Source organism: Artemia sp. Qi Xiang Cuo, chromosome 14 (genome assembly GCF_049724085.1).
Source record: "Artemia sp. Qi Xiang Cuo chromosome 14, ASM4972408v1, whole genome shotgun sequence".
Lineage (NCBI taxonomy): Eukaryota > Metazoa > Arthropoda > Branchiopoda > Anostraca > Artemiidae > Artemia > Artemia sp. Qi Xiang Cuo.
In genome coordinates this window covers 16,206,283-16,278,371 of record NC_142807.1, presented here as the reverse complement: position 1 = coordinate 16,278,371, position 72,089 = coordinate 16,206,283, and the positions used below count along the sequence as shown (strand labels likewise).

Sequence of the window (72,089 nt, the reverse complement as noted above, 5' to 3'; positions counted from 1 at the left end):
GATAACCATTTAGAGAAAAAATGAAGCAGTTGATTGTCAAAGATAGAGACATGCAGAGACACAAGCTGAACCTTGTTGTGTTTACAGTGCCGGCAAAACCAGATGATGGTCAGTTTATCCATCAGTATTTGTCCCAAGATTAAGACCTCCCAAACATTTCCATCATAAATCCCATTGCATAGCTAACCCAACTAACTCAAACTCACCCATCATTTTCTCTGTTGTGAACCTTGCAACAAAGAAACAAATTCTTCAGAAGTCATATGAAACAAGAAGAACGGGCAGAATTCAGTTCAGAAATGATGTATCCAAAGCAGACAGGGCAAAAAGAGCAAAACTGTATGAAGAGATCAAAGCTCAACGAGCAAATGGTAAGACAAGTATTGTGATTTGGGGTGGCAAAATAGTATAAAAAACATTCTACCTCCTGCCCCTCCAACTTAGATGGAACTTTAAGTGAGCAGTCAAAACTTGTACATAGTTTCTCTTCTAGTGCATTATTAAATGTAAATGATACTTTTGCAAGCAGGGAGCTAGACAACAGTTTTTACAGTACTAAATCTGAACAATCTAATGGGGAGTTGGGCAGCAGTCTTTATAGTGCTAAACCTGAACAAACCATAGAGTCACCAAGTTCTAAAAGATCATCAACTCCCTCTGATAGTAGAAGCTGAGAGAAAATTAGTTGCTTTATAGTTATCTTCAGCAATGTTGACTGTCTAACTTCTAAGTTTTAAGAAATTAAGTGTGTTGTTGCATCAAGCATTATAGACATTTACACCTTCTGTAGTGAAGCTGAAAATAACTAATATTTCTCTGACAGAACAACAGATAGGCTACAAATACCAGGATCCGAAATTGTTAGCAACCTATCAAAGCAAGAAGGAAGGGGAATAGTCCTCTACATCCCAGAAACTTTCAAGGTAGGAAATATTGATTCTGATTATGAGCCTTATTTAGAACAAGTGTGGGTATCAATAAACCCCCCTGGAGAACCAATTCATATTGGTACAATTTACAGAAGTCCAAGTTCCCCTAATTTAGAGAAGTCCCTCAATGAAGTTGTAAAATCAACTGATAGAAAAGTTTCAAAGACAGGAAATCTTCTCATAGTTGGGGATTTTAAACTACCTTTCATTCAATGGACAGATGGTTGTGGTTACTCTGGACAGAAATCAGTTGAACCATTTCTTGTGCGCCTGATCAGTTCTAGACTAACCAAATGTCAAAAGGATAATGACAGCGTTTTAAATTTATGTAAATGGTTTGCTACAGTGGCTAAAGAGAAATGAGTCATGCCAATATTTGTAATTTATTTGCTGAGTGACATACCTGTTATTGCTGATGTGGTAGGTGATGCAATCATATGGTTAACTCTGCAGGTACTAATATTTCAGTTACAGCTTGGCAGGTATGGCTTGGAGTCATGGTGAGTAATTAGTAGTAATAGCATTAGTTCTGAGGAAGAACATGATTTTGGAGTGATTATTGACAACAAGCTCAAATTTTACAGTCACAGCCAAGCTACAAAGACAAACAAGGTCTTTGTTTTAATTAGTTTTAAGTGATGAGTCACCGCTCTAAAGACATCAAGAAGCTCTACACAGCCCTTGTTCATCCTCATCTTGAGTTCGGTAAGTTAATTGCAAGCCTGCACTTCAAGTGTGACACATTCACTTAAGAATGGTCAGTGCAGAGCAACAAAGCTTCCTCTTGCAGCACAACACATCCCCTATGACTATTCACAAAACAAATCTTGGCCTCCCTACCCTAATATATTGTAAAAAGAGGGGAACCATCATTGTAGCATTCAAGATCAACAACTATACAATCAAGCCCAATCTTGGTCAAAGTCAGTAGACCTATATACATATTTAATAAAAAAAACTTTTTGCACAAAAAGTTAAAAAAAAAAAAGTAAAGAACTCCATTAAACCAAAAATGAACAAAAATAGAATCAAATAATCTATCAAGCATACAACTACCACAAATCAGGATCAACAAATAAATGAAACCCAAAACAAACAGAAATTGAAAAAAGTCAAACTCAAAACCAGCAGAAATTATTCTGAGTAGGGTTCTAAACCCTATGCTTTCTAAAAGCCAGAATATAATTTGTACTTTACTGAAAAAAATTCAAATGAACTTGCTGAAAAAAATGTGCATTGTCAGTTTAATATACATATGCGGATATTTATTCCTTAAAATCTTAATTAATTTTTGTCTTCTTAAAGTTATAAGTGGAAACATGTAAAAGAATTTTTTTTCAGTAAAATACAAAATATTGGGGAAATGGTGGGCGTGAAAGGGGAGTTAGTTATCCTCCAATCACTTTCAACAATTGAAAAGGGCACTAGCCATTTCAATTTCCAATCGAATGAGCCCTTTTTGAAGTTTCAACGAGATCGCTTTTTTTTAACCTTATATGCCTCCAGGGCATAACTTAGAACTCTTGCCCTGAGGGCTGTGTGTGTGTGGGGGGGGGGCATCCTAAAAGACATAATTTCCAGAACTTGCAACTACGTTGAAAAAAATGGCTACCTCAAAATTTTGATTGTACATATTTGGGGAAATTGTGAGCGTCAGAGGGGCTTAGTTGCCCTTCAGTCATTTTCAACTATTAAAAAGGGCACTAGCCCTTTGAATTTCCCATTGAATGAGCCCTTTTTCAAGTTTCTATGACAAAGCTTTCAATAAAAACCTTATATGGTTTTTACCTTACCCTGGTAAAACCTTACCTCAACCTCTGCCTTTTTGAAGTTTCTACCACAACGCTTTCTATAAAAACCTTATATGTCCCCAGGGCATAACTTACAACCCTTGCACTGAGGGCTCAGGGGGGTTGTCATCCTCAAAGACCTAATTTCCAGAACTTTCAACTATGCTGAACAAAATGGATATCTCTAAACTTGATTGAATGTGTTTGGGGAAATAATGGGCGTGAGAGGGGGGCTAGTTGCTCTCCATTCACTTTTGACTATTAAAAAGGACACTAGCCCTTTCAATTTCCAATCAAATGAGCCCTTTTGAGGGGTTTAGTTGCCCTCCAATTACTTTCGACTATTAAAAATGGCAATAGCCCTTTCAATTTCCAATCAAATGAGCCCTTTTTGAAGTTTCTAAAACATTGCTTTCTATAAGAACCTTATATGCCCCCAGGGCATAACTTACAACCCTTGCACTGAGGGCTCAGAGGGGTTTTCATCCCCAAAGACATTATTTCCAGAACTTTCAACTACGTAGAACAAAATAGATATCTCAAAATTTTGATTGGATGTGTTTGGGGAAATGGTGAGCGTGAGAGGGGGTTAGTTGCCTTCCAGTCACTTTCGACTATTAAAAAGGGCACTAGCCCTTTGAATTTCCAATTGAATGAACTGAATTTCCATCGAAATTCCATTTGAATTTCCAATCGAATGAGGTGGGCGTGATAGGGGGGTTAGTTGCCCTCCAATCACCTTCAACTATTAAAAAGGGCACTAGCCCTTTGAATTTCCAATCGAATGAGCCCTTTTTCAAGTTTCTACAACAAATCTTTCAATAAAAACCTTATGTGGTTTTTACCTTAGCCTGGTAAAACCTTACCTCAACCTTTGCCCCAAGGGCTCTGGGGGGAGTGTCCTGCTCAAAGGCATAACTTGCAGAACTTTCAACTACGTCAAACAAAATGGCTATCTCAAAATTTTGATTGAATGTGTTTGGGGAAATAGTGGGCATGGAAGGGCTGTTAGTCGCTAATCACTTTCGACTATTAAAAAGGGCACTAGCCATTTCAATTTCCAATCGAATGAGCCCTTTTTGAAGTTTCTACCACAACGCTTTCTATAAAAACCTTATATGCCCCCAGGGCATAACTTACAACCCTTGCACTGAGGGCTATTGGGGGCTATCATCCTCAAAGACCTGATTTTCAGAACTTTCAACTATGTTGAACCAAATGGTTATCTCTAAACTTTGATTGAATGTGTTTGGGGAAATAATGGGCATGAGAGGGGGACTAGTTGCTCTCATTCACTTTCGACTATTAAAAAGAACACTAGCCCTTTCAATTTCCAATCAAATGAGTCCTTTTTGAGGGGGTTAGTTGCCCTTCAATCACTTTCAACTATTAAAAAGGGCACTAGCCCTTTTAATTTCCAATCGAATGAGCCCTTTTTGAAGTTTCTAAAACATTGCTTTCTATAATAACATTAAATGCCCCCAGGGCATAACTTACAACCCTTGCACTGAGGGCTCAGAGGGGTTGTCGTCCTCAAAGACATAATTTCCAGAACTTTCAACTACGTAGAACAAAACGGATATCTCAAAATTTTGATTGGATTTGTTTGGGGAAATGGTGGGCGTGAGAGGGGGTTAGTTACCCTCAAATTACTTTCAACCATTAAAAAGGGCACTAGCCATTTCAATTTACAATCGAATGAGTCCTTTTTGAAGTTTCTACAACAACAGCTTTCTATAAAAACCTTATATGCCCCCAGGGCATAACTTACAACCATTGCCCTGATGGCTCCGAGGGGGTTTTCATCCTCAAAGACCTAATTTCCAGAACTTTCAACTACGTTCAACAAATGAGATATCTCAAAATTTTGATTGCATGTGTTTGGAAAAATGGTGGGTGTGAGAGGGGGGTTAGTTGCCCTCCAATAACTTTCAACTATTAAAAAGGGCACTAGCTCTTTCAATTTTCAATTGAATGACCCCTTTTTCATGTTTCTAAAACACTGCTTTCTATAAAAACCATATATGCCCCCAGGGCATAACTTACAACCCTTGCCCTGAAGGCTCAGAGGGGGTTATCATCCTCAAAGACACAATTTCCAGAACTTTTAACTAAATTAAACAAAATAGATATCTACAAATTTTGATTGGATGTGTTTGGGGAAAGGGTGAATGTGAGAGGGGGATTAGTTGCCCTCCAATGATTTTCAGCTATTAAAAAGGGCCCTAGCCATTTCAATTTCCAATCAAATGAGCCCTTTTTGAAGTTCCTACAACAACACTTTCTATAAGAGCCTTATATGTCGCCAGGGCATAACTTACAACCCCCCCTCTCGGGGGGGGGGTCATCCTTAAAGACCTAATTTTCAAAACTCAACTACGTTGAACAAAATGGTCATCTAATAAATTGATTGGATGTGTTTGGGGAAAAGGTGGGCGTGAGAGGGTGGTTAGTTGCCCCCCAATCACTTTCGACTATTAAAAAGGGCGCTAGCCCTTTGAATTTCCAATCAAATGAGCCTTTTCTCAAGTTTCTACGACAAAGCTTTCAATAAAATCCTTACATGCCCCCAGGGCATAACTTATAACCCTTGCCCTGAAGACTTTGGAGGGAGGGGTGTCCTGCTCAAAGATATAATTTCCGGAACTTTCAACTGTATTGAACACAATGGCTATCTCAAAATTTTGATTGGATGTGTTTGGGGAAATGGTGGGCATGAAAGGCCTTTAATGAAGAAATTCAAATGAATTTACTTTACTGAAAAAAATGTTCATTGTCAGTTTAATATACATATGCTTAAGACATCTATGCTGATATTTATATCTTAGAATCGTAGTTAATTTTTATTTTCTTACAAGTTATAAGTGAGAACATTTAAAAGAATTTTTTCAGTGAAGTGCGAGTTATATTCTAGCTATTCGTAAGCATAGGGTTTAAAAGTATATCCAAATTACTTTCTGCTCGTTTTGAGTTTTACTTATTTTAATTTCTGTTTGTTTTGGGTTTCATTTATTTATTGATACTGATTTGTGAAAGTTGTATGCTTGGTAGATTATTTGATTCTATTTTTGGGTTAATGGAGTTCTTTACTTTTTTTTGAAAAACTTATTTGTGCAAAAAGTTGTTTTGATTAATGTCTGTTCGTTTTATATTGATATAGTCTTTTCCAGGAAGAAAGACTGAGCCTCTTCTGAAGTTAAACAACCATTCCTTCCATAAAAACCTTTAATACCCTTTGGGCATTACTTACAACCCTTGCCCCTAAAAGCCTTGACCCTAAAACCCGAAAAGCCGTTATATGATATTTAGACTATTTTGAAAAGAATGGCTATCTCAAAATTTCTATTAGACGCATTTCAGGACAATATGGCGTGTGTGTAGGGGTGAGAAGGATAGCTGCCCTCTGATCACTTTGACTCTTAAAAAGAGCACTAGAGCGTCTGATTACCAATCTAATGAGCCCCCTTTGAAGTTTATATGACCACACTTTCTATAAAACCCCTATATGTCCCCAGGGCACAACTTACAACCCTTGTCATTAGGGCTGGGGGATTTGTTATCCTCAAGATATAATTTCCAGACCTTTCTGATAGGCTTAACAAAATGGCTATATCACAATTATGATTGGAAGTGTTTGAGGAAGGTGTGGAGGGAGACATTTTTCCTCTGATCACTTCTGACTAATAAAAAAGGCAATAGTTCTCTCAATTTCCAATCAAATAAGGCCCTTTTGAAGCTTCTACAACAAAAATTTCTATAAAAACTTTATATGCCCCAAGGGCGTAACTTACGATTCTTGCCATGAGGGCTATGGTGGGAGGGTTGTCATCCTCAGAGACATAATTTTTAGACCTTTCAACTAAGTTGAACAAAATGGCCATATCAAAATGTTGATCAGAAATGTTTGGGAAATGATGGGAATTGTGGGAGGGGGTGATTCTCCCTCTGATTACTTTCGACTATTAAAAAGCGCAATAGCCCTCTGAATTTCCAATCAAAAGAGCCTTTTTTGAAGTTTTTACGACAAAGCTTTCTATATGACATTATATACCCCCAGGGCATAATTTACAATATAAGCCCTGAGGGCTGTTGGGGGGTTGTCATACCAAAAAAAAAGGTAATTTCTGGACCCTTCAACTACGTTCAGCAAAATTGCTATATCAAAATGTTGATCAGAAGTGTTTGGAGAAATGATGGGTACGGGCGGGGGGGCATTCACCCTCTGATCACTTCTGACCATTGATAAGGGCACTAGTCCTCTCAATTCCAAATTGAATGAGTCCTTTTTGAAGTTTCTACGACAAAGCTGGCAAAGACCTAATTTCTAGAACTTTCAACTACGTTGAACAAAATGTCTATCCCAAATTTTGGATTGGATGTGTTTGGAGAAATGGTAGGGGTGATAGGGGCGTTAGTTGCCCTCCAATCACTTTTGACTATTAAACAGGGCACTAGCACTTTCAATTTCCAATCAAATGAACACTTTTTGAAGTTTCTACAATAATGCTGTCTACAAAACCTTATATGCCCCCAGGTTATAACTTACAACCCTTGCGCTGAGGGCTATAGGGGGACTGTCATCCTCAAAAACATAATTTCCGGACTTTTCAACTACGTTGAACAAAATGACTATCTCAAATTTTTATTGGATGTTTTTGGGGAAATGGTGGGCGTGGGAGGGGTGTTAGTTTTCCTCCAATCACTTTTGACTATTAAAAAGAGCACTAGCCCTTTGATGTTTCTATTACAATGCTCTAAAAAAACCTTATACGCCCCCAGGGCATAACTTACAACCCTTGCCCTGAGGGGAGGGGGGTTGATCTTCCCCAAAGACATTAAATATTCAGGACTTTCAGCTACATTGAAAAAAGTGAAAATATAGGAATTTTTATTACATACTCTTGGGAAAATGGTGTGCGTGAGAGGGAACTTAGTTATCCTCCAGTCCGTACCAAATAGCATATTCTATAGAACACTAGCCCTTTCAATTTCCAATTGAATGGCGCATTTCTGAAGCTTCTACAACAACATTTTCTATAAAAAAAAACATCATGAGACCCCGAGGCATAGCTTACAGTCTTAGCCCTGAGGGCTCCTGGGAGGAGTGTCATCATCAAAGACCTAATTTCCAGAACTTTCATCTATGTTGAAAAAAATGACTAACTCAAATTTTGATCGGATGTGTTTGGGGAAATGGTGGGCATGAGAGGGAGGTTAGTTGCCCTCCAATCAGTTTTGACTAGCTTATTAAAAAGGGCACTATCCCTTTCAATTTCCAATTGAATGAGCCTTTTTTTTAAGTTTCTACAACAACATTTTCTATAAAAAAAAAAAAATATATGCCCCCAGGGCATAGCTTACAACCTTAGCCATGAGGGCTCTGGGGGGAGCGTCATCCTCAAAGACCTAATTTTCAGAACTTTCAACTACGTTGAACAAAATGGCTATCTCAAAAATTTAATTGGATGTGTTTGGGGAAATGATGAGCGTGAGAGGGGGGCTAGTTTCCTTCCAATTACTTTCAACTATTAAAAAGGGCAATAGCCCTTTCAGTTTCCAATCGAATGAGCCCTTTTTGAAGTCTCTACAATAATACTTTCTATAAAAACCTCATATGCCCTCAGGGCATAACTTACAACCCTTGCCCTGAGGGGTTTGGGGGTTTGTCATCCTCAAAATCATAATTTCCAGAACTTTCAACTACGTTGAACAAAATGGCTATCTCAAAATTGTAATTGAATGTGTTTGGGGAAATGGTGGGCATGAGAGGGGGGCTAGTTGCTCACCATTCACTTTCAACTATTAAAAGGGGCACTAGCCCTTTCAATTACCAATCAAATGAGCCCTTTTTGAAGTTTCTACAACAACAGTTTCTATAAAAACCTTATATGCCCCAGGGTGTAACTTACAACCCTTGCCCTGCGGGCTCTGAGGGGGTTGTCATCCTAAAAGACCTAATTTCCAGAACTTTTAACTACGTTGAACAAAATGAATATCTTAAAATTTCGACTGCATGTATTTGGGGAAATGGTGGGTGTGAGAGGGGGGTTAGTGGCCCTCCAATTAGTTTTAAGTATTAAAAAGGGCACTAGCCCTTCAATTTTCAATCAAATGAGCCCTTTTCAAGTTTTACAACAACACTTTCTATACAAACCTCATATGGCCCCAGGGCATAACTTACAACATTTGCCCTGAGGGCTGTGGGGGGTTGTCATCCTCAAAGACATAATTTCCAGAACTTTCAACTATGTTGAAAAAAAATGGCTACCTCAAAATTTTGATTGTATGTGTTTGCGAAAATCGTGGGCGTGAGAGGGGGGGGGGGTTAGTTGCCCTCCAATTACTTTTGACTATTCAAAGGCCACTAGCCATTTCAATTTCCAATGGAATGAGCCCTTTTTGAAGTTTCTATGATAACGTTTTCTATAAAAACATTATATGCCTCCTAGGCATTACTTACAACCCTTGCCCTGAGGGCTGTGGGGGGTTGTCATCCTCAAAGACCTAATTTTCAGAACTTTCAACTACATTGAAAAAAATAGCTATCCCAATATTTTGATTAGATGTGTTTGGAGAAATGGTGAGCATGAGGGGGGGGGGTTAGTTGCCCTCCAATCCCTTTTGACTATTAAAAAGGGCACTAGCCCTTTGAATTTCCAATTGAATCAGCTTTTTTGAAGTTTCTATGTCAACGCTTTCTATAAAAATCATATATGCCCCCAGGGCATAACTTACAACCCTTGCCCTGAGGGCTGTGGGGAAGTGTCCTCCTCAAAAACATAATTTCTATTTGGAAAACAACTATGCTGAACAAAATAGCTATTTAAAAATTTTGATTGGATGTGTTTTGGGAAATGGTGGGTGTGGAAGGGGTATTAGTTGCCTTCCAATCACTTTTTGACTATTAAAAAGGGCACTAGCCACTCCAATTTCCAGGTGAATGAGCCCTTTTTGAATTTTCTATGACAACTCCTTTGATAAAAAGTGCCCTGGTCTAACCCGAAAAAATAAATGATACATTATGCCAACATTGTTCTTTACTTAGGCAGTGCGTCTGCACTGCCTATGAAAAGGGCACTAGCCATTCCAATTTCCAATTGAATGAGACCTTTTCAAAGTTTCTACAACAACTCCTTTGATACAAAGTGCCCTGGTCAAAAGAAAAAAATAATAATAATAATAACACATTGTGCCAATATTGTTCTTTACTTAGGCAGCACAACTGCACTGCCTATGATGAAGCAATAATTTACAAAGCAATTGTGAAAACAACTTGGTCAACACTTCCTGGCAAAATCTACAAGTTCCTGTTACATCAGCATCTAGAAGATGCAATTTAAGGTAAGAGCATTTGCTAATGAACATATTAAGATTAGCTGGCAGCATATCTAATTTGGGCTATATATTTCTTTGCTATGGTGGGGAGGGAGGGGGTCAAAGTGAAACAACTAAAATCCTAGGAGTAATATGAGTAAGCATTTTATAAGGTTTTAAAGTAGGTTGGGTAATAAATTAAAGTTTACATTAGTGATTAGATCCAAAATGGGATTTGTACTGCAAGTGATTAGCACAGGCCTATTTGAAAAGATGCATTGACTGAAAGATGTATGTTTACCATAGTTTTAGATAAGTATGTGAAATGCTCCAGATTTACTTATTACCTTAATTTGCACTTTGGAGCAAAATAAGGTCCAATTTTGGATATGTTGTTGAGATGGTAGTTAAAAAACTACACAAAACAGAAAAGAACAGGGTTGTAACTATTTCTACAAGCCAGATACACGCCTTCTGACTAAGATTGTGCTAGGATAGATGCAATTTAAGCCTGCTTGGTAACGGTGACCACAGATAAGTATGATCAAGGGGATCATTCTTCTGTAGTAGAGAGTAGACACTACTGCACAACATCAGTTTCTGATAGAGTATGCAAGATTGTCGGGTATGACAAGAGGCATCAGCATCCTAGCACAACTCTGTTGTATATACATATATATTAATCACTATTTATGAGACACCAATGATGGGCAGCTCCAGTTGTATCTTCAAGGTTTAGCTTCCCATTCTTTGTCAAGTCTGCTTTTAAAAACTTCAGCTGATATTGAAGACACTGTCTCCTTGCTTAAACAGTTCTAATCATTAATGACCCTTTGGCTAAAGAAATCTTGTCTAATTCTACTGTTAACTTGGGGCTTATGAAGCTTCTTAGAATGACCTTGTGTTTGTCTTTTATTGGGTAACTGGTTAAAGAGCTTATTTTGGAGTTGGTTGACAAATTTATATGTGAGTAGCATGGCACTCTACTTGCATCAGAAGGTCAAAGATGGGAGTTTTAGGTTAGATAGTCTTTCACCATATGGTTTCTCACCAACTCCAGAGATGCACTTGGTGGCCCTCCTTTGTACACCTTCAATCAACTGTATATCACCTTTGTAAAAAGGACCAGCAAGGCAGGTTCCAAAGTCAAGAACTGGTCTCACAATTGCCATGTATAGCTTCAAGAATATTCTGTGTGATTGGCTAGTAAGTACTTTTAGTTAGTCTAAGGCTAGAATTTGCTTTGGAAATGGTTTGTGCAGAATGGTTCTAGGCGTTTTTCCTTCCCTGGCAATTACCCCCTGGAAAATACCCCCCATGGAAAATAAGGCTTTCCAAATTTGAGAATTTTATTTGAGTGTTTTTTTTCTGTAGAGTGAAGGAATATTGATACTTGTGTATTATACACCACTCACTCAAGTTTACGCTGTGTAAAACTCAAGAACAAACTGGTTTCTTTGTTAGTTTTTTTTCAGCTTAGCACAAGACAAAGACAAGTGACAGAATATATGGGAAATATATAATTTGGGCTATATGTTAGCATACAAGGGGGGGGGGGTAAAGTATTTGGACAATTTGAAGTCAGAAAACTATTCTTTCTAGGTATATGGCCACTAGAAAATTACAGAAGAATAGCAAGGTATCTGAAAATTTTGTTAAAAAAAAAAAAAAATCCAGTATAAAGTGAATGTAATATTTCATTTAGGTGTTTTTTTCCAAGCGTTAAGTGGTTTTTTTTTTCAATGACCGGTTTTCCAAGTATTAAGTACTATTATGAGGTTAATGTAGTGTTTCATTTAATGTTTTATGATGATTGCTGATAAAAGTTTATGTTATTTTTGCCTTTCATTTATCTTATTTTACTATGTTCATGGACTTATATTTGGCTTTAAAATACACTTATCTATCTATCTATCTAATATATAGAATAATTGTACCAAACACATTTTGCATACAGACTTGCTATACTTTACCCCCTCTGATGTGCAAATCTATAGCCCAAATTTATTTCTAAAGAAAGAAAGAAACTAACAAGAAAATCAATGTGTTCTCAAATTTTATACACCATTAACTTGAGTGAGCAGTGCATAATACACAAGTACCAAAATTCCTTCCCCCTACAGAAATTAATAAAATAAAAAAGGTGTGTTCACCTTGTACCAAGCTAAGTTATGTAAAATCTTTGGCTTATATTATTGGCTTAGGCTAAGTCAATAATATGAGCAGCAAAATATTTACCTGAGATTTTACATAACTTAGCTTGGTACAAGGTGAACACACCTTTCAGTGTGCCTTTAGCTGCTTTTAATGCTGATTTCTAATGTACTAATTGCTACCATTGCAATTATATCCTAGCCCCTGTCCCCCTATGGGGCCCAATAAAGCTCTAGGGCATAGGCCATGAACAAAACTCAGCTAATATTGTATAGCCTATTTAGTTTCCCCTCCCAATGGAAACTAGCCTATACCACACCTATCTTTAAAAGGGGGGCATAGATCCAAAGCTGAAAATTATAGACCTATCAGCCTCACATCTGCTGTTGCAAAAGTCCTTGAGAGGATTGTTAATGATGCACTTTTTCAACACCTAGTTAGGTAAAGTTCTATGAAATCATATTATTGAGTTAGGACTAAAGTGAATACACCATTTGATGCCTTTTTTTATGCTTTTTACAAATATAATAATTATTTATTTTGGTAATGAATTTCAGCCCCCCCCCCCCTATATAGGCGATACTTAATCTAACCCAGAATTGTCCGATATAGGGGGGGGGGCTGAAATTCATTTCCGATAGAAATGCTTATTAGCCTATATTAATAATCAGCATAAAAAAAGGCATTGAATGGTGTATTCACTTTTTTCCTAACTCAATAATATGATTTTGTAGAACTTTATCCCTAGTTAGGCTACTAATTAAATTAGGCCTATCTCCAACTGGCAATATGGCTTCCCCCTAGGACAGTCTGTTGAAACTAACCTTCTTGACACTTACAAACAGGTTACCCAGTTACCGGACAAAGGCCTTCCTGTTGATTTGATTCTTTTATACCTAGCCAAAGCATTTGATAAGACCCCACATAATCAGCTTTGTTTTTTGCTAGGCTAATAGCAGCAGGAATCCACCATGAACTAGTAGACTTGCTAATGGACTTTCCAACTGGTAGATCTCAGACTGTACAGCTCTTCACAACAGATAGCAAATGTGACTACTCCCAGCCCAGTAATATTTTAACCCCAGGGAACAGTTTTGGGACCCACATTGTTTCTTCTTTATATAAATGATATGATTACCAAAGTCAACAACCACTTAACCCTTTATGCTGTTGAATCAAAACTATTCGGTGTACCTGCATAAAAATATCAAACAGTCAATGAGAAAATATATTCTTACAAATTACAAGTTTTTAATCGCCATTTTATAATTTGCTAAAGCCGCGTCAACATTCGGCGTTTTCTGGGAAATTGGGACGGAAAACTTGGTTGTGTAAACTGCTACTGCCGTTCCAATTATTCCGTTCTGTGTACGGCACAAAAGATGCCGAAAATGGGCCGGCATGTCAAAAATCAGGAAGTGAAGACGGGTTGTTCCGTTTTATGGGAGCCTAATCAAGCAATAAGTTTGAAAATAAAGCCATGGGACTTACAAAGAAATATAAAGAAGCTTGCAAAACTCTCAGAAATGGTCACATCAAGAAACTTTCTTACTAATTGAAGTTTGGAAGGAACTTCAATTAGTGAATCACTGAACTTAGTTTTTAAGTATTCTAAAAATATTAGGCAATATCATTAGGTAAAACACAAGTTAGAATTTTTACATGCTCAACCTTGTTGGAATTGTTTGTTTTTTAAAGTCATGATAATTATAATAATAGTAATTTATTTTAAGCCAAAAAACAGGCCATACAGAACAGTAACACTCCACAAGAAAAATAACATAAATATCAAGTTTCACTCATTGATGTCAACGCTTCATTTGCATATTTACATAACTGCCTGATTGTCCTTTTTACAGTCGTTTTCAGGATCCCCCGGAACTCCAAGTTACCCCCTCAAAATACTTTTCCTTAATAGAGAAAGTTGCTGGCACTCGGTGTGAATATGGGCCACATCTTCAATACCTAGGTTACATCTGGGGCATCCGCCTGTGAAGATCATTCATAAAAAAGCTTTGTTTTATTTTTGCAAAAAAAGAAGATCCGATGTCACAAACCATTAAAGCTGATTTATTTCTCTTTTTTCCAGATAAATCAGACCTTTCTGGACGTTAAGTAATAAACATATGTTTAAAATATTTGACCTTTGTGAATCTAGATAACGAATTTTGATCAGATCTCTTTAAGGAGATTGCAGCTAAAAAGAACATGGGAGGGGGACTGATTGCACTCCTAACCCTTTTTTAACATTCCTTCAATACGCCTTGAAAGTCTTAACTTCATACCCTCAGGTTTATACCCTCAGCTGTTCTCGACACATTGCAGATAAAACATCTTTAAAACTGAGTGCATATAGTACCTCTTGATTTAGTCGAAGATGGTCCTAAATATTTTCCAAACAATGTGACGGCTGATACCATCAGCCATTGTAAATATTGTTGGTATTTCCTTTTCACAACCAATAAAGGAAAAAGGTTTTTTTGATTGTGTTTGGCATTCCTCTTGACATTTCCCTAAGATTTGACCTTAATGCTCCATGTTTTTTTTTATTTATCGGATCAAACATGTCCTCTTTTCTTGATAAAAAAACCTTATATTTTAACAATAGGCAACTTGTATAACTCACATCCCTTGCACCAGAGGCTGAAGGCTGTGAACCCATAGTTATTTAACTATGGTATCGTTGTTTAACCTTTGAACTATTTTAAATAAAATGGCCGTCTCAAAATTTATATCGGATGTATTTGGGGAAAAAAAGGGTGAGGTGGAAGCATCCCCGATCGCTTTTAACACTGAAAAAGTGCACGGGAACTTTTTATTTCCAATTGAATGACCCCCCCCCCAAAGTTCATAAAAAAACTGTTTTTCATAAAAACCATGTGTTAGCAATGAGCAACTAGCTTAAATTACAGCCCTTGCCCCAGGAGTTGCTGGTGAGGTTGTTAATCCCAAAGGCATGGTTAATTGACCTTTAGACTATTTTGAACAAATTGTTTTTTTTTTATTTTGATCGGATGCATTTGGGGGGAAAATGTCGGCTAAAAGGAAGAGGCTGATTGTCCTCTGATTACCTTTGATTCTACATAATTGAAATTGAACTTTCAATTTCTAATCGAACGAGCCTCCTTCAAAGTTTTTACGACAATCCCTTCAATAAAAACCTTAAATTTTAACAATTGGTAACTTGCAATAGCATACAGATTGCTGATACAGGTGTATCAGCAATTTTTTGGAATGGATTAGCAAATCAAGATCAGGGGCGAATCTACAGCATTTTCATTGAGAGGGGTCCATATCCGGCTATTCAAGGAGCATGGGCTATATAATAGTTTTTTCTCCACATTATTGGAGGGGCAACTCCCCCCCCCCTTGCCCCTCCCAAACGACGCCTCTGATCAAAATCTCTTACTAGGTTGCTAGCTACCGCTGCAACCCGGAAAAATGAAACTTCTGGGGCATGTACCTGCTGCTATTGCTATTAATACTGATCATTTTGGGTTTGAATTATTATATGGATTTATTTATGCTAGTCTTTGGTTTAATATGGCTCTTTACTTTTCTTAGATAAATTATTTTTGAAAGGATCTTTTTAATTAAGTTAATAAAAGTGCAACAAAAAGGGACTTTTTGTTATCTAGATTCTCGAAGTTCCGATGTTTTCAACACAGATTTTTATTACTCAACGTTCAGGAAAGGTCTGATCATCTAAGAAAAAAGATTCAAATTAAAAGTTTCCAAACGCAAAGAGAAAACAGCTTTTGTGTCGGCTCCACCAAAGCAGGTAATTAACTTTTTTAGAACCAAACGATAACCAGCTACGAGCGTAGAAAATATTACAAAATGAAAACAACAAAATAAGCAGTGGTAAGACAATATTACAGTGTGTAGATGGTGGGAGCCGAGGTTCACCCCCCCCCCCTCCACGGAAAAAATCCCCCGGGGAAAAACTACCCCGTGGAAAATACTCCCCCCCCCCTAGAAAATACTAATCCCTGGAAAATCTCCCCCCCCCCAAAAAAAAATAACCCTTTTGGTTGGTTAGTCTCCAATCACTTTCGGCTTATCATAGGCAGCAAAATCTCGCTGCCTAAGTAAAGAACGATGTTCGCACAATGCATTATTTATTTATTTTTTTCCATACCAGGGCACTTCGTATCGAAGGAGTTGTCGTAGAAACTTCGAAAAGGGCTCATTCGATTGGAAATTGAAGTGGCTAGTACCCTTTTTAATAGTCAAAAGTGATTGGAGGGCAACTAGCCCCCCCTCCCCCAACACACCCATCATTCCCCCAAACATATCGAATCAAAATTTTGAGATAGCCATTTTGTTCAGCGTAGTTGATTTCCAGATAGAAAATATGTTTTTGAGGAGGACACTCCCCCACAACCCTCAGGGCAGGGGTTTTAAGTTATGCCCCGGGGGATATAAAAAAGATGTTGGGACAATATATTATTTATTATTTTTTTACTTTAGAGCAGGGCACTTCGTATCGAAGAAGTTGTCGTAGAAACTTCGAAAAGGGCTCATTCAATTGGAAATGGGAGTGGCTTGTGCCCTTTTTAATAGTCGAAAGCGATTGGAAGGCAACTAACACCGCTTCCACGCCTACCATCTCCTGAAACACATCCAATCAAAATTTTGAGATAGCCGTTTTGTTCAGCATAGTTGGTTTCCGGGTAGAAATTATGTTTCTGAGGAGGACACTCCACCACAGCCCTCAGGGCAAGGGTTGTAAGTTATGCCCTGGGGGCATATAAGGTTTTACAAAATGCGTTGTTCTAAAAACTTCAAAAAGGGATCATTCACTTGGAAATTGAAAGGACTAGAGCCTTTTTTTAAATTCAAAAGTGATTGGAGAGCAACTAACACCGCTCACACGTCCACCTTTTCCCCAAACACACTAATCAAAATTTTGAGATAGCCATTTTATTCAACGTAGTTTTAAAGTCTTTAAATTAGGTGTTTGAGGATGACAACTGCCCCCCTAGCCGTCTGGGCAAGGGTTTTAAGTTATGCCGTGGGTGCATATAAGTAGCTTATGGAATGTGTTGTCATAGAAACTTCAAAAAGGGCTCACCCGATTGGAAATTGAAATGGCTAAGCTCTTTTTAATAGTCGAAAGTGATTGGAAGGCAACTAACACCCCTCCCGCGCCCACCATTTCCCCAAACACATCCAATCAAAATTTTGAGATAGCAATTTTGTTCCACGCAGTTTAAGGTTCAGTAAATTATACCTTTGAGCAGGACACTTCCCCCACAGTCTTCAGGGCAAGCGTTATAAGTTATGCCCTGGGGTATATAAGGTTTTATTGAAATCTTTGTCGTAGAAAGTTGAAAAAGGGCTCATTCAATTGGAAATTCAAAGGGCTAGTAACCCTTTTAAGTCGTAAGTGATTTGAGGGCAATTAGGCCCCCTCTCACGCCCACCTTTTCCCCAACACATCCAATCAATATTTTTAGATAGCCATTTTATTCAACGTAGTTTAAAGTTTTGAAAATTAGGTCTTTAAGGATGACAACCCCTCCCCCTCACAGCCCTCAGGGCAAGGGTTGTAAGTTATGCCCTGGGGTCATATAAGGTTTTTATTGAAAGCGTTATCGTAGAAACTTCAAAAGGGCTCATTCAATTGGAAATTGAAAGGGCAGGTGCCTTTTTTAATAGTTGAAAGTGATTGGAGAGCGACTAACGCTCCTCTCACGCCCACCATTTCCCCAAACACATCCAATCAAAATTTTGAGATAGCCATTTTGTTCTATGTAGTTGAAAGTTCTGGAAATTAGGTCTTTGAGAATGAAAACTCCCCCCCCCAAACCTCAGGACAATAGTTATAAGTTATGCACTGGGGGCATATAAGGTTTTATTGAAAGTGCTGTCGTAGAAACTTCAAAAGGGCTCATATGATTGGAAATTGAAAGGGATAGTGCCATTTTTATTAGTTGAAAGTGATTAAAGAGGAACTAACGCCCCTCTCACGCCCACCGTTTCTCCAAACACATCCAATCAAAATTTTGAGATAGCCTTTTTGTTTAACGTATTTGAAAGTTCTGGAAATTAGGTCTTAGAGGATGACAACCACACTAATATCCCTTAGGGTAAGGGTTATAATTTATGCCTTGGGGCATATAAGGTGTTTATAGAAAGCGTTGTCGTTTCAAAAAGGGCTCATTCGATTGGAAATCAAAAGGCGTAGTGCCTTTTTTAATAGTCGAAAGTGATTGAAAGGCTTGACATTTTTATAGTAAAGATCGATGTGGGTATAATGTTTATTTTTTGTTGTTATTTAGACCGGGGCACTTCGTATCGAAGGAGTTGTCGCGGTAACTCCGAAAAGAGCTCATTCGATTGAAAATAGAAAGGGCTGAGGCCCTTTTTAATAGTCGAAAGTGATTGGAGGGCAGCTAATCCCCCTTCCACCCCCAACCTCCCATTTGCCCATTATGTTTAAAAACTAAATGTTGCCTTAAGATTAAATAAAAAGGCACTGTGTTAATGCTAAGTCCCAATAAGGCATCTCAGCATTATCCCAAGAACGACTGAGGGTATTATTTTCAAATTTTCGGGGCTACTTCTGCTCTTAAAATTTAACCAAATCAAAATAGCGTAAGTGTATCCAAGTTATCAAAGAAAGTAAACAGATTTTTATGTGAATGGTATCAAGTTTTCTATTTCAGGTCATCTAGAGGAGGTATTAAACTAAATTAAACACTACTATTTGTGTCCAGATTTTTAAAAGGGTGTATGTTGTTAAAAATTTTTCTCCAGCATACAAATAGCAGGCCAAACTATAAAGTCTTAAAAAAAGAAAAGATTTAAAGTATTATTTTCTTTTTCCCTGAAAAGACTATGTCAATATAAAACGAAAGAACTCCATTAAACAAAAAATGAGCAAAAATAAAATAATCTACCAAGCGTGAAACTACCACAAATCAGCATCGATAAATAAATGTAACCCAAAACGAAAAGAAATTACAATAAATAACCGAGTCAAACTAAAAACGAGCAGAAATTAACATAAGTTGGGCCCAAACCCCTATGCCTTCCCAAGGCCAGAATACAATTTGCACTTTACTTAAAAAAATACAAATGAATGTGCATTGTCAGTTTAATATACATATACTGATATTTAGTAATCAAAATGTTATTAATATTCGATTTATTAAAGTTATAAAAGTAAAAGCATTTATATTTTTTTCAGGAAAGTGCAAATTTTGTTCTGGCCTTGGGAAGGCATAGGGGTTTGGATCCCAACTTCTGTTAATTTCTGCTCGTTTTGCGTTTGACTTGGGGATTTATTGTAGTTTCTGTTCGTTTTGGGTTTCATTTATTTATCAATGCTGATTTGTGGTAGTTTCACGCTTGGTAGATTATTTGATTTTATTTTTGCTCATTTTTTGTTTAATGAAATTCTCTACTTTTCTTTGAAAAACTTATTTTGTGGAAAGTTTTTTTAATAAATAAAAAAACATACTAGAAATGTCTGGGGATTATCAAACAATTTCTACCTCCTCTCGTCTCTCTCTCTTAGAGCTAATCATGTGTTTATCTGAAGGCTCAATGAGAGCTAAGATGTTTTGCACCCTTTGAGGTATCTCCCTCACTCCTTAGCTACAAAACAATCAGATAACCCCTTTGCAGATGTTTCAGTTCCTTTTTAAGTTTTGTAATTTGTCTATTGCCTACAAATAGTATATGTCATTAGAAAACATGCAGACATTTTTTGCCTGGGGGTTTTCTGGAGGATTTTGCACGAGAAGAAGGCTTTTGCACGACGGGGGAGGGGGGGTCAGGACAAACACATAAATTCCTCTTTTCCACTTCCCTTAGCACCTCTCAATTAAACTAAAAATGACGGAACTGAAATCAGATTTTCAAATTTTGAAACCGTAATTTTCGCGAGGTTTTTTTTTTTCCAGGTGAGGGGTTTCTGTGGGTGGCTGGGGGGGGGGTGTTTCACGTGGGGGAGGGGATTAGACGCTTAGACCCGTAGAAATTGACAGGGCGAAGGGAACCCCCATTAACAGACATAACAACCGAGAAATAAATCTGGCTGAGAGTTTATGACGTCCGATTTTCTTTGTTTTTGTGACAACAAAAAACAGAGCTTTTTTATTAACCATCTTGACAGTCATTTATATCAAGACTTTAAAAAACAAACAATTCCACCAAGGTTGACCATGTAAAGATTCTAACTAGTGTTTTACCCAATGTAAGTACGGTGGTTCAGTTAAATGGGTTTGAGTTGCACGGGGGTTGAGTTACACGAGGGTTCAGTTACACGGTAGTTCATTTGCATGGTGGTTCAGTAGCACGGTGGTTCAGTTACACGGTGGTTCAGTTACAAGGTGGTTCAGTTGCAATGGAACCTTTGCCGCGTGTTGTTAAAAATTCAACCATAAAAAAAGTTCGCGGATGGTGTGAAAGTTTACAGGTACTTCGTTGATGGTAAATCAATTTCAAACGTGGAGTATGTTCGAAACTTTGGGGTTTGCTTCCATTCGAGTCTCAACTTTGATAAACATGTATCAGATATCACCCATAGGGCAAATTACTACAATTATTACGTCTAAAGCTTAGATTCTCTAAGTTTAATCTTTGTTCATTGATTTCACTTTATGTATCCACTATACGTACAATACTTAGTGCAACGTAGGGCCACCAAACTCATACCTTACCTGAGACATCTACCCTACCACCAGAGAATACATAGATTACAGTTGCCTAGTCTTAAGTTTCGACTTGATAAAGCTGACCTAATAAATACATTCCGCATTGCTAGGAACATTGATAATACCACTCCAACTCACTTCCTCGCTTTTGAAAGAACACAGTAGTACCCGTCAACACCAACATAAAATATACCCACCATGTCCACAGAAAAGATTAAGCCAAAACTCTTTATCTAGCAGAATGTGGAAGACTTGGAACATACTTCCATCGGAAACAGTTACGACTATCACGGTCCAGTGTTTTAAAAGTAGTTTAGCCTCTACAGATTCCCATACTAGATCTTATTACAATCAGTTTTGAGAATATTTTTTTCAGCTGTATGTTTTCAAAGAGTGTCGATTAATCCCGAGCATCGCTTGGGATTAATGGTTCGTTTACACATTGCGGAAATTCATGCGGATTTAGCAATCCGTGCGAAAATTCCGTCCGTTTTCGTGCTAGAAAAAATCTCTAGCTTTCCGCAACGTTTTGGCCAAATCAGGACGGGATCTTGGCAAGGTTTTTAAATGAAAATTAAATAAAAAAACACATTTTTTTTAACTGAAAGTAAGGAACTATCCCCTCCTTAACGCCTCGCTCTTTACGCTAAAGTTTTTTACTGTTTAAAAAAATAGAGTTGTGAGAAAGTCAAACTTTAGCGTAAAGAGCGAGGCGTTAAGGAGGGGACAGCCCCTTTCATATAAGGGATAATTTCTGTTCGTTTTAAGTTTTATCGTTGTTCCTTACTTTCAATTAAAAAAAAGTTGTTTTTTTATTTAATTTTTGAACATTTTTGAATAAATGCAGGTTTTGATCTTGGCTCACCGTACTTGAATAATTAAAACAAAATTTGCATATTAATTTACTTTTATTTGATTAAATGGCTTTCTCGAAACTTGTTTAATTTTATTTACGATCGTTTTTATTAGTAATAAATACACGTAACTTGCCAATGGACTTACATAACGAACTTCTATCTTCATATATTTTTAATACGTATATTAGGGGGCTCGCCCCCTTGTCAATACCTTGCTCTTTAAGCTGCAGTTCGAATTTTGTTCCAACTCTTTAAAAATGACCCATTAATCACAAAGGCCGTCAATTAGAATAAATAGCTCTTATGAAAGTACTAAAAAATCTCTGGCTTAAAGAGCGAGGTATTGACTAGGGGGTGAACCCAATCATATATGTAATATTTTCTGCTCGTTTAAAGTTTTGATGTTGCTGCTGTTGCAGCTGAAAAATTTGTTTTTTTGCATTTAATTTGTGATCTTTTTTTAAATAATGCTGGGAAGTCCGGCGTCCCCTTCATAGCAATGTCCCTTCCCCCATGAAAACTTCCTTCATGGAAAGATCCTCTCACATAGCCCCCCCCCCCCCCCCCCACTAGCAGAAAAAATCACCCCTGAAAACGTCTGTATACTTCCCAATAACCAATGCTATATGTTAAACATTGGGTTAAGTTCATAACTTTCAGCCCTCCCCCCGAGAACTTCGGGGTATAAGTCATCCTAAAACACATACTTATAATATTTTCGAACATGCTGAACAAAATGGCTATCTAAAAATTTTGATCAGGTGCCTTTAGGAAAAAATTAGCGTGGGAGCGGGCCTAGTTGTCCTCCATTTTTTTGGTCACTTAAAAATGGCATTAGAACTTTTAATTTCCATTCCAATCAGCCTATCTACGATATTCTAGGACAACTGGGTCGATACGATCACCCCTGGGGAAAAAATGCAAAATTCCACATTTTTGTAGATACGAGCTTGAAACCTCTACAGTAGGGTTCTCTGATAAGCTGAATATGGTGTGATTTTCATTAGGGTTCTATAACTTTTAGGGGTTCTTTTCCCCTTTTTTCGAAAATTAGCCAAATTTTCTCAGGCGCGTAACTTTTGATGGGTAGGACTTAACTTGATGAAACTTATATATTTGAAATCAGCATTAAAATCTAATTCTTTTGATGTATCTATTTGTATCAAAATACCGTTTTCTAGAGTTTCGGTTACCATTGAGCCGGGTCGCTCCTTACTTACAGTTCGTTACCACGAACTGTTTGATAAAACCATGAGCATGGATTATCAAAAACTACACGATCTTATAACTTTGGTTCAAGGCTACCCCAGCTTGTATGATCCTGCGCACCCAGGCTATAAGAAAACTAAGGAAAAATGGTGTCATTTGGCTCTCTATTGCTCAACAGCTTTCAGAAGAGGGTAAGAACATACGTCACGCTGTTGCAATAATTTGAAATATTTGCCTTAAAACGTAGCGTTATTTTAGCCATAGTTCGAACAGAAACGGACGGATTTCCGCAATGTGTAAACGAATCATAACCTTTCTTGGGGGACAATGGAAACGAATCGACGAGAATGTAAAACTATTTTTTTTTGTGACCTCTACCTGGCCAGTCTTAAGAAAGCAAGTGTGCTTACCTTTTGACTTGGACTGGAAAAAAGGGAAAGCAAGTATTTATTTATTTGTTTCCCTCAAAACTGAGGAGTATATGAAATCCATGCATGAAATTACAAAAGAAAAAAATTACAAAAGCAAGACCATTAGGATGGGAAAACCAGAGAGAAATACATTGCTGAATTGAAAATTCTGGTGAAAGCTTGTAATTATGATAGTGCTGATGAAATGGTGTACAAGAAAATAGTAAGTGATATCAAAAGCCCCAAAATGGAAGAAAGATTTCTTATGGAAGGTGAAAATACAATATTAGTATCAGCAGTAGAAATATGTCACTCATATCAAACAACCCTGACACAGCTACAAACATTTGAAGAAATTAGTCATGTAAAAAAGAGATTGATGTTACTGAAAAACGAAAAAAAAGCACAATTCAGGAAATACAAAGATGCAGCAACTTTGCAAAAAAAAGAGGAATATTATTTTCGCAGAGGCATATATTCACCCAGCCACGCCTGTCCTGCAAAGGGGAAAATGTGCTCCTCAATCGCTTTGCACATGTTTGCAAAAGTAACGAGACTTTCAATGGAGTGTATGAAGATATTCAGGCTGTTTTCCGTGGAAAAGAAGATGATATTTTTTCATTATGCTGTATAAAACAAGAAAAAAAAAATTGATAACGCCCTTGTTACACTGGAAGTAAACAACGTAAGCTAACATTTTACTTACCAAGTTTCATTGATTCTCTATTGGCTTCTTTGCAGCTGAGACTCGTAAGCCAACTATAGTTATTGTGGGTCAAAATTTCAGTTAGATGTTCATGTCAGATGTCTTTATAAAAATAGGAAAACTGAGGAAAGAATACCATATACATCTAAAAGATGCTGCTGTCCCTAAAGCAAACCTAGCTAGGAAAATCCCATTGTCCTTACATGGGAAGCTTGAAATCGAACTGAACCGAATTGAAACTAAAGGAATTATTGAAAGTTTACAAGCCAACGTACTGGGTTAACTCAATGGTATCCATGGGAAAAAGATGTCAGGCTTCCAAAACGCTTAGAAGCAACTGACTTAAACAAATCAATCAAAAGACCTTTCTATCCTAGTCCTTTTTTTGGATGATATAACATTCAAATAGCAAGGAGGTAAGTATCTAAATAAATTAAATTTAAGGCCAGGCCATTAGTTGCTAGTTATAGAGGATTCATCAGCAGGCATCATATTCAACACCATCCATGGTAGATACCGTTTCAAGCCATTTGGTGTTATATCAGTGTAATGTAGTCTTATACAGCCTCAAATAAATAAACTCAGTTAAATGAAGCTTCAAATGAATATTTTTTTAGTCATTTATTTTCCATGAACTACATGTATCTTTAGGTTTGAGTGCACCAGCTCAGGCTATTACTTTCATTGCAACTTGAAAACTCAATAGATACTTTATATTTCCTGAATAATTTTAACTCAATTGTCTATCTCAAAATTTGGCCAACGCAAGTTTATTATATTTACCTCTATTGGCAAACAATCTTAGCATATCCTAATTGGACTTTCTTATTAATATCTGATACTCTGCGCTGGCGCAAGATTGGAAGACTATAGTAATAGAAATACCAAGTCATCGAAGAGAATCTATGAGAGGGATAGTAAAGCCACAACAACGAAGGGGAGTACTAGAATTTTGGTTAACATAAACAAATTCACATTCATCTATATGAAGAGAAAGATATATATCCGAAAAGAAGTGAAAACACGAGAAACAATGTTAGATAGACCAGTTTTAGTACGGCTTATAAGAAGCAGGTCACCAGCATAGGCAAGATACGATACATCAGAAAAACCAGAGATAGGTAGCCGATATCTTTACCAGAACTCCTGAAATATGTAATTCAAATAGGGTCATAAGCACTGCAGTGACGTTCAAGAGACTTTAGGGGAAGGCACTAAAATTTATTTATAAGAATCTGGGGTAAGGGGAAAGTTGGTCGTTATCCCATCTTCTCCAATGAAAACGCCAATAAAAGGCGTTTTTAATGAAAATACTCCACAAAAGAGGTATTTTACAAATCTAGGGGTGGGGAATGTCAACCCCTTTAATTGACGCCACTGACTGAAAAGTAAGGGAAAAGTTTACAAAAAAATACCCGAGGTATGTGTAGAGTCAAACGCTACAGAGAAAACATGCTCCATTATTTGTAACAAATATCACTGATAGAAAGCCTCTGCAACATCAGTTTGACTATTGGCAAAGTTCACCAGCATTTGATGTAATATCGCAATGCCAGTGTCTGCTACATTCCTCATTGTGTGTTTAAAGGCCCAAAATATACTATCAAGCACTAATACAATTTAAATTAGTGATTGATAGTATATTTTGGGCATGGAGTGAGTAATATATTAACAATATATCAACAAGCACTAAAACAATATTCGTTGATAGATTGGAGCATCAGATAAAAGCTTGTTCTACGTTTTGGTAATTCTTCAAAGTTTTTGATAATCATCTTGTAGGTATACTCAAACACTGCATAAAACATTTTTGAGATTAAAATAGCAGGTGGCTCACCTAGAGCCTTTACAATTGTGCTGAGGACACTGGGTTCAAGAGCTGCTGCATCAGGACACTGCCAGTAATCTTCAAGGACAACTTCCAAAAGTGGCGGAATCAAATTATTAAGAGCGAGATTTGAATCCTGACACTTAGATAACCCAATCAGAAATTAGCTTTAATATTTCTTTTTCAACCATCCTCATTTCCTTTATAATCAGTGCCCTGGTACCCCCTTTACTGAGAATCGCAATAGTATTCCTAATATTTCGAGACATCCCTTAGTAAATTTTAAAAATCATAAATTCTAGAAAGTTGAATTTTATATCTACATTTAAATGCATTGCAAGCATATACTAAAAATAGCGAAGCATTGAAATTCTTTTAATTCTGTGAACTCAGCATGAAAAACATGAAGGCATGAACTTAATAAACACTTAAGAGATGTTTTACCACAAGACCAAACATATTGACGTGACTTGACCATTGTCGGTGCAGTCCTTATTGTCTGACTCCGTTTACTATGATAGTAAAGTAATTTTTGCGACTAGTGAATTTACATAAAAAGGCAACATCTCGTTCAGCCGCAAGTGAATTGTCCCAAGAAGAAGGCTACAAATTTATCCTGAAAAAAGAAGAAATATAGAGCCTTACGGGGGAGTTTATATTGAAGTGTTTTTTATTTGAGTTTATTGAGCGATTGCCAACCCAACCCAGAAAAAAGAGGGGCAAATGATCTGATGTTCAGGACGCACGCCTCGATCGACTACAGTTGATTGACAAAGATGTTTGCTTGGTGGTAGATGTTTAACAAGACTGCAAGAGCCATCAGGTAAAATGTAGGACTATAAAATAACATTCTACCTGATGGCTCTTGCAGTCTTATCAAATCCTCTATGTACAAAGATGTTTGCTTAGTGGTAGATGTTTAACAAGACTGCAAGAGCCATCAGGTAAAATGTAGGACTATAAAATAACATTCAACCTGATGGCTCTCACAGTCATATCAAATCCTCTATGTACAAAGATGTTTGCTTGGTGGTAGATGTTTAACAAGACTGCAAGAGCCATCAGGTAAAATGTAGGACTATAAAATAACATTCTACCTGATAGCTCTCGCAGTCTTATCAAATCCTCTATGTACAAAGATGTTTACTTGGTGGTAGATGTTCAACAAGACTGCAAGAGACATCAGGTAAAATATAGGACTATAAAATAACATTCTACCTGATGGTTCTCGCAGACTCATCAAATCCTCTATATAAAAACCTCTATGTACAAAAATGTTTGCTTGGTAGTAGATGTTTAACAAGACTGCAAGAGCCAGCAGGTAAAATGTAGGACTATAAAATAATATTTTACCTGATGGCTCTCGCAGTCTTATCAAATCCTCTATGTTAAATCCTGATGTAAAAACGATGAGCCATCGCAAACTATTTTTTTTTTTTGGAAATTATGACTGTGCTGGAAGCAATTTTGTCAGGCGGTAAAATTGCTTCCAACGGCAATCAACTGTAAACCATCACTTAAATAAATATTAAGGAATAACAGAAAAAAGAATAACGGGGAGAACGCAAGAAAACGTAAAACAATAAATAACGGGGAGAACGTTTTTAATCGTTTTCCAAGACCAAACAAAAGTTTACTCATTTTCACTTGACCTCACTCGAGCATTTGGATTTGTGACCTTGATTGCTAGCTGCTTGGCTCTTTCAATCAAGCCAACTCGCTTTTTGGCTGAGACAGTGTGAGCGATTTCAGCGGCGAATTTCCCATTCTGCATCATCAAAACTTCCAATTCCTATTCAATAAAAAACAATAATAAAACAAATATTCAACAGCACAACGCAAATCTAAAAACCATGAATTAGACTAAGAAAGAGTAAGATGTCGCACTTAATGATGTCTCTCATATTGTAATGCGGGAGAAATCTATTTCGGAGTTTACTAAAAATTCATAAATAAAATCAACTTCAGACTCCAACGATTTCCAGGGCGCATAGCTTATACTATGCGTCTAAGTCATTTATAAAAAAAAAAGAAAAAAGAAGTATCTACTGAAAGTAAGGAGCAACATTAAAACTTAAAACGAACAGAAATTATTTAGTATATGAATTATAAGGTTGCTCCCTCCTCAATAGTTTCTTATGCTCTCTTCACGCTAAAGTTTTTAGCCTTTTTGAAAAAGGTTCTGATTCTAATTTAACGACCCTTGTGTTTCAAGATTCGCTCTTAAAGAATCGGGACAAGAGGTCCCAAGAAAAAGAATATTTTCTGCTTCTTTTAAGTTTTAGTGTTGCTCCTTACTTTCAGTAGAATAAACTTTTTTCTTTCTGATCGTTTTTTAAATAATGCTGGGAAATCCGGCACCCCCCCCCCCTTCATAGAAATGTCCCTTCCCCCAAGGTAACATCCTCCCCGTGACCCCCCACCAGAAAAAAATCCCTCCTGAAATCGTCTGTATACTTCCCATTAACCATTAAAGAATATTTTCTGCTCCTTTTAAGTTTTAGTGTTGCTCCTTACTTTCAGTAGAATAAACTTTTTTCTTTCTGATCGTTTTTTGAATAATGCTGGGAAATCCAGCACCCCCCTTCATAGAAATGTCCCTTCCCCCAAGGAAACATCCTCCCCCGTGACCCCCCCAACAGAAAAAAAATCCCTCCTGAAATCGTCTGTATACTTCCCATTAACCAATACTTCCCCATTAACCATTAAAGAATATTTTCTGCTCCTTTTAAGTTTTAGTGTTGCTCCTTACTTTCAGTAGAATAAACTTTTTTCTCTCATCGTTTTTCAAACAATTCCAGGCAATCCACCTCCTCCTCCATGAAGTTCCTCCCACATTAAATCCTTCCTCTGGTCAATTTCATTCTCGCTACAAATTCCCCCTGCTTTATCAGAAAGTTAAGCGGCTTTCCCCCTCGTATGTGATTTTATATGCAGTTGTTATGTGGTTACGTTCACAATTTAACCAGTTTTTACAAACTAGAGTAACGTAAAAAGCGTCTAAACCGAACATAAACATTAGGGACATACAATCGCAAAGATAACAGTCTATCACGCATTCAGATGCGTGACTGACTGTTCTTCATCAACTGACTCTCCATCGTCAAATTGATAAATTTGAATTAAAAAATTTATCAAATATAAATCATAAACAGAATTCTAAATAGCTGAGCCAAAACCAGGCTTTCATATATAATAATATAAAGTAATAAAAAAAAAAAAAAAAATCGAAGACAACATGAAAACAGCTTTAACAATTAAAATAATATTTTGTCAGCTTAAACTTCATCAGCACAAAATATGAAGAAAACAAGAGCCATGTTAAGAGTCAATTCTATTAATAAAAAGTAAAGTGATATCTATGAGAAAAATATTTATAGCCTTAAACAATATGGTGAGAATACAAAAACAATATTATGAGAATACGTAACTTGCATAAACATTTAGCATATTATACATCTTGCATATTATTGTATCTGCCAAAACTCGAATTTATTTACTTTGAATAAACCACAAATGTAGTTTCAACTTATTTAAACATTTTCAGAATATTCTGAATCCTGATTTATAATTCGAAGGATTCTATAATGACTAAATCACCTTTGACTGGATTTTTGGCTTACACACAGAAAATAAATTCGCTTATGGCAGATACAATTATATGCAAGATGGGCGACGAACTTTGGTAAAAAAAAAAGAGAGAGAGAAAAATTTGACTTTTTTTTAGTTCAAACCTTTGATTCAAAAAATTTTGGAGGGGTATGGAAAAAGAGCAAAACTTTTGAACACACTAAACATATTATTATAATGAGCATAAAAACCAAATAATGATAATCCATTATTTTCACTGTAATTGGTACTTTAAGAGGATTTGAAACCTTAAACATCATTTAGTGAGCCTCAACGTTGACTGACTGTCTCAAAGACAAAGTGTCCCTTAGCAAATTCTCCCAGCGGGCTAGTTATCATTGAAACCTATTGAGAATTTGTGGTTTGACTATGATATTTGAAAAGATAAAGAAATTGTGTCAGCAAATTTTTCAATCAAAGTGGGTTGCACCACAGGAAGTTCCAATTGGTGAAATGACATTTATTGTGAAAGCATTTTTTGGCATTTTTTTTTAGCACGTATGCTAGAACATTTTCTGGGACTAGCCTATCCTTAATTAAAAAAAAAAAAACTTCTGCTCCATTCAAATAAAATAATAATAAAAAATATCACATTTTCTAATGATTCTAAAGTTTCACTAAAAATAAGTATCTCTATCTCCAGCACAAAACAAGAGATGTTAAAAGGTTTTTCAAAATAATTTAAGGAAGTAGATGTTGGCTTCTAGTTTTCTGCCTTTTATTTGGATGGCTTAGCTAAGCTCTGAACATTATGTAAGATAACACAATCAGCTCTAAATAGTTTGGTGACAAAAATTAAAGAGATTTTTATAATGGATGAGATAAGCATATTCTATACAGTATCGAATTCCCTTAAGAGCAAGCAAGTCAAAAGTTCAGCATCAATAACGCACTTAGATGCCAAAATCGAAGTATAATAATTTACAAAGATCATACAAAAGAGAAAGAAATAGAGGATGTTACGGATTTAAGAATAAAACTTTAAAATACATTGAATGACAAAACCAAAACTATATTAATAAAAATAAGATTAAAACTAATAGAATACACATTTCCATAGCCAAATTTATTTTTCAGTCAAGGGGGGGAGCCAAAATTTTGTTTTGGAGGAGAAGGGCATCACCATTTCAAAGAAAGCAATATATGAATAATACCTTCATATTATTGACAAGAACTTTCCTGAAACCGTTTGGGAGCATATGCTTGGTTTTCTTCGCACTGCCATAACCAACGTTTGGCATCAAATATTGGCCCTTGAACCTCCTTCGAACTCTGTTGTCAATACCTTTGGGTTTTCGCCAGTTCCTCTTGAGTTTAGCATATCTGTCACTTTGGTGGCGGATGAACTGTTTTGTTCTTTTCTTGATGATCTTGGGTTTATTCAGAGGTCTGATAGACATGGTTCTAAAACATAAGATACATATCTTAGTGTCAGTTCATAGGAGGTTAATTACTGGACATATCCAAATACTTGCAAATAGTATAGAAAATATGCCTTTGCTCTCCAGACAATATTCAAAAAGATAAATACAACTAAATTAATACAACTAATTAATACAACAAATTAATACAGATCAAATTAATACAACTAAGTATTGGTGTTTTGTCTGAAAAGACCTTAGAAAATAGACCTTTTGTCTGAAAATAGACCTTAGGTCAAATTAATACAACTAAGTCTTGGTGTTTTGTCTGAAAATAGACCTTAGAAAAATGTAGTATTTTGCCATTTGTTGTCTTTCCAACACAATGCAAAGCTAAACCTTTCATAATAGAATGCTGGCATATGCCCGTTTGGAATAGCTGCATGTAATTATAATTGAAGCATTAAAATCCTACAGATTTTATATGCTGCTATAGACTTGAAATTCCATCAAATGTTTGTCACCCCTTTCTTTAAACTTTAGTTAACCTTTTGTTTTTAACACAAAAAGGTCGTTTACAATATATTCTCTTTTCAGTATTGGTGCTTAATATTTGATTTTTATTTCTGAATTTTAATTGTGGGACACTTTGGCTCTTTGTTATTGATGTTAGTTTTTAACTTTTTTTTAATATATTTTTAGATTGACAACAGTTTAGTAGAGGGAAATACTTGCATTTTCTACAAGCCATCCAACTTTCTCTTTCTTTAATTTCCTTTTGTATTGTTAAGATCCACTGGTCAACAGTCTGCTAGATGGTGAGCAACTATATAACACTCTTCAACTGTTAAGTTTCATTGGATAAAAAAACTGTAATGGTAATTCATTCTTTATGGGCTTTATGTATGTTTAGATACAAATGATATAATGCATGGTAATGTTGCCACTGAAAATGGGAGGCTATAAAAATATCAATTGAAATTTCCCAAAAGTTGAGCTTAATATGAGGCGTGTTTTTAAAGTAAAGTCCGTTTGAACAAAACTACACAACAAAAGATTATTAAAAAAAAAAAAAAAATTTATTTTCAGAAAGTACACACTTTACTTTATTTAATGGCATTGTTGTCAAGCTTTTTCAAACACTTATCATGCCTCTCAACTAATTTTAAAGTAACCTCTTCACAAAAATTTGCCGCCTGCTTCGGTAACCAAGAGTCCTCTGCCGTTTTTATGTCGGCATCATCACTGTAATGGTTGCTACTGAGGTGGCAATCTTTTGAACAGGAGACAAAACATGGGTTTTGCACATCCCCCCCTAAACGAGGCAACAGAACATGGAATGGAAAAACACACTCCTCTGTAAAGTTGAAGGCCAAAAAGACTGTCCCAGCACAAAATCATTGCGTCAGTGTTTTGGAATAGGCATGGTGTTTTGTCAGTAGACTTCACGCAACAAGGAACCACTATCAATGCAGAAGCATACTCCCAAACCCTCAGATAGCTCCGCGCAGCGATTCAAAAAAAAAAAACTTGGCATCCTAGCAATCCATGACAATACATGACCTCACACCACAGTTTAAGCCCATAATTTGTTGGACAGTTTTAGACCATTCACCCAAGAGTCCTGACAGTCCTTTCCAAAATTCACCCAACAGTCCTTGGCGGAGACCATTCTACCAAGCGGGTAACATCCGTTTTCCCATCTCAAACTAAACCTCAGTGTCAACTATTACAATGACCATGACGTAAAAATGGCTGTGAATTTTCGCTTACTGGAGCTGGCGACAAGTTTTTATGAAGAGATTACTTTAAAATTAGCTGTGGAGTATGAAAAGTGATTGAACAAGCTTGGCAACTATTCCATTAAATAGAGCAAAAAATGCACTTCCTGAAAATAAATTTACTCTTTTGAAATAACCTTTTGTTGTGTAGTTATGTTCAAACGGACCTTACTTTAAAAACATGCCTCGTATTTTAGCCCTGTTTGTGCTGTTATTGTGGAAAATTTTTTAGCCCTTTGCTGTGGCCAAATCTCTTCTAATGGTAATAAAAGGCCCTAAATCATTAAATCCTGAGTCAAATGACCCTCCTTCGATAATTTACAACTACTGGTTTGATACAGTCATCACTGAAAAAAAAAAAAAAAAAAAAAAAAAAAAAAAAAAAAAAAAAAAACATGCATGCAAGACAATCTTCTGGAAAAACAAGATATTCCATATTTTGCAGATTATGGCTTAAAGGCTATCATGCCTATTGGATTTCACTGTATAGTTTCAATCAATATTGAATCCCTTTTCTACAGTTTTGTAACTTGGCATATGCTAATAGCTTTGCTGATCTACTTGAAAAAAAAAAGATTGCACATTTAGAATCAGCATAAATAATGGATTTTGCTGTTATACATAGGTAATAATCAGAACTCTGCTTTATAGTCTTGGTTTCTATTAACAAATGTCATCCTTTATTTACAGTTTTACTACAAACTGTTTGATTAAGACTCCTAAACGTTAGGGTGGCCACTACTTCCTCCTTCCATCCCTGTTTTTCTTATTCACAGGACTGCCACAGGTTCAGGAAATCAAAATGGGACTTAAAGGACTTTTTGGTGGAAAAGAGATCTTCCTGAAACCAAAAAAGGGATCTGGCCCAGCTGTTGTTTGCCATATAAATGACACAATCAACATCATACTTGATATTCAAACCTATCTCTCATAAATCTGAAACCCGGATGGTTGACAATGTAGCATCATTGTCTTATGGAAAGAGATGGGTAATATCAAGATGATCTGAACCCTGGCTTTCCATATGAATCTCCTTGGGTTTCTCTTTTTCTCTTGATTTTCAACTATGAAGGTACTACAATTGGAGAAATAAACTAGTAACTACTCTGGTTAATTACCAAAATCACCACAAGAGCACATCATTTCAAACCACTTGTTTGTTCTTTTTGGCTTTGCTTCCTGTAGACCTTCAGAAGCGTAGTTAACAGCAACTGCCTTTATTTCCATAGCTTCTGATTCTTTTTCTGTTTTGTGTGCAACAAAACAGTCAGTAGCAGTAGCTTGCTCTCTGTACCCAGTGGTTTTTTTCTTATTGCACAAGAAAATTCAAACAGTAGTGATGAGTGCTAGTGGTAAGTAATGTATTACTGCTAGTAGTAGTAACAAGCACCATGAGTGCTCATTGTCTTTTGTTGAGATTCTACCATCTCTGAACCTTGCCAGCCACTTGAAAAATAAACTGTCTTCTAAAAGATACCTTCCATGGATAGTTTTTATCATATAGAGGATTTTGGATATTGTTTTCTCTATTAAGGGTCTTCAAGAATGGTGTTATTTTTATTTAGCTCTGATGCCTTTTTAGAGGGGTTCTTGGTGCCTTCTTTTTTAGAGTTTAATAGAAGCACATTTTAAAACTTTTGGATACTACAGGCAGTGCTGACACCTGCACCCCATCCCACCCTCTAGTGCTAAGGGCTCAAAATGGAATTTGCCCAGGAAACAATTATTGAATTAGGAATATTTATGAAAAGAGGGATCAAGTGATGCATTCACTTTCTTTGCAGCTAAATTACACCAATATATATATATTACCAGAAGTTGAGAGAAAGGTACTTCAAAATATATTCGTAAAAGTTCAATGAGGATCTAGATCCATGATTCCCAATGTGGTACACAGGTCCCACTGGCAGGGCAATGCAAATAACCCGACTGAACTTGAACTTGTAATATTATGGTGGGTCATGGGCAGGAGATGCACCCTTTGGTTGGTTATACTTTAGAGCCTTATGGAAGGTAAAAAAATAATATTAGTATCAGCAGTAGAAATATGTCACTCATATCAAACAACCCTGACACACCTACACACATTTGAAGAAACTAGTCATGTAAAAAAAAGATTGATACTATCAAAGAACAAAAAAGCACAGTTCAGGAAATACAAAGATGCAGCAGCTTTGCAAAAAAGAGGAATGTTATTTTTGCAGGGGTGTATAGTCACCCAGCCACGCCTGTCCTGCAAAGGGGAAAATGTGCGCCTACATCACTTTGCACAAATACTTTCTAAGACCACACTGGCTATACATGACATATGAAGCTAAGAGAGGAAAAGAAATAATAAATGATAAATAAAACCAAAAAAAGGTGAGAAAACGAGGATTTTGTCAACCAGTGGTAAAACCTGAAGACAAGAAACCAGCAAATATTTCGACTAGGACCTCCACCAAGTCGTCCTCAGTGCTATAAAAAAAAAAAAAAAAAAAAAAAACAAACAAACAAACAAGAATCTAACCTTTTAGAGTTCACTCTACAAGATCCAAACAAACACTGAATGAAAGACCAAAACCGAAACCAATGAAAAAAAAGGATTTTACCAAAGAGATTGTGCAAGAATGATTTGCCTACCAATATTTTTTCCTCTTCTGCCATTTCGGTTTTCATTAGATATGTTAATAGGTTCTCTTAAATTTGATTGGATGCAAATATCAAAAGTCTTTTAGTATTAAATTGTTATAAATTGGGCTTAATGAAATGTCTCTGGTGTCCCTATTTATAACCAAATTCCTGTTTATATTTTTTATAATCTCAATTACCTCTTTGAAAGATTGCAGTAGGCCATTTACAGTAGATATTAAAGTTGCCTCTTCTGTAGGATTTTCGAAAATATGCTGGGCCAATGCGGAATCAAAGTTGTCATTTTTATTTTTAAATCTCAGGGAGTTATCTATTGAAGTTCTGTGTTCATGCAAACGTTCACAAAGTTGTTGATGGATCCTACCAATGTAAAATTTCCCACATGAACACGGGACTCTGTAGACACCACTACCCACTACATGGTCAGTTTTATCTTTTCTTGAGTTGAAAAAATGTTCAACTTTTTGTTCACTTTTGAAAGTAACAGAGAGATTGTGTTTATTTAAAATTTTTCCAAGTTCATCACTAAGTTTTGAAATGTATGGTAGAGTGGTGAAAGTTTTTTTTCTCAATTGCCAGAACAATTGAATCAAGGGGGACGGGCTCTCCATTTTCTTGTTTTATCTTTTTTAATCATCTATCTATGGTATTTTTAATAAGGTTTATTGGGTAGCCATTGCAGAATAAAATATCTTTGATATAATTTAATTCAGAATTTACATGATTAAGTGAACAGATTTTTAAAACTCTGTCGACTAAAGAGATTATTACCCCTCTTTTAACAGAAGGAGGGTGATTTGACGAGAAGTGTAGATACTGATCATTATGGGTCGGCTTTCTGTATATAGAAAATTCAAGGCCAAGAGTATTTTTTATAATCAAAACATCCAGGAAAGGCAGCTTTGCTGAATCTCCTAGTACCATTGTGAACTGGAGGTTTGAATCAAAAGAATTTAAATGTACCAAAAAATCTCCAAGAGAGTCCTGTCCATGTTCCCAAACAGAAAGAATATCATCAACGAAACAAAACCAGAGGGAGTGTTTTAAGTGGAAACTATTCAAAGCAGATTGTTCTATGAAATTCATGTAAAAATTTGCTAAATAAGGAGATGATTCAGTGCCCATGGACAGGCCCATAATTTGAAGGAAAAATTTATCTCGGAACTTCAAATACGAAGAAAACTTGTTGCAAAGACAAACAGGCGTAATTATTGTGTCAATTTCCAAAGTTTTGTAATCTGATCAAGCAGAATTTTCCTCCAATTTTCTTTGTAAGGCCTGCTCACATTTATGGACATCAAATGAGTTGTTTATAGAAATTGCATCGAAACTAGATAAGATGGTTTTTTCTGCTTGGTCAGATTACAAAACTTTGGAAATTGACACAATAATGACTATAAATAGGGACACTGGCTATAATTTGGCTATAAATAGGGACACTGGCAACATTTCATTAAGCCCAATTTATAACAATTTAATACTAAAAGACTCTTTTGATATTTGCATCCAATCAAAATTAACAGAACCTATTAACATATTGAATGAAAACCGAAATGGCAGAAGAGCAAAAAGTATTGCAGGCAAAACATCCTTGCACAATCTCTTCAGTAAAATCCTTTTTTTCATTGGTTTTGGTCTTTCATTCAGTGTTTGTTCAGATCTTGTAGAGCGATCTCTAAAAGGTTAGATTCTTGTTGTTTTTTTTTCTTTTGTTTGTTTGTTTTATTTTTTTTTTGTTTTTTTTTAGCACTGAGGACGACTTGGCAGAGGTCCTAGTCAAAATATTTGCTGATTTTTTGTCTTCATATTTTACCACTGGCTGACAAAATCCTCGTTTTCTCACCGTTTTTTAGTTTTATTTATCATTTATTATTTCCTTTCCTCTCTTAGCTTCATACATCACTTTGCACATGTTTGCAAAAGTAATGAGACTGTCCATGGAGTGTATGAACTTTCTTTGGAGCTAAATTACATCAATATGTTTAATTACCAGAAGTTGGGAGAAAGGTACTTCAAAATATATTATTAACAGTTCAATGAGGATCTAGATCCACGATTCCCAATGTGGTATGCAGGTCCCAATGGTGGGGCAATGCAATTAACCCAACTGAACTTGAACTTGTAATATTTTGGTGGGTCATGGGCAGGAGATGCACCCTTTGGCTGGTTATACTTTAGAGCCTTAATTTTGAAAAAAAAAAACATTCTTCATGAGAGTGGCATTACATTCAAATGCATTTAAAGAGTAAAAAAGAGGCACAATAGTATTGCAATGACATTACACACTGTGTACAAGACGTTGTATTCTGAAAAAATTTCATTAATACAAAATATGCCTAGCTTTCCTAAGGAGACAATTTTGAATGACAAAATTTAAATATAAGAAGGGGGGTCTTTTCAAAGACAAAGCCATGTTTTCCATTGCAGGAAATCTTTTTACTATAATGCAAGTTGCCTGGATATTTCTAAGTTTACTTACTGAAATACCTAAAGACAGGCATGCAAAAAGCATCAAAGCTGCCAGTAGCAGAATTCCAAAAGCTGTCAACACTTTAGTGGCACAACTTGTGTTTTGACAGCTTTGCTTTGACCAAAAAGTATTTTTATACATAAAATTTGCAGAAAAGTAACAAATGTAATTTAGTATAACTTGCAGTTAGAAATATCAATAGTTCTCTGAATCACAGCGTAAGCTAATTCAGTTGCAAGCCATATACTACCCATAAATATCATGCTCCTTAATTTTATGTGTACCTTTTTTTTTATCCAAAGTACTGTTTTATGTTTACTCTAATACTGCTAATGGAGTGTAGTATTCAAAGTCTGAAGTATAGTGTATATAGCTTACTGCTTTTACTTTATATATGGAGTTCTACATTATACTACTACTCTTCCATGTTCCAGCTTTACCATGACCTGCTTGAACTGTATGTACACCTTGATAGCTACCAGACCTTTTAAGATTCTTTCAACTGACAAATAAACAGTTTTGAGAGAATTTGGCTATTTGTGTGAGATTTGGACAAATATTCACTTTCAGTGGAAGAGAAGTGGAATAAGTAAAAACTTGTCCATAAGGACCAAGAATAACAACAACTTAAAAATAAATTCTCACATAGCAACATTGAAACTAAGAGATACATCTCTTACAGCTTCATACAGAAAAGATACATTTCTTCTTGGTTCCCCAAATAGGATGCTTCAAAATGCAGGAGGGATAGGATGAAGAAAACAGGGCAAGGATTGAGGAACAAAATCAGTATTATCATGAACTTACAGGGGTTTACTGTCATGTCTAAGTCCAAGGCCCCATCTTCAATGTCATCAAGCATGCTCAGAGGATTGCTTATTAAATTCCTGAAGTCTGTTTCAACAACTGCTAGGTCATCAATAAATTTCTACTGGTCAGGATATTCCTTTGCAAGGCTTTTAATCATGACTGAGAAAAGAAGGGGGTCCCTTTTTTGGACCAGTTTTTATCTTTTTTACTCTTTTATTGACTGTATGCAGTTAAATTATTGACACTTTTAGTATCACTTTTAATTTATATATAGCCTATTTATATCTTGTTCTTTTTTTGTATTTATTCACTTACATTGCCCCTCCCCCTTTTTAACGTCCCTTTCAATTCTTTTTCTGATTTGTATTTGTTTAAGTTTAGTTTGACCAGTTTTTATTTTTTATAACCTTTTAATTGATTTTTTTATGGTTTAATTATTGACTCATAAACGATTTTTATACATAAAAGTTGCAGAAAGGTAACAAATATAACTTACTATAGCTTGCAGTTAGAAATATCAATAGTTCTCTGAATTACAGCGTAAGCTAATTCAGTGGCAAGCTATATACTACCCATAAATATCAAGCTCCTTAATTTTATGTGTACCTTTTTTTATCCAAAGTACTGTATTATATTTACTCTAATACTGCTAATGGAGTATAGTATTCAAAGTCTGAAGTATAGTGTATATAGCTTACTGCTTTTACTTTATATATGGAGTTCTACATTATACTACTACTCTTCCATGTTCCAGCTTTACCATGACCTGCTTGAACTGTATGTACACCTTGATAGCTACCAGCCCTTTTAAGATTCTTTCAACTGACAAATAAACAGTTTTGAGAGAATTTGGCTATTTGTGCGACATTTGGACAAATACTCACTTTCAGTTGAAGGGAAATAGAGTAAGTAAAAACTTGTCCATGAAGACCAAGGATAACAACAACTTAAAAGTAAATTCTCACATAGCAACATTGAAACTAAGAGATACATCTCTTACAGCTTCATACAGAAAAGATACATTTCTTCTTGGTTCCCCAAATAGGATGCTTCAAAATGCAGGAGGGATAGGATGAAGAAAACAGGGCAAGGATTGAGGAAAAAAATCAGTATTATCATTGACTTACAGGGGTTTACTGTCATGTCTAAGTCCAAGGCCCCATCTTCAATGTCATCAAGCATGCTCAGAGGATTGCTTATTAAATTCCTGAAGTCTGTTTAAACAACTGCTATGTCATCAATAAATTTCTATTGGTCAGGATATTCCTTTGCAAGGCTTTTAATCATGACTGAGAAAAGAAGGGGGCCCCTTTTTTGACCAGTTTTTATCTTTTTTACTCTTTTATTGACTGTATGCAGTTAAATTATTGACACTTTTAGTATCACTTTTAATTTATATATAGCCTATTTATATCTTGTTCTTTTTTTGTATTTATTCACTTACATTGCCCCTCCCCCTTTTTAACGTCCCTTTCAATTCTTTTTCTGATTTGTATTTGTTTAAGTTTAGTTTGACCAGTTTTTATTTTTTATAACCTTTTAATTGATTTTTTTATGGTTTAATTATTGACTCATAAACAATTTTCCTTTTTATTGTTTTTTTTGCATTTTTGCCAGTTTTAGTGCAACCATATTATTTTTCGACACCAAAGTCTGAATTTGGCCCTTTGTGGGCTTGTGATAGAAATTTTTTTGAAAAAAATATCTTATCTATCTAGCTGGGCTCAAGCCTGACTTGCTTCCTACATAAGTCCAACTTGAAATTATTTAAACTGCAGTAAAACCAAATTGTACTCACAATGTATCATTCTTCTCTTTTTCATATTGTCAACTCTTACTTTTTCAGGATATCAAAAATCAGGAAGACCAACCCACCATTGTATGCTTGGAAGGCTGAAGAATGCAATTTCTGCTCATCTAGATGGGATGCCACTCTAAGCAGGTGCAGAAGTTTATAACATAAAAAAATCCTCCCTCAGCAGATATGCTAAAGCATACAATAATGCAAAAGACAAAGAAAAAATGCAATTTTCTTTCACCCCAGCTATGACAACAGAAGGGTATTTTCAAGCAAACAAAAGACATTTCTTGAGCAATACATACTGCAGGCTGCAAGAATGCAATATGGTCTTACTAGAAAGAAAGCAAAAGAACTTGCATGACAAATGGCTAAGATGAATTATGTTACATACCCTGCAAAATGGGACAAAGAAGAAATTGCTGGTGAAGACTGGTTGAAAGTTTTTCTTCAAAGACATCCCTCTATCTCACTGCGTCGACTGGAGCTTACCAGCATTCATAGAAACCTAGGGTTCAATCTCAAGGCTGTTGATGTATTTTCAACATGGATAAAACAGGTATCACAAATGTCCAAACAAAGTGCCAAAAAGTACTGAGTCCCAGAAGTGCCAAACAACTTGGCTGGGCTACTTCACAAGAAAGGGAGAAGCTGGTAACAATGATTGGAACACTGTGCTTTCTTGATCTTCTCATGCACTCATTTTGTTCTCAGGCTTCTTGATGGAGCTCCTCCTGGAACTGCTGCTGTTACAAGTGGTAAGCCTTTTAATACCTGGATGACAAAGGACTTGTTTATGCAGTACTTAGAGCACTTCATTTCTCATGGGCATCCATTACCTATTGAACCTGTCTTACTTCTGATGGATGGCCATGAGAGCCACACAAGTTTTGATGCAGTGTTGTATGCTAAAGGAGTAGGAATACATCTACTTACATTTCCACCATGTACATCTTCAAAACTGCAACCTCTTGATTTTTCAGTGTATGACCCTCTAAAAACTTACTGGTGTCAAACAATTCAGAAGTGGCTGATATCTCACCCTGGCAGAGCAGTGACTGAGTAAGAAATAAGTCAGCTGCTTAGAGAATCCTTCCCAAAAGCATTCACTCCTGCAAACATTGATGGTGGGCTTTCAAAGCCTGGTATCTTCCCTTTCAACACCAATGTCTGGCAAGTGATTTTCTCCAAGCTCTGCAGACTACAAATAGAGCACCCCCTCCTACACCAGAAGAGCAGTTGATTGCATTTGAGGATAATTTGCCAGAGACTGATGGAGTTGTGGGTGTTTTGCCTCGCCAATTTCAAAATTTATTCAGCTCCTTGCTTGTTTAACCAGAATATATAGCTCCACTACCAAACAGAGAAGCTACAAATGTGAAGGAGGCAGAAAACCTGTTCAGACAAAGTTACTTATATCTACACTGGTGAAAGATGCTATTCATGCTGCAGAAACTGAAAGGAGACAGAAAAAAATAAGGAAGGAGTCAAAATTGAAAGAGAAAAAGCATTGTGCAGGAAGCCAAAAGAAAGGCATGACCAAAAAATACTTAACCTCAGTGACAAAAGTGAAATGGACCAGGATGTTGTTTGCAACAATAACTTGGAAGATTCTTTTGGATCTGAAGACCTAAGGGCTGCTATGAAGCAAAACAAAACAGATGCGATAATACCTGGTGATTTCGTTTTGGTGGAGTACAACGGCAAGAAGGGCTCAAAATTTTATACTGGTGAGGTACTAGAGGAACTAGGTGATGGTTACTTTGTCAACTTCCTGAACAGGCAACTCCTATCTTGGAAGTTTGTATTCCCCAGTGAAAGAGAAGAGGCCTTTGTGGATGCAGGAGAGGTCAAATTGTGTCTTCCATTTCCTAGGCTGTATGGTGGGACTGAACACGTTTCAAAATTGATTATTTTTTATATTGATCTATCTACATATGTGGTTGAATGAGAGAAACTGTCAAAATTATGTTGCTGTACCCAGCTCATGGGTACTATGGGACAAAATCAGTGCATTCAGAAAACAAACGGGCTCAACCTCTGTTATAAACTTTAAAAAGTGAAAAAATTATATTAAAATGGCGAATGATTAGGCTACTCAGAGCCATTTGATTCAGTAATATCGAGTCACAAATGCCTGTGATATCTTGAAGCTGAACACCAGGGTACCCACTTCTCTCCTATATAAATATTAAATAAAGTAGAGCTCAAAACAATACCTTGGGGCAATCTGCTTTCTATATTTGCCAGCTCAGAGAGGAAAATCAATCCGCCAGCCCCAAATACTTTTACCACTTGTTGCCAGTTAGTAAAAAATTGCATCATCCAATTTATGACTTCATTGTGGAGGCCTATTGCATGGAGTTTACAATTTAGTCTCCTGTGGCATATTTTATCAAATACTAAATCCATTAATATTTGACAGATTCTTTTCCCCAGAATCTGTCAAGGAAAGACTTGAGACAATAGATGCTAATAAGTCTGCAGGACCAGACAACATTCACCTAAGGCTTCTGAAGGAATTTGCAAATGAAATCTGTACACCACTATGTCAAATATTTCAGAAGTCCCTTGAATAAAAGACAGTGCCTGTAGACTAGAACATGCACATCACCACTTGTTCTCAGTCTGTGTTCCTGATGCTATATAGGGGTGTTGTCAGGCCCATTCTGGACTTTGGGACATGCCTACCATCTCATCCTATGGTACTAGCCTGGTCAAAGATGTTCAAAGGCATGCCACAAAGTGCATAAATGGTCTGCAAAATATGCCATACAATAGGAGGCTAAAGCACCTACAACTCCATACACTCATCTTCAAACCCCAACATTGAGATATGATGCTGACCTACAAATATAATAGCCAACCAAATAATACTCTCTTCACAAAACATAAAATTCAGCACCATACAAGAGGCCATTTGCAAAAATTAAGCATACTGTGAAGACATGAATAGAGTAAAACTATTTCACTGATTACTGACTGGAACAACCTTCAAGACAAAATGGTGACCACCCACAGCAGCATTCTTCAAGTCTAGACCTGACAAAGAATAGAGCAACAAGCCAGGGAAATACAAGTGGGACTGTTTGTCTTTTTCAACTTCCCACTGATTATTGATGCAAGTTTTTTATAAGTGTTGCTAGGAGGTTGATTCTCTTGTTAATCCCAACCATCTTACACACTCTATCCAATGTTGCTGTTGTGTGGTGGTTTCAACCTAGACCACTGGAGAATGGTTCTTATGGATCATATCTACCTTTTGGTCACTGTTACCAAGTGGGCTTAAATTGCATCACTCCAGCAAAAATCTCTACTGCATGTCAGCGGGCCCCTAACACAGTGACATAATATTATATTGCCATCATTGGCACAGAGAACAGATCCTATATGGACCTTAATGTTGCTCCAAAGAGCAAATTAAGGTGATAGCATCTGAACTTGCAAAAATTTCAGAAACAGCAGATGTTAAGACCCTGATCTTACAGGATTGAATTCACACAGTTGTCAAAAAATACAGCACTATTGTTATGTAATGGCAAACATTATTGCCAAGAAAATGCACTTTTAAATACAAAAACTATAAAACCGTTTTGAATTGAAATTACTTACTGAATAATTTATTTAGAAACTGTATAAGCCTAGGATTTTGACTGTACATAAGGAAACATGTCAAGATAACAATTCTTACTTCATAATATGCAGAATAATCCTAGTTAACATACCTTAAAGGAGGGAAACCTTTAACTTTGCTATTTTCCTTGTATTTCCAGTTATTAAATCACATTTTTAAATATTTGCATCTATTCTCTAAGCCTTGAAAATCATTTATAAAACAAACACCCAACCATTTAACCTAATTTATCAGTATTTGTCTCTTGATGTTTTTGTGAGAAACTATTAGATGGTACTGATGGTGTTTAATTACATATATAGATTATTTGAAAATGGAAAAATGTCACTGAATCCAGGTTTATTTTTCAGAAATTTGTATAAAAAAATAAGTGATCATAAAGGTTCTTCTCTTGCAAAATGTATTAACTAGAATTATTCTGTATATTATGAAGCAAAAATTGTTTTCTTAACAAGTTTCCTTATGTACTGGTAAAACCCTAGGCTTATACCTTGCAAACTAATGGTATGTTTTTAACCACTTTTAAAAACCTTAGCTAGTATTGATAACTTTCTGGTGTGGTAACAAAATGCAACATCTTTGAGACCCCTTTAAGGGCTCAAGATGCAACTTGGGATAAGGTTTATATCAACACACTAATCAGATAGATAAAAAAAATACCACTAGCATCAGAATTTCATCCTCAATCCAAAGATGACACTCATTTCTGTTGCAAATTATTTTGAAAATTACTTCTAAGTTTCTTCAATTTTCTTGTTTTTTTTTTACAGAAACATCATGGCGACAATTTGATTTGAAAAATACTAAATTTTGCTGAAAGCTCTAATTTGAATTGAGATACACTAAATTTTGTTGAGCAGTGATTTGATATGAAAAATACTAAACAGTTTGAATTATTCATTTTGGGGGAAACACTTACCACTAGTATCAGAATTTCTTCCTGAATCCAAATACATACCACTAAATAAATTAGGTCACTTTAAAGTGACCTAGTTTCATAACTTAACCTAGTTTTGGGGAAGCTGTACAAAATAGGTCTTCCCTGTTTAGTTTGTTCTTGTTTCAGAACTAAGATACAGTGTAGAATTTGGACTTTAGTTATATTTAGACTGAAAGCTAGGAAAAAAAATTGGTACTGTTGTATTATGAGGACACTGTTATATACTGTATCAAGGGAACAAGAGACAAAACCTGCCAAATGGGTTATTAGCAAGAGACCACTATAGAGAAATGGAATACAAAGCATCATGTTTACAATTTTTTTTGGTGTTTAGGGGGGAGGTACCTAGGTAAGGTTATGTATTTAATATATGCTATACTTTAACCCCCCCCCCCTGATGTGCAAATATATAGTCCAAATTTGTTTTTAAACTATTATATATTTATCCTATTATTTCATTGACATTAACCAAACTTGACTTCTTTTGCAGTGTCCAAATAATGCACCAGTACCAAAAATTCAGATTACTCAAATAGAAAAATTTCATTTTCAACTGTTCTGATTTGTATATTGCCAGTTATTAGAAAATGTCTACATGCCAGTCATGTGAAATGTCATATTATACTGCAATAAACAGATTTATAAATAATGTTAAACCAAGCAACAACTTTTCAGGACTCATGGTGTCTTACCATCACTAGTAATGTGCCAAAGCTGCAATACACCATGCAACTATTATGCATCTAAAAATATGTGGAAATACAGCAAGAGCTATGTCATCCCAGACCAAAAAGAGAAGATTTTGCAACTATTCAGTATCCAATAAAATGGGAGTTTCTTGCATTAGGCCAGGATTAAGCCTCATCAAATCCTGATATTTATAAGTCACTTTCTGTCAGATCATTGGGACCATCAAACAGTCAATGAGGAACTCCAGATAAGTAAGAAAACAAGTATTAACTGGAGGTCTTTTTGCTCAGAAGTTCTGATGGCTTGGCAAGGAAACCAAGAACCAATAGGAGGGCAGGGTGTTGAAGTTGAAATTGATGAAACTTTTATGGCAAGAAGAAAGTACCAGAGGGGAAGGAATTTATAGCAAGTTTGGGTTTTTGGTGGAATAGAGAGTGAGCAAAAGAAAAATTATTGTACCCCTGACTGATAGCCAAGAAGGCCTCCAAAGAAACAAGGAAACTTTAATTCCTATTATAAAAAAATATATTAAGCCTGGAAGCATTATTTACAGCAATAAATGGAGAGCTTATAGTACATTGTCCAGTCATGGATATACTCATTACCAAATTAATCATTCAGCCAATTTTGTTGATCTTCAGGACTGTTCTATTCATACACAAAATATAGTCTGTGAAGACACTTCAAAAAGCACTCCAAAAGACCAGGGATGCAAACAGCATACATGGAGCAGTATCTGTCCTTCTTCACATTTCTGCAAAATTTAGAGCAAAAAGACCAACTTCATAATTTTTGATTGAAGCTGCAAAGCTCTATCCCCCTGGAATCAATAGGGCCCCTAGAGCACCAGACAGTGACACCCCTAGTGCATCAGAAAGTAATGATGAAGGGTTAGTGATTAGTTTGTTTACATTAAGAGCTATTTATCTGATCATGGGCGTAGGCAGCATAATGTCTAGGAGGGGGGTCAGTCAATAGTGTGATGGAGGGCCTTTTATCAACTGCTTTTCCAACCATCTGCTTTTCCAGCCATATCTAATGTAAATTTGAAGGTCTAGGGAGGGCAACTGCCCCCCCCCCCCTCCCTATGCCCATGTATCTGATATTTATAAAGCTGTAGCCTATATGTAGCTGTCATAAAGTGTTTGTTTGGATGAAAGAAGTTTTGCTGTTTTTAAGGAAGCTTAGAAGCAATTTTGAAAATAATATGTAGGCTAACAGAAATGAATGTCACATTTGGATTCAAATGAAATTCTGAAGCTAGTGGTAAGTTTTTCCCCCCAAAAAATGAATAATTCAAACTGTTTAGTATTTCTCAAATCAAATCACCACTCAACAAGATTTAGTATTTTTCATATCAAATCACTGCTCAACAAGGTTTAGTATATTTCAATTCAAATTGCAGCTTTCAGCAAAATTTAGTATTTTTCAAATTGAATCACCACCATGACATTTCTGTGATAAAAACAGGAAAATTGAAGAAACTTAAAGAAGCTTAGAAGTAATTTCAAAAATAATTTGCAACAGAAATGAGTGTTATATTTGGACTCAGGATGAAATTCTGATGCTAATGGTAGTTTTTTTTATCTAGCTGATTGGTCTGTTAATGTAAACCTTACCCCTATATAGCACAACTTAGAAGCTCTAAGCTTCTAAATTGCCCCTGACCATACAAATCAGAATATCCTATGACAGAACATGTCCTTGGTCATATTCACAATTGATATGATACGATATTAGGGATAGGGAGAACTCAAGCTCAGTATTTTCTCAAAGTGAGTTAACAAGCTTGAAAACCACTCGATGTTATGGGGGAAGCTCGAACACAAACCGGTACATGAGCTGCACCAAGTCTGTAGCCTACTTGGCCTGTTGAAAATCAAATTGATTTAACCACTGGATATTAATCTTGGTAACACGATCTTAAATTTTGTTTTTAATTATCCAGTAAGTTGTGGAATTAACTTACACAGCCCTGCTTTGTGATCGAAAGAGATAAAAATAATTTACTTTTCTCAATTCCCTGTAGAAGTGTGCTTCCTTCGATTTCTTCAGCGAAGGAGTTACGGTCATGTTTACCAAATTTTCAGTTGTGAATGTCCTCTGGGCATCCGAAAATGTGTGATTTTTTAGCTAAAATGTGTCCATCTTGGAATCTCAAAAACTAGAGGTTAATTTTTTTTAGCAGTTGTATTATTAACCAAAAGATGCTTTGTAAATCTTAAAGTGGCCAGTTAACGTCAAATATAATAAAAAAAATATCCATACAAATATTCATACAAAATATAACCTGCTATGACAAATTTACTTCCCTTATTTTTGAGAAAATCTTTTTTACTTACGACATCTCGGCGAAACCTGGATGTTCAAAAACGAACTTCCGTGTAACTGATCCCTCGTGCAACTGAAGCCCGTTTAACTAAACTCCCATGCAACTCAACTTCATTTAACTAAACTCTCATGCATGTGAGCCTTCGTGCAACTGAACCCTTGTATTCAGTTTTTCAGTATTTTATAAAATTTAAAGCAATATCATGGGATGAAACACAGGTTAAAATCTTTACAGTTTCGACCTTGTTGAAATTGTTTGTTTTTTAAGGTCATGATATAAATGCCGGTCAAGATCATTCATAAAAAAGCTATGTTTTGTTGTCACAATAAAAATCAAACCCCACAAACCATTGAAGCCAGACTTGTTTTCCCTTTTTTTTCAGAATTTATCAGACTTTTCCTTAATGTTGAGTTATGAGCATCTGTGTTGAGAATCTTTGAATTTTGTGAATTTTGATCAGATGTCTTTAGGGAGATTGCAGATAAACAGAGCCTGGGAAGGAGACTGGCAGCACTCCGACCTTTTTTCAACGTTGTCCTCAACATGCCCTAAAAGTTTAAACGGGATATCCTTATTCTTTGTTAGAAAGCGCTCGGAATCCATTGTTTGGGGTCCTTCTGGCTTTAAAGTTGGTTGATTCTCTTCCATGACATTGAATTTATATTCTTACAAGGGGAAAAGAAAATTAATTGGGCTTTTTTATAAGGGACAAAACAGGGAAACATAGAGCTCTGCTACCTTTTCCCTAAAATTTAAGAGTAAATACTCGGTAGGCACCCCTACGATTCTTGCGACAGGATTCTCTCCTTCTTTTGCTTGTCGATTCTTCTTCTTACCATTTTCTGGACACCTTTTATAAAATGTCAAGACTTCGGAAGAAGTTAATGATCTTTTTGAAGATGCATCTCTCTTCCTGGGTTGGAAGGTTTCTGAAATCCCAATTTCCTGGAAATCTTCCTGGGCTTCCTGAAATCCCAGTTTCTTGGTGGTTCTTTTAAATTTGGAGGAGGTTGTTGCTGACTTCGGGCATTCAAACAGGAGATGCTGAATAGCCTCGACTATTGATACGCATTGGTGACAAATTTTTTCCACAAGTGTCTTTTCCTCCTGAGAATCATTGCTTGGCTGCTAATCCTCAAAATGGCAAGTTATCCCTTTGGTCTTTAAATATGAGCTTCAACGGTCTATAGTAAAGTAATCTGCAATTTCTACGTCTCGGTGCATCCTTAAGGGTGATAGATAAAAAGTTTTGGCCGATTCCAGAAGATCTCTGGATTGCTGGGTTTGCCAGTTTGTCAGCCTCTTCGTTAAAACGTATTCCCTGGTGGCTGGGGAAGTGTTGGACAGCTATTTCTACCCATGGGCGTCCTTAGGCTGAATTTTAGGGGGGGGGGGGCTTACCTGGTCAAATCGGCACTTCCAGGGCTGTATAATTGAAATCTCAAGACAAAATATCATAGGCAGCGCCAAAGCGCTGCCTAATTGAAGAGCGACTTGGGTACAATATATTGTTTTTCAGACCAAGGCACTTCTTATAGAAAGAAATGTCACAGGAACTTCAATAGAGCTCATGGAGGGAAACCAGCTCCCGCTCCCCCACGTCAATCACTTCTCCAAACACATCCAATAAAAATTTTGAGATAGCCATTTTGTTCAGTGTAGTTTAAAGGTCTGGAAATTATGACTTTGACAATCACACCCCCCCCCCCCCCAAAAAACCCTCAGAGCAAGGGTTGTAAGCTATGCCCCGTGGGGATATAACGTTTTCTTATAGAAATGGTGGCCGTATCAACCTCTGAGGGGACTCATTTGATTGGTAATCAGAAGTTCTACTGGCCTTTTTAACAGTCAAAAGTTATCGGAGGTCAACCAGCCCCCCCCCCCCCGTACACAAATCATTTCCTCCAACACATTCATTCATAATTTTTGAAATAGCCATTTTGTTCGGTGTAGTTGAAAGGTTCAGAAAATATATCTTTGAGAATAACTCCCCTCCCCAATATAGCCCTCAGGTCAAGGGTCGTAAGTTACGCCCTGGGGCATACAAGGTTTTTACAGAAATGGTGGTCGTATAAACTTCAAAGGGGGCTCATTGGATTGGTAATCAGAATTTATTGTGCTTTTTTTAAGATTCAAAGTTATCAAAAGACCGATGCCCCCCCCCCCCCACACACACACACGTCGTGTTTTACCGAGGCACATCTATTAGAAATTTTAAGATGGTCATTTGTTGTCGTAGAAACTTCGGAAAGGGCTCAGTCGGTTGATAATTGAAAGGGCTAGTGTATTCTTTAATATTCAAAAGTGATTGGAGGACAATTACCCCTCCCATGCCCATCATTTCCCCAAAGACTTCCAGTCAAAATTTCGAGATAGTTATTCTGTTTGACATAGTTTAAAAGTCCAGATATTATGTCTTTAAGGATGAGGACCCCCTCACAGTCCTTAGGGCAAGGGTTATAAGGTATGCCCCGAGGCCATTTAAGGTTTTTATGGAAACGGTAGTTGTATAAAACTCGGAGGGGGCTCATTGGATTGGAAATCGGAAGTTGAAGAGCCATTTTTAAGAGTCAAATTTATCGGATGGTAACTATACCCCCCCCCCCGTCATATTTTCTCCAATGCATCCGATTGAAATTTTAAGATAGCCAGTTGTTAAAAAACAGTCCAAAGTCCTCATAACACGGTTTTTGGGGCTGACACAACCCCCCAAAGTATGGGGATAAGGGCTTTAAGCTATACCTGGGGGGTATATGAGGTTTTTATGAAGAGGTGGTCTTGTGAACTTTAGAGGAGGCTCATTTGATTAGAAATGTTTAGTTATAGTTCCATTTTAAGAGTCAAGCGGGTTGGAGAGAAAATACCCCCCCCCTCTCTGATACCCTCTTTTCCCCAAACACATTCAAGCGAAATTGTGAGACAGCCATTTTGTAGCCATTAGTCCAAAAAGAATATAACAATGTCTTCAGTAATCAAATATAAGAAATATTTAGGTGAACGTTGAACTAAATCAAAACAAACTATGAGCTTGTAAACTTTCAAAAAGGTGACAAAGCAATATCTCAAGAACAACTTATATAATTAAGTTATATTTTTAAGAGTAAGTTGTGGGGGATTTGAACTAGCCAGAAGCCACTATGTGTATACTTTTAGTTAGACCCCGGCATCGCGCCGATGAAGGAAGACAAGCAGCGGTGGGTCCAAAACAGCCCGCCGCCGCCGCACCGCCGGTAAGATGTTGGCGGCGCGCCGCCGGCACGATCAATGTTGACAGCAAACATTAATGTTTCCATCAGTCTTAATCAAATTACAGCTTAAATTTACAACAGATTCGAGCCTATTCATGAGTTCAAAACTTCGCAAGTCGTTGGCTGGAAACTGGTCTTCTTCGTTATTTATCAAGAGAAGTTGAAATCTGATAGAAAGGAAATGGCTGTGGCGTTTCAGAACACTTGCATAATAGTTGAAGTATCTATTAGGTATTTATTCTTATCATAAATAATTACCAAAATCATTACTTTTTTTCATCGAGCATTACTGCATACAAAACTTCAAATACCGTATTACAAAATTCGTCAGCTATCTGGGTAAAAAATTTGAATATAAGTTTGAACTTAGAAGCTTAATTTTTTCATAATGCCCTTTGCCTATATCTGTTTTGTCACCTTTAAAACAGTTGAAATTGGCGTCATTGATATTGATTTTTTTTTATCTCTTTTGGATTCATAAAAAGCCTTCCTTGTATTAAAACTGGTTTTTAATATCAATTTAAAAAAAAACACATTTTAAAGTTTTTTTTTGGCTTCTTTATAGAATATATGTCATGTAGGCTAAGGTTGAACTGCCGCTTTTTTTTATTGCTTTTGGCTACTCTTTTGGATATCATTCATTTTTTTCTTTTGGGGATTCATTTCAAATTATAAAATCATAAATACCTAATACCAGCTAAATTATAAACTGCATTTAAAAGAAATAAATTTGTCAAATTGAAAAATACATCATGAACACTTCACATGAGAACATTTCAATTACAATGAAACAAAAACACTTAATGGCTTATTCGGTATGAAGAAAAATGAAGTGCCAGCTATTTTCTTAGGTAAAAAATTAAAAACTCATCCGTTTTAAATGTAATTAGATGAAATAAAATGCAGACTGAAGTAGCTCCAGGAAGATATTAAATAAAAAAAACAAGTTTTTTAAACTGAAAGTAAGGAGCGACATTAAAACTTAAAACGAACAGAAATTATTCCGTATATGAAAGGGGCTGTCCCCTCTCAACGCCTCGCTCTTTACGCTAAAGTTTTTTATTGTTTTAAAAAATAAAGTTGTGAGACAGAGTCAAACTTTAGCGTAAAGAGCGAGGCGTTGAGGAGGGGACAGCCCCTTTCATATACGGAATAATTTCTGTTCGTTTTAAGTTTTAATGTCGCTCCTTACTTTCAGTTTAAAAAACTTGTTTTTTTTTATTTAATTTCTGATCGTTTTTTAGTTAATGCAGCTTTTATTTGGATAAAAATGTTACTTTTCTTTTGCTAAATGGATCTCTTTACAAATTAACTTACGTAACTAACTTCTATATTCGTGTATTTTTCTTCTGGCAAAAAATACAAAGTTGCAGATTTTTGCAGATATGAGCTTGAAACCTATGTAATAGGGTTTTCTGATACGCTGAATTCTGACGGTGTGATTTTCATTAAAATTCTTTCACTTGTAGGGGATGTTTCCCCCCTCTTTAAAAAATCGAGTAAAATTTCTCAGGCCTGTAGCCTTTGATGAGTAATACTAAACTTAATAAAATTTATATATTTAGGATCAGCATTACAAACACATTCTTTTGATACATTTATTGACATCAAAATTCCTTTTTTAAAAGTTTCGATTACTATTGAGCCGTATCGCTTGTTTTTTTATTGTTTTTTTATTACGTATATGTTATTACGTATATGAAGGGGTTCTCGCCTCAGTCAATACCACGCTCTTTACGTTAAAAGTTAAAAAAAATTTTGATTCACAAACCCCTGAATCACAAAGGCCGTTTGATTAGAATGGATAGCTCTTTTGAAAGCACTAAAAAAAACTGTAGCGTAAAGAGCGAGGTATTGACTTGGGGGAGAACCCCCTCACATACGTTATAATTTCTGTTCGTTTTAAGTTCTAATATTCCTTCTTACATTTCAGTTGAAAAAACGTTTTTTTTTATTTAATTTCTGATCCTCTAATGATCGATTTAATTTCTAATGCTTGGAAATCCAGCGCCCCCTTCATAGAAATGTCTCTTACCCCAAAGAAACATCATCCACGGAAATATTCCCCAGAGTAACCCCCTCCTCTAGCCCCCCCCCAGAAAAAATCCTTCCTGAAAATGGTTGTATACTTCCCAATAACCAATAAATAATGCTGGCAAGTCCGGCGCCCCCTTCATGGCAATTTCCCTTCCCCCATGAAAACTTCCATCATGAACAGATCCTCCAACATAACCACCGACCCACCCTTACCACCCACAACCCGAAAAAAAAACCTCCTGAAAACTTCTGTATACTTACAATAACCAATACTATATGTTAACATTGGGTAAAGTTCATAACTTTTAGCCCTCCCTCTGGGAACTTCGGGAGATTAAGTCACCCTAAAAGACATATTTATCATATTTTCGACCATGCTGAACAAAATGGCTATCTCAAAATTTTGATCGGGTGACTTTGGGAAAAAAATAACCGTGGGTGGGGGCCTAGTTGTCCTCCATTTTTTTGGTTAACTTAAAAATGGAACTAGAATTTTTAATTTCCTTTCAAATGAACCCTCCAACAATATTCTAGGACCACTGGGTTGATACGATCACCCCTGGGAAAAAAAAACAAAAAAAACAAAAATAAATAAACACGCATCCGTGATCTTTCTTCTGGCAAAAAATGTAAAATTCCACATTTTTGTAGATAGGAGCTTGAAAACTCTACAGTAGGGTTCTCTGCTACATTGAATATAATGGTGTGATTTTTACTAAGGTGCCATAACTTTTGGAGGGTCATTTACCCTTTTTTCGAAAATCAGCCAAATTTTCTCAGGTACGTAACTTTTGATGGGTAGCACTAAACTTAATAAAAGATACATATTTGAAATCAGCATTGAAATCTAATTCCTTTGATATATCAATTGGTATCAAAAACCCGTTTTCTAGAGTTTCGGTTACCATTGAGCCGGGTCGCTCCTTACTTACAGTTCGTTACCACGAACTGTTTGATTGAGATTTTCTTCCTAGTTCGTCACTTTTAATCCAAGCAAAATGTTAGGAGACTTAGTATCAGTTATTGGGTTTAAACTTTGATTTCCAAATGCTTACAAAAATTACCAAATTTAAGAAATTCGCAACAATAAGTCACCTGTGGTCAAAATACTTAAATACTCTTCTTTGATCCCCACCCAGGCTCAAAGCTTCTGCTATGGTCATATCCATGGAAATCTCCAAAGAGTTTCTTTTTAAAATAGCTTTCAAGCGTAGTTAGGGGTATTTAGCCTTTTTTACTTTTCTTCAAAGCTTTGAAAAAAGTATTAAAATATTCCAAATGTTACATTTGTTATATTTGTGTATATTTTTGGTCATCATTTGTGGGGTGATCAAATTTTTTTAAATCACTGTAGATACGTAAGAACGTTGTAATATCTAGTACCCTGAGGTCATAAGACTGTCAAAGACTCCTCCTTGAACCTCCCAAATTGAAAGATTTTATTATGACCTGGCCTTTTAATGTAACTTGGGCACTGGACCGAGGGCACCATTGTCACTCGAGCGCAACGTTAGGTGGGGATGTCGATATCACTTTCCTCACACCAATTCGTTTTATTGTGAATCTTCCTGGTAATTATAAATGAATGTTTTCAAAGTAAACTCGTTTCATCAATAAGAAAAAACGGGTTGGACGGACGTATCCCTTTCCCTTTGGACGATAAAACTATACAAGTGCTGTATCAAGCATAATTCACGAAAATCTTGTAAATTTTTATCAACTTTTCAACTTTTTGGCATCCCTGCTTTCAATAAAAAAAAAAAAATCAAGTTCCTATCACTTAAATATAATAGCTCCCTATGCCCCCGCCCCTTTGGATACCACCTTGATAGGATGCCGTGTCTGCTTTAAATTAAAAAAAATAATTTTTTGGCATCCCTGCTTTCAATAAAAAAAAATTCGAGATATTATCATTTAAATTTAATACCTCCCCCCCCCTCTGGATACCCCCTTGATTGGAATATTAAATTACTTAAAAATAATAGGAATATTAAATTAAAAAAAAATAAATTACTTAATAATTAACTAGGTCACTATATGGTTCAAACAAACACGCAAAATAACGTTAAACAGCTTAGTGTTCCTTGAAAAAAAATTGAGGGTATGAGTAAAGGGGTACAAAGACAACAACAAAAATGTCGAAATTATTCAGATTAACCTCAAATTATTGGAAAACTGAGTCATAGATTCACCGTTGCATTCAATAAGATCCAAAGAATCTAATTAAAAGGGAGTACACACAAAAGCCAAATTAGGCCAGTAACCTATGAGAAATGGCAAAATATCCAAGACAATCAACATGTCCCGATGGGGGGCCCTGGGTCTAATAAAATGTTTCAATGGTTTCCCAGGGAATTTGATATCATTTTCTCCCGTCTTCACTTTAAATGAAAAAAATAATTATCTTTTTGGCATCCCTGCTTTCAGTAAAAAAATGAGGTTTTATCATTTAAAAATGATAGCCCCCTAGCCCCCCCCCCCCCTATAGGCAATAATTCACATTTTTTTATTAATCATTTTTGGGTATTTGGGGTAACTTCCGTTTCAATCTATAGTTCCCCAACCTTGTGCATAGCTTAATCTATAGCTAAATTTTGTCTCAATAGAAGGATTTTTTTTCTTTTTTTTTGGGGGGGGGGTAACATTTTTTCTTAAAGAAGATTGTATTTTCTATAATCTATCAGGCGTGCAACAATTGAGTATTAAACATTAAGAAAATCTTATCTAAAAATGGCAAAGAGAAAAAAAAATCTGCAAACTTACAAATCAGCTGTAGAAACAATCTGTCGGCTATCAATTTCAAAATCCAACTGAAGGCTGAAGCTGTATAGTAGTGAATGCGTTATATAATTCTATTCAACTTCAAAGTCAAATTCTTGACTACGAATAGCAATTGGGAAACTGCATTCGACATGATTTAAACTCATTTCATAAAGACGATACTTTTTTTTGTCAACGTATGATGAACTGTGTATATTGCAATATTTGAAATTGCCTATTGCATCTGTCTTGTTTTTATGCAAAGTAACAAAAGAGACGAAACTTAATGAACAAGAGAGTAGTGAAGAGTTATGGCATGAAAAGCAATATTTGGCAGGGAAAGTCACTGGTGATAAATCGCTAGGGGTGGCACCGTGATTGCGTGATTTATGGGGGTTCGGAAAACCAAATTTTTTTCGGGGTGACGCATAGATTTTTGGGGAAATACCCAAGAATTCGGGGATAGTGCAAGCCCTGCTTGATTTCATATCAGGAAAATCGAAATACTAAACCACACGAGAAAGAAAAGCTCCGACTTTGCGGTTGACGCAATAAAGAATTGCCGCAAAATTAATTTAAAGTCAGCCGAACGCAGCCGCCTCTGCCGGCGGCGGCACGCCAGCGGCGAAACGACACTTCAGCGGCGGTCGACCGGGCCTCTCGTCGGCGGCGTTTGGTCAATCCCCCGGTGCGGCGTCGGGGTCTACCTCTAGTACTACCACTGCAGTTACTGCAACTAATGACGTTAAGAATATTAAGGTGAAACTTCTAGGAAGTGTTTAGGGGGCGTTCCAATAAAACGAAAAAAATGTATAGATGCAGGTTTTCATATAATATCATATGTAGCACCACTCTATAATAGCTAGAAATGTCATTGAAGCATTTAAAGAAGCTTTCTAAGAGTAAAAAGATATTGGAGGCCGATCAGCCCGTCTCTCAAGCCGATTTATTTCCCAGACACATCTAGTCACAATTTTGAGACAACTTTTTTGTTCAGCATAGTAGAACGGTCCAGCAAATATGTCTTTAGGGATATTGGGCATGACAAATCCCCACAATTATGCCAAACTATGGACTCTTATAGAAAAAAACCGAAAAGATATAAAATGTTGTTTTTTTTTCATGAGAATGGCATTGCCAATAAAAAACGTACAGAAATTCATCTAAAAAAAACTTTTTACACAAATCATGCCTTTCAAAGAAAAGTAAGTAGCTCCATTAAGCCAAAAATGGACAGAAATGAAGTCAACAATCATCCAAGCGTAAAACTACCACAAATCACAATCAATAAATAAATTAAACTCAAAATGAACAGAAATTGGAATAAATATCCGAGTCACTCGAAACGATCAGAAACTAATATTAGTAGGGCTGATAACCACCATGCCTTTTCAAGACCAGAACACAATTTGCACTTTACTGAAAACAAAATATGTTTAAATGTTTTTACTTTTTTACTTAAATAATTAAAAAACTTTTTTTACTCACATTTTTTGCCTATTTTTTATTTTAAGGAATAAATATCAGTAGAGGTATATTAAATTGACAATCCACGGTCATTTTTTTTTCAGTAAAGCATAAGTAATGTTCTGGTCTTGAAAAGGCATGGGGGTTGTCAGTCCTAGTAATGTTAATTTTTGCTCATTTTAAGTTTGACTCGGCTATTTATTATAATTTCTGTTCGCATTGAATTTCATTTAATTGTTGATAGTGATTTGTGGTAGTTTGACGCTTGGAAGATTATTTGACTTTATTTCTGCCCATTTTTGGCTTATTCTGTGGAAAGTTTTTTTTTTAAATTAAAACAAATATATGACACCATCATTCAGCCAGAGAGGGCAGGCCCCCGTTGCCCCCTCTTATGGGTGCCCATGACAAAAGTATGTCAAATAAATTAAAAGTATATAAAAAATGAAAAAAGTAAAGCCAAAACAATAGCCTAATTAAGAAAAATAAGGTAGGAACTTTTTGTATTTAGTTCTATTGAGCAATGCCAAAGTGCTGGACAGACATTATTGAACAATATCAATATTTTTTAGCTTGGTTATCATACAACAAAACATTTAATCCCTTCAGACTCGATGATTATAAAAAAATAAAGCGTTTTCAATGTAGTTTTTTTCAAAGATTAATAGAATCAACGAAAAAATTCTAAATCAGGGCGCTATTGAGAAAGACTGTAAGTGCTGAACGTTACTGAAAAATATTGATATTTTAATTTAACTTTGAATACCAAAAAGTAATATATTTGACGGCTTTATGCGTCATAACTATAAAAATCGAAGGTTTTTCATAGTGAAAAACTATATCAATACAATAACTCCTGGTAAAACCAAACATATAAATAAATAGTAATACAACACAAAAACCCTTATCTGTTCTGGGGAAAATGCAAAATTAAATGTTTCTTATTAGAATGGCTTCAGATATCAGCTCATGAATACATAGATATCGGTAGTTGTAACAGCAGAAAGATGCCACTTTTTTTCAACATTCCCCACAAAATGCTGAAAGTTTCATCTTAACACTGGAAATAGTTCCGAAAACATTCATGAAACGTCCTTTTGACGACGTGCACACACTTAGTGTGTTTTGATTTAGTTTAACATCTATTCAGCATTCTTTGAAATTTTCAGCTTAATACCCTTAGCCTTAGTAGTACTAGCAACAGTATTAACAGTGGTATTGGGTCGCTCTTGCCCACCTGCTGCCGGGCGCCCATGTATACAAACAAGAAACGTCAGGTTCATTACTTTTCAAGGGGCTCTGATTCTTCGGTCACGAAGTCCACTTGTTCCTGAGTTTCCTATAAAAAGGATGATACTGTTCATCGAGTAGTGGCAACAGCAATATGTGATAAAATTTAATTTGGCGGTTGATTCCCCAATTATTTGGGTCTCAGCACTTTTATCATTGTTTTCCTCTTTTCCGCAAGAACACTACTCGAAACGGATCTTCGTATTCCAAGCTTGTCTTGAACTTCAGATTTCCAAAATGTTTCTCATGCCGAATCCAGCATAGACTATGTCTAGCCACGAAAAAGTAAGTTTTTCTATACCAAACACCTAATTTGGTGCACATCCTGCTTAAGAAAAATTCGCCCCAATCAACCATTCTTCTTTTTTCATTTTAACTACAACCATTGGTATTTTACTTATTGCACACCGCACAACATTGGCTCAATCTCCTGGGATTTTGAAAAAAGATAAAATAAATTTTCTTTGTCTGTTCGATTCGGGTATGGTCACTGTCACACCCTAAGTGGGTTCCACCTGACTCTAGGTATTCCTGATGGATATATGTCAGGTTGTTACCAGCCAAGTGACATATTTAGTAGGAAAACATATTTGACACAAATATATTTCTGTTTTGTAAACCACTAGCGTCAGAAAAAGCGTCACGGTTTCTACATACTCAGCAAGATAGGAGAGGCTGAGGAACAAGCACGGGGTCTCCTCACTGGCCCCTTTTCCCCCATTGCTTCACGCCAGAGGTAGTTACAGCACCGTGATTCCTTGTGAAAGACAACTTGAACTGCGAGATTGTAGGTCCAAAGCTGCCGTTTATAGAAAACAAGTTTCGCTTAAAGTTATAGCGTTAATTAGCACTGCTGCAAGCCAAAGCACCGGACCTCTTGTTTTCATTTACTTATTTTTGTTGATGCTATTTCTGCTGTTTTTTAATGGCAGGCCCTAATGAAAGCAGAGCAATGAATGGTTTTTTATGTTCTGACTGCTTTTTCAGCCTCGTCATTGGTTACAGATTTTTCCTGAATAGTACATTTTTGGTATGTGCCACAAGAATCCTTTGCTGACATTTTTTCCACACTTTCTGAAGACGCTTTATTAATTTAATTAAAAACCTTTTTCCACAAAAAAAGTTTTTCAAAGAAATGTAAAGAGTTCCATTAATTCAAGAATGAGCAGAAATAAAGTCAAATAATCTTCCAAGCATAAAACTACCACAAATTATTATCAATAAATAACTGAAACTGAAAAGAAATTACAGTAAATAGCCGAGTCAAACCCAAAACGAGCAAAAATTAGCTTGAGTAGGGGTGATAACCCCCATACCTTCTCAAGACGAGACTATAATTTGTGCTTTGCTGAAAAAAGAATATATATATAAAAACAGATGACCGTGATTTGTCAGTTTAATTGAGATATTCTGATACTTCTCCTTACAGTTTTGATAATTTTTTATTTATAAAAGTAAGGAAAGTGAAAACATTTGAAACGTATTGTGTTTTCAGTAATGCGCAAATTATTTTACCTTTCCCAAAAGATTCTATATATGCTCTTTGACAACTTGGATACACTTACACACTTTTTATTTATTTAAATTGTAAGAGCAGAAGTAGTAATAGTAGTAGTATCCCCAAAAGTTTCAACTTAATAACCCCACTCGTTCTCGATATATTGTGGAGGTGTCTTATTGGCAACCATAAACACAATGCCTTTTGATTTTTTTTAAAGCAATATTTAGTTTAAAGCATAATGACCCAATTGCACAATTGCGGCCGGTTGACATAGCTAATATCTCTAAGGACATACTGGCTGGACCATTCTACTATGCTGAGCAAAACGGTTGTCTCAAAATTTTAACTGGATGTGTTTGGCAAATGAATGGGTTTGGGAGAAGGGCTGCTTGCCCTCCAATCTTTTTTCACTGTTAAAAAGGGCACCAGAACATTCAATTTTGAACTGAATTAGCTCCTTTAAAAGTTTCAATGATATTTCTAGCTATTATAGAGTGGTGCTGCCTATGATTTTTCTTATATTCCAATTTGAAAACCTGCATGTATACGGTTTTTTCGCTTAATTGAAACTCCTAAGCGTTCCCTATTAGTTTCATTTTAACAACCTTAGCGTCATTAGTTACAGCAACGGTATTGAAAGTAGTGACAGTGACAGTGATGGTAGTGTTGAAGTTAAAGATATAGTGCCATCTGGCTAGTTCAAAGTCTCCCACAACTTACCCTTAAAGGTCTAAATAAATTATATAGGTTGCTCTTCATATATTGCTTTGCTACTTTTTTGAAAGTCCACATGCTCAGAGTTTGTTTTGATTTAGTTCAACATCCGCCTAAATATTCCTTAAAAGCTTCACCCTTAGCTTGCGCAGTAGCAATAATTGTAGCAGCGCTAGCCGCAGTATGCGCATAGCACCTTTGGTTTCTTCAACATTGCCCTTCAACACACTCTGAAAGTTTCAGGTTAATACATACCATCAACCGTTCCTGAAGCATTTCTGATGCGTCCGCTTGATAACCTGTGTCAACATAGTGTATTTCAAATTAGTTCCATACAGTTTCTATATATCCCAAATTTTTCACCTTAATATCTGTCGTTTTAATAGCAGCAGTAGTAGTAGTAAGCTGTAGTGGCAGTAGTAGTAATAGTAATAGAAGTAGTAATAATAGCAACAGTAGTAGTAGTATGAATAAAAGCTGTAGCATTTGGATGCAAATATTTTCTTTTGGTTAGTTCAACATCCCTCACAACAAGCTCTGTTAGTTTTAACTTCACACACCAAACTGTTCCTAAGATATTGCTGTTACGCCCTTTCAATAACCTGCAAACAGACGGCGTGTTCTGATTCAGTTCATCTCTCCCCTAGGTGACGGTAAGGCCTCTATGTTTTCTAAAGACATATTTTTAAATACAAGTAGTTTGGGTGACATATTTTTATATGATACCATGATATATTGTGATATCATACTCCTTGTCAAAAGATAAGAATGTTCTATCATCTTGTATACGAAGATCCAGTCTTTTTTTGTAAAAAATTGCATTTTGATAGAATATTATCTTCTGTTATATTAAAAAAGACACCAGGCAAAGCAATTCCATTTTTAAATGAGCCCTTAAACACTTTCTTTGATTTTACTGTCTTACAGTGTTCCACTGGCGCTGAAGAAAAAAAAAGGAAAGACAAAAGGGGTTTCAAAAAAGGAATTTTGCCTTGTTGTTTAAAGTGGGGTGGCTGCAACATTCCTGAAAGAGGTTTTTGACAACAGTGATTCCAATGATGCAGTTTTCATCTCCATCTGACAACATTGTTTGTTTTTTTCAGGCTATCAGTCGAAATTCCCATTGATTTGTTTGATCATAGTCAAACAAAGTAAAGAGCGATTCGGCTCAATATCAACGGAAACTCTAAGAAACAGTCTTTATAACAATGAATGAATTAAAATAATTGAATTTCGATTCTTATTCAAATTATATAAAGTTCATCGGGTTTGAAATTACCTATAAAATGTTGAGAGTCTGAAAAAATTTGCCCAATTTTGAAAAAAGGGAGGAAATATGCCCAAAACATCAAGAAATCTAAATGAAAGTTACACCATCAGATTCAGTATATCAGCGAACCCTTCTGTGAGACTTGAAACTACTATATATAAAACTTGGAATTTTGCATTTTTCTGCCAGGAGCAAGATAATGGATGCATGTTAATTTACTTTGTTTTGTATTATTGTTTGTTTAGTTGTTTTTCCAAGGTGTAATCATATCGAACCAGGGTTCTTAGAAGATCGGGAGAGGCTTCGTTTGATTGGAATTCAAAAGTTCTAGTGTTCTTTTTAAGTGACCAAAAATGTTAGAGGGCGGCTGGTCTCCCTCCCGTGCCCAAAGTATGTTTATTCAAAGTATGTAAAATTCATCAAGCTTAATGTTACCCGTCAAAAGTTAAGGGCTTAAGAAAATTTGCACAGTTTTCGAAAAAGGGGAGAAACATCCTCAACAAGTCAAGTGAGTTCAGTGGAAGTTACACCATCAGATTTAGCATATCAAAGAACCCTACTGTAGAGAATTCAAGCTCCTATATGCGAAAATGTAAAATTTTGCATTTTTGGCCAGAAGCGAGATCACGGTTGCACGTTTATTTTGTTTTTTGTTTTTTTATTTTTTTTTCTCGTTTTCCTTAGGGGTGATCGCATCGATCCAGTGATCTCAGAAGATTAGGAGAGGGCTCATTTGATCAGAAATCAAAAATTCTAGTGGCCTTATTTAAGTGACTAAAAATATTGGAGGGCAACTAGCCCCCCTTCTCCCACACCTTTAATCTCCCCAAGGTTCCCTGATCAATATTTTGAGATAATCACTTTGTTCAGCATAGTAAGAAACCTAATAACTATGTCTTCGAGGATGACTGAGCCCCCGAAGTCCCCGAGGAATGTAATTTTTCTCTCACTTGACAGTTTTTTTGCTTAAAAAGTGTTTTTCTTTTCTTTTTTTTTTGGGGGGGGGGGGCAGTATGGGTCGTTGTTCGTTCTTTTCTAGGTTGTCACTACTGGAACCCTACGAAAAACCAATATATTATGCAGCTTTATGCTTCATAACTATGAACAATTAAAGGTTTTCAAAGTGAACAACTAGAGTAAAACAACAGTTTCTGGTAAAAACAAGTAATTAAGTAAATGATTCTACAACTAAAAAAAACATGCATCCGTTCTGGGGCAAAATACGAAATTAAACATTTCTTATTATATTGGCTTCAGATGTGAGTTCATGGGTATATAGATATAGACACTTAAGTTTATAAGTTTGCTAAATTTAACAGCGTATTTTTTATAGAGATTGCCCCTTTTAAGTTCTTTTACTTCTTTTTCTATAATTAGTTGAACTTTCTTATGTACTAATAACTAGTGATGTTAAGATACAAACTCAATACAAATACATACGCATTTGGAATCGCAATAAAAAGCTGATTCTGTGATTTAATGTTATCAATATTTAGTCTTTATGCTTGGCTCACTATTTAAATGTCATTCATTGCTATGAATAATTTGATTCTTTTTTTAATTCAATCACATCCTATAGAAATAATCTTTGTGGAACATTGAAATTTGGGTCACTCAGTCACAAATCAGAGCTCATGTTGTCCTTCTTAAGGGTCGAAACCTATTGGTAGGCAACCAAGTACAGGCCAAAGCCCTTTTTTAATGTTTTTTCTCAATTCTTCTCTCTTTCCTTTGGTTTCCTCAGAGTTACCTTTTAGTTCCCAATTGCCAAGGAGACATGGTCTCACTCCCCCTCAGTGGCTGTCCTTGGCATAAAGTATGTTTTTAGGGTGTTCTGAACACCCAAAACAATTCCTAAGACACTGTTGATAGGTTCTTTTAAAAACCTGCATGCAAATAGCGTGTTTTGATTTAAAAGTAGGGAAGTTCCGATGTGGTCTGAAAGTCTTGCTCTTGGTGACGTACGTGCCAGTGCAAAATTCTGGAATCGGCTTTGGATTGAGTGCGATCGTCCGAGATTTGGCCTCGTAAATCAAGTTCATTTATTTGTTAAGCGAGTCTTGACGGAGTCTATGGATTGTACCATACGAATGAAACTAATTATCTTTTGTGTTATCTTCATCTGTTGTTTCAGATTATTTTTAATACCGGTCTTGTACCTGATATTTTTTTTTGTACCGGCATTGTTACTCCTGCGTTAAAAAAGAGGAAAAAACCCGACAAATTGCCTGTCATATCGTCCTAAAACTGTTTCACCTGTTCTATTTAAACTCATGGAAATCTTAATTATTGATGATATTTCAACTAAATATCTTGCTCCTGATACCCATTTTGGTTTTAAAGAGGTATCAGTCGCGAGCACACTATGCTTATAGTGCTATATATGCTTATGGCTCACGCTATGCTTATAGAATTTGATTCGGTAAATGAGTGTATTTTCTTGGCAAGTCCTAATACCCGTGGGGCATTTGATTCCGGAATACATGCTCAGCTATTGCTTGCAGCACATAAACGTGACATGGCGTATAGTAGTGCCTTCTAGAGTTAAAGTGCCTTCTAGAAGTGAAAAAATTATTATGCGTAACTCAATACCAGTGATGAAATGGATCCAACAGCGAAAGGGTGCTGTTTTGTCATCACTGTTGTCTAATAATAGCATCCTTGAGAGTCAGAGCTCGGTAAAAATGAGTTTTATTTTCCAGGGAAGAGATCTCTCATTGTTGAATTATATGGATGATATTTTAAACACAAGCCGTTGCCTTTCTAGAGTTGAAGATAATTTCAATATACTTAGCACGGTGTACAAACAGATTGGTTTTAAAATCAATACTAACGATAGTGAAGTCGTTGCGTTTTGCAGAGGAGGAGCGAAAATAGCAGACCGTTTTGTCAAGTTTGGTGCTACTGATGTTGTTTTTTCCGATTCTATTGTTTATTTAGGAATGCCTATTGGATCAAGTATGGTTTTTATACTTGCCCTACCGATAAATCATTTCGGAGAAAAAGTTAAAAAAGTGCATGGCGCTCTATCACTAACAAAAAAAAAACAAAAAAAAAAAAATAACCGGCAGATTTAAGCCTGGCTGTTCAATGTTTTGATTATACCCCATTTTTTTTAGCTCTGTACTTTTGATTTTTTTTTCCGAGTGATAAATGATAGCTGCGTTCAGATCGTTATAAATATTTAAAATTTCTGTTTAATTTACGACAGTGGACAAAGAATGCGTCAGTTCCTTGCTGCCGACCCGATTGCGGCTCTCATTAAGTGTTTGACGGAATTCTTCAAGTCACTTGAGTCAAGTAACCTTGCCATTGTGATGAGTCCTTAAGTGTCTGTATATATTTATATAGTACCTAAGTTTTTGTTCAATCCTGTTAATTTCTTTATTCCTTTTTTAAGTCTTGTGCCATTTTTCAAAGGGCAATAAAATTATCTATCCATCTATCAATAATTACGTTGAAAACACGTAAAATATAGTTCCATCCAATTTTCTAGGGTCGTACAGAATTAATTTCACCAGGCTAAATTTTAGAGATGAAGGATGACAGATTGTCAAAGAAATGAAAGAATGTGCTTTCTAGCCATCTATCTGGGGCCAAACGAAAAGTGAATTTTTACTGAATAGGGAGGAAAGAGGCTATAAAGGGATTTGAAATACGAGGCAGGGGGGAGGGTTGAAGAGGTAAGATTTGAACTGTCTTAGATGTGGACAAGTGTGTAAAGCTGTGTAGGCCTTAAGAATCTTGGTGCTGTAGTGAGTTGTGAACAGAAAAAGTAATAACTTATCGTCGAGATGGCAACTCTGGCACAATTCTTTTGAAGAAAAAATTAAAAACCGCCGATAGAAGTTTTTAAAGGCTAGGTCTGGTTTGGTACTATTTTTTCTTGTCTGGATATGACAGATACTAAGACGAGTCCTTCTCCAAGCGATGAGGGTAAATCTATGGAAGGTACTGTACTTAAACCCAAGATACTTTGCTTTGTGTGATATTTACTAGCCTAGCATGCCAGACCATAAGCTGCTCACTGCTTGTACTGGTAGCCTATGATGTAGAAATAAAACAAGCTGTTTCATTCAGACGCTCTTCTTCCTAAGATTGACATTAAAGCATCTCAAATATTGGTCTATCCTATTAATAACTACGTTGTTTTTATAACTAAGTTTTTCAATTATTTTTCAATTTCAATTTTTCAATTATAACTAAGTTTAACTAGGCTAGCCTAAACTAGAATTCAGGTAAGCTAGCCACCCACAGGGTAGCTTGGCTAAAGGGGTTATGGTAGTAGTTGAAGGGATTCTTGTTATCTTATAAATTAGACCTAGGGTAGACCCTGGTAAATTTGTAGTTGACAATAAAGGCTAGCTTAATTAGGATGAAAGTGAAAACATCCTACATAACTTGATGCTTTTTTATGCTCTTTCATAATTCAATAACTATGGCCATTTTGAAATGGCAGTTCAAAATTGCCCCTGATTCAGGAATGGTAGGCCTAATTAATATTTTCCTGGGGGTAAAATTCTACTTTAGCTACTTTTGGCTATCTTGGGAAGGGGTTAGGTTAGGAAAATGAAACTTTCAGGGATGGGTCTATAGACCAAAGTGTGCTTCGGGAAGATTATTTGAAGTACCTACCACCAGTACTTCTCACTCTAGTGACCTTTAAAAATCTGTGTGTTATAAAAGTGAAACCTTGTAAAATAGATCTTATGCTTAAATAAAGTACACAAAAATTGTTTTCAGCTTCAGAACTTGGCTCAATCCCAATTTATAAGGTTTTAAATAGGCCTAGGCTATATGCAAATAGATTTCCTAAATTTTGAAAAAAAAACATTGATATGACTTAAAATTCTACTCAAATAACTGGAATTACATTTCAGAATTAAAATCAGAGAAAAAGAAACTGAAAATTAAGGTAAAATGTTGTTTTGTCAAAATTTCAATAGGTATAATAGACCTGTCATGTAGGCAAATTTCAGGACCTCCTAGATTGAGACGGAGTGGAGGTAGGTACTTCAAAATACCTTCCTGGGGCATACTTTAGACTGTAGACCCATCCCTGAAAGTTTCATTTTCCTAACCTAACCCCTTTCCAAGATAGCTAAAGTAGAATTTTACCTTCCTTGGTCTTGATTTTTGTCTAGCACACAAACAAAGTTGTTAAAATTTTCAAACAGAGCCAGAAACCAGTAGAAAATGATCTCATTTTTTCTAGGATGCCATTTCTGAGACATTTCAGGTTCTTATAAAAATTTTTCAAATTTATTTCCAAAATAACATTTTATTATTAATACTAAAGAGAATAACAACTATCATTCCTAAATCATCTATAAATGGGCATTTTGTCTGACTAGCCATTTTTTTAAAACACGTTTGTTAACTTTTGCTTACTAGGCTATGGATTGTATTAGGTCCCCACAAGGTAAACCATTTTTTCAGACCAAAATAGATCTAAAGATGCCTCTTTTTCTATAAAAATAGGCAGGGTTGTTACTAGGGTAAAAGACCTCTTTTGGGGAAAGACCACTTTTCTCTGGCATTTTGGAAAAATATAGATGGGTTTTTGGACCACCCCTATTTTACCACAGCTTAATGCAATATGAGGGTAGCCTAGTAACAAGAGTCCTACCTTCTTTGTGAAATTTTCACCAATAATTTGTCAGCATAAATTAAAATGTAGTCTCTGTTTTGACAAGCAATTGAAAAGAAAAGATGATATGTAATATTTGTGATTTATGGAATAAATATCAAGCCATAAAAGTTACATTTTTAGTTTCAGAAGAAAATCAGCTTTCTGTTAATATTTGAATAAAACTGAAACACTGAAAGGATATATACAATAAAATAGGATAATTAGTATTTCCAAAAAGAGGTCCTTCTAGGTAAGCCAATAAACTAATTACTTCAACTGTTTGATCTTAAACAATTGTAATAATAATAATATTGATTCATAGCTTAGGTTTTTAGCTATTAATTGATATATACAATCCTTCTCAGTGCCTATTTGGTAACAAGATGTGATGGTTTTTGTTTTACATAATTTTGTTCAATTGGATACTAGTTTTTTACCTTAGCTAAAATGTTTTGGGGGGGGGGGAGGGGGAGCAAGAGATTTCGCTGACTGGCTGGTCATTTTTACCAACTGTTTTTGTCAAAGATTAGCATAATGTTAGTTTTGAGTACAATGCATAAAATCACTGCACAAGTCAGTAAAACTGCTGCATTTACCAACCAAGATTCAGATTTTGGTACATATCATGTCACTATTTTAATTCTGTTTATTTAGCCAAATGGAAATTTGTGGCACCATCTGTAAAATCATGGTAGGAGTTGCTAAAACTGCTGTATTTACCAACCAAGTTCAAAATTTCTGTAGATAAATGCCATTATTGAACCAATCAAAGAATTTTAGCAGCATCAGGAAAATAGTGCCACAATTTTACCAACTTCTTTTTTTACCAAGTGACCAAATATATTGGGAGGGGGCATCCCCCCTACCCTTATACATAACAGCCCTGAAAATAGGTCCCAAAAGCCCAATTTTTGGCCTTCTGAACCCGGGGCAGTCCTGATCTCATTGACAGTTGGTTTGTAATGTCATTTCTTTGGAAGAGGAAGGGGAGCTTTGGGTATAGTTAAACTGAAAGTAGCTCAGATAATCCAATAAATTGAAGTTGTTGAATAGGGTTAGCAGGGTATTATGTTGAAATAGGGTTTGTGTTATTACAATTTGTAATGTTTAGTTCAGAACAGGATGCAATCTCTGCTGTTTACAAATCAAGTAGTATAGGTCTAGGTGTAGATGTGTGACCATACAATTACATAAGGAGGCATGTTAAGAAAACAATTCTTACTTCATAATATGCAAAACAATCCTAGTTAACATATTTTACAGCGGGAGAACCCTTATCTTCACTTCTTTCACTGTATTTCCAGTTTTTCAATCACATTTTTCATATTTATGTCTATTGTCTAACCTAGCTAATCTAACCTAATTTATCAATATTTGCCTATTAATATATTTTTGGTATATGGCAGTGATGGTGTTTAACTTTCATATACAGACTATTTGAAAATTGATAAATGCAGTCAAATCTATGTTTATTTTTCGCAGTTTTGTTAAGAAAAATTGTACAACAGTGAAAGAAGTGATGATAAAGGTTCTTCTGCTGGAAAATATGTTAACTAGGATTATCTTGCATATTATGAAGTAAGAATTGTTTTCCTAACATGTCTCCTTATGTAGTGGAATCAATATACATTTTATACCTAGGTCTACTCTATAAAATTGTGAGTGTTGTGTATGGTTAAAATATTACCTTAAATTAAAAGATTGACCCTCCTACTAATATCACTAGGTGATTGCTAAGTAATACCAGTTGATAAAATAGTATATCTGGGGCTGCCAATAGGCACCTCATTACAGCATATCTGCTCCCTCCTATTCTCACATCTTGAACAGTAAATCTCCAGCTCCTCTGCTTTGATTATTAAATCCACTCTGAGATTTAACTGTCCACTACTGGCAAGTGTTTACAACACTACTGCTCTGCCACATATATTATATGCAACCCCTTTCTGGAAACTCTAGGCAAGCTGTGAAAAGTCTAAAATCTGCTCTTTGTTTTTCCATTTTGCCAAGTACCTACTAAAATTGCCACCATGGACAAAAAATAGTTTTCTGATTCAACACTATAACCTAGCCAACCCAAATTTAGCTGTTGAGAAACTTATTAGCTGGCAAAAAATAAAACCAGTAATTTTAAAGCATTAATGGGCAATTTTGCTTGTTTAATTATTCCAATTTTTTGTCCAGAGGTTTTTTTTGCTGTTATTTTTGAAGAATTTGTTGTTTTTGTTGTTATTTTTGAGTATGTTTTCTTTCTGTTTCCTCTTTTTGTATTATTCTGTATGCTCTATCATTATACATGTACTGTATATAATGGGTTTTCAATATATTATTATTATTGCAGCTAAGAGCAATCTAAGAATTTCTCAATATTCAAGCTAACCAAACACTTATTAGAAAAACTGGGGACAAATCCAATGGTGAGACAATCCAATTTCTAGGTGATATAATAAAGATTCTGCAGTGATATAACTGTTGAAGTTGTGAATAGCTGTCCAAATGCAGTGCATCTTACCCTAGCTTGCTTAGGTGAATGAAACCTATAGGAATAATTCCAGGGCCTAAAATATACCCCTAGAATATGTAGTCAAGCTACTAAATCTACCTTGCTCTTTATTTCTATGGCCCAGAAGATTGTATAGACTAGCCTAGATGAGGCTATTACATTAATTTTAGATTTTCAGTCTCTTTTTCATTGGCCCCAGTATTATAAGCCTAGGAGCCCAGCTGGACATAAGGAAACATGTTAAGAAAACAATTCTTACTCCATAATTAGCAGAATAATCATAATTATCACATTTTCCAGGGGACTACCTTTATCTTCACTTCTTTCCTTGTCTTTTCAGTTTTTCTAAGAAATTTATGAATTTCTTAAAACCTATATATTTACAGAGTATATTCCCCCCCCCCCCGAATTTGCAATCAAAATAGATTTTTAAATCTTTAAAACCTTATAAATCTGGATTGAACAAAGATATGAAGCTCAGAATACCTTCCTTTTGCCTCATTTAAGACAAAATTTGTGAAGAAAGCAAATAGTATATTTAGAAAGAGCCTAAAAAGATACGTCTAGCTGTGTTTTTATCTTCTGCCTAGATGAGTAACATAATTTAAACTCCAAATTTACCATAAATTGTAAACCCATAAAAGGTTCTTGTGAATCATATCTTGTGATGCTTCATATCTTCTTTGTAAAATGTGCTTGCTACACTCTTGACCTGCAAAAACATTCTGTCTAAGTGATTTCAACAGAATTGTTTGATAAAATATAATTTAAAAATGAGAATAACAATGGGAGGAAACTTGACAATGTGATTAATAAAAAAATCACATATTATATATCACTGGATTCATATTATAAAGTAAGATTTTTTGGTGTTTTGTTGTTTATATACCCCAGGGCTGTATCTGGACCATTAGGGGGGGGTGGGGTGGGGTGGAGAATGCATTGATAGTAAAGCAAATATTGCACTTAGAAAGAGTATCAAATAAGGAATCAAAAGGTATTGTTTATTTGTTTTATAGTGTTTCTTTCCAAAACAAAATACATCATTTGAGTCCACATTCAATAATTGTCTGTATTACAGTTACATCCTATTCCTCCATAATGTCTATATCTGGACTCTGGGGTTAGGATGCAATTACAACAATAGTGACTTGTATTTAGAAAGAACATCTAATAGGGAGTTGGGTTACACATTCCATGTTTTTCTATCTAATTTTTGTCCTTTGAGAAAAACTAAGTATAAAAAAACATGTTTTTTCAAGTGAAAGTAGGGAGCATCATTACAATTTAAAGCAAACTGAAATTATTCTGTGTATGAGGAGGACTACCCCTTCTTTGACCCTTGCTCTTTGTGCATAGTCTTAAAGTTCTATAAAAACATTTTTCACTGAAATTCAATAGCCTTTGCATTTGAGTAGTCTTTCTCAAAGAATTGTGATAAAAAATTAAATTTTATAGTAAAGATTCTGTTTATTTCAAGTTTTAAAGTTGCTTTTTACTTTCAAATGAAGAAAATTGTTTTTCTTTAGTTGATTTGCAATGGTTTTTCAAATTATACCAGGAAATTCTTTCCCTTTCCCCCTGTAAAATTCTCCCAGAAGTTTTCCTCCCCACAGAAAACTGTCCACTTGGAAAAGTAACATGCTGGCCTTTCCCAAGGACTATGGAGGGCCATGTCATCCTCAATGACATAGCTTTGATGACATACCTTTTGACTATGGTAA

At 35.8% G+C, this 72,089-nt stretch overlaps 1 protein-coding gene across 2 annotated transcripts; it reads right to left on the bottom strand.

Annotated features, from left to right (window-relative positions):
* Positions 1-27,453: 27,453 nt before the first annotated feature.
* RpL32 (Ribosomal protein L32) lies at positions 27,454-47,688 on the bottom strand. Of its 2 annotated transcripts, none has more exons than XM_089100480.1 (3): positions 47,622-47,688; positions 30,651-30,900; positions 27,454-27,658 (listed from the first exon to the last, which is right to left on the bottom strand). In XM_089100480.1, exons 2-3 carry the CDS (start codon positions 30,894-30,896, stop codon positions 27,500-27,502), a joined length of 405 nt encoding a protein of 134 aa, XP_088956606.1. In that variant the 5' UTR covers positions 30,897-30,900; positions 47,622-47,688; the 3' UTR covers positions 27,454-27,499. The 2 variants fall into 2 exon arrangements, with proteins under 2 accessions (XP_088956606.1, XP_088956607.1); XM_089100481.1 differs by having other exon boundaries at positions 47,581-47,653.
* Positions 47,689-72,089: the final 24,401 nt, after the last annotated feature.

Bases quoted from the DNA above. Each gene is read 5' to 3' on its own strand.
- RpL32 (XM_089100480.1), bottom strand. From the start codon at position 30,896: ATGTCTATCAGACCTCTGAATAAACCCAAGATCATCAAGAAAAGAACA. The intron at 27,659-30,650 runs GTATTATTCATA...TTTATTGAATAG, and splicing joins TTCTTGTCAATAATATGAAG to GAATTGGAAGTTTTGATGAT.